This window comes from Rattus norvegicus, chromosome 2, assembly GCF_021556685.1.
Source record: "Rattus norvegicus strain SHRSP/BbbUtx chromosome 2, alternate assembly SHRSP_T2T, whole genome shotgun sequence".
NCBI classification, from domain to species: Eukaryota; Metazoa; Chordata; class Mammalia; order Rodentia; family Muridae; genus Rattus; species Rattus norvegicus.
Genome location: NC_141535.1, coordinates 213,338,927 through 213,411,015, shown reverse-complemented (window position 1 = coordinate 213,411,015; position 72,089 = coordinate 213,338,927). Strand labels below are relative to the sequence as shown.

Sequence of the window (72,089 nt, the reverse complement as noted above, 5' to 3'; positions counted from 1 at the left end):
ACACACACACACATCGTGTTCGGAGGTCTGTTGTAGCATGGCACCACGCCACGCTAGCCCCAAGCATGTTATAGCCTAGCATGGCTTCCAGAACTGAGACAGGTCGTCTCTCGGCCCGCCAGGAAGTTTGCTCTCATTCCCTGTAACCCGGTAAAAATCAAAGTTCTAGGAACTTGCAGTTTAACAATTAGATTTGTATGTTAAATCCTCAATCTTCAACACATTCACAAAATAAACTCACTGCCAATTAATAAACATAGAAACCGTCCACCTAGACCAGATAAAATTGGCCTAGACCACCTGGATCGGAATCCTCCTCCTCTATCTCCATCTTCCTCCTGGCTCCTCCTCCTCTCTCCTTGTTAGACTTTTCCCCGCCTACACTTCCTTCTCACCCAATGATAGGCTTCGCCTTATCCTGGACTGCCTTGCTGCATAATGACATCATCCTACACAAACCAAACAATTTCATCAAGATCACATAAAGATGAAAATATCTCACCACGTCTGACCTATTTTTCTCTCACTACAGCTTTGAAGCCTGGCTTCCTTGTGTCCTTTTCCTTAGCTTCCCTCTTGAACGCTTTCCTAAGCTTTCCTCCAGCTTTTCCTTTACCAAGAGGAAAAGCTCGGCTTACCTGCACAGCGCTTTGTGCTTTAGTTTTTCACTCAAAGGTCTGAAAAGGCTTCATACAGGAGGAACACCACACCGTGATGATGTGTGAGGTTTCCTCCAAACTGCCAAATAAATTAGAATAACTTATACCCAAATAATAGCGTAATCCTAGGCTTGAATCTCTCCCCCTAAAGCTCTCACCTATGTTCCTATGGAAACCCAGAGGTAGGGATGGGACCCAGCCTTTTAATAGACAGAATTCCTTTTCCTAGAAAGAGTTATTCCTGTACACAGTTGAGCCTTACATGTATTCTTTGGGGATAGTTCTTCCATATGGCAGTCCCGGAGGACAGTTAGAAAGCAAAGGTCTGTGTTTTGTGTGGCCCTGCCCCTCAGTTTGCTGAAGCAACTGTCACTGAAGCAAGAGAGAAAACCAACCAAGCAAGCCTGAGCCTAACGGAACATGTTTATAATCCCAGCACTCGGGGAGGAAGCAGAGCCAGGAACCTAAGAGGTCAAGGTCAATTGGGACTACTTGGTGAAGTGATGGCGATCTAGGTACTTAGAACCTTTCTCAAAAGAAAGAAATGAGAGTGAGAGCTGGGGGGGGGGGGTGGAGAAAGGGGAGAAGGAACAGGGAGGGGGAGACAGAGACAGAGAGAGACAGACAGGGGGAGAGAGAGAATGAGAGAGAGAGAGAAAGAGAGAGAGAGAGAGAGAGAGGGGGGGGGGGGGGCCAGAGGCCACACTGTAGATATCTTTCAGTTCTCAGGGCTGCTACCAATCTCATGGAGGTTGGCCTCATTTCAAGGCACATTTAGTAGTTTTTCTTGTTGATCAGCATCTTGTTCATACCACAACTTTCTGCAAGACTGGGACAAAGGGCATTAAAAAAAAATGAGTTTTTTAAAACGCCTAAATAGCTAATCAAGGAGTGATAGGTGCCTCTATTTGTCACAGGAGGGCTGCGGAGTGCTGTGCTCCGGCTTGCCTATTGAATCACAGCAGCACCATATAATAAAGGCAACTTAGCAAGAAGAAACATTAAAAATGGATTCAACAAAAGTTCTAGGTGACACAGAAGCCTTCAGAAATGAAGACCCAAACTGAGAGAGCATTGGTGATTTTAATGCTTCGTTTGTTGACTAATGGATGCCATGTTGTAATGGGGACTGGAGCAAAAGGGGTGGCCTAAAGGTAGCTGACTGAGGAAAGACTCCCTCTCTGTGGAACACAAAATTCTCTCAAGTATGGGAAAGAACCTTCTGGAGTAAGACTCTGAGGGATAAAAAAGAACAACTTTGCAGGTTTTACAGTTGACCTGGGAGAGAAGATATGGCTCCCTAGGGAAGACCCATTCCTTGACAGGCTCTCAGGGAGCGATGCAGAGGGTTAAGAATGTCTCTCCTGCTCCAGTTGTTCAGGACTCACATGAAGACCCAGCTGCACATCTGCTACATATGTGTGGGGAAGCCTAGGTTCAGCCTGTGTATGTTCTTTTGGTAGCGGGGAAGGGTTGTGGGAGGGGACACCAGGAGGAGGGCAGTGAGCAGGATGTAAAGTGAATAAGTAAAAAGAAAGAATGAAAATATAATAATAATAATAATAATAATAATAATAATAATAATAATAAAGCATGTCTCTCCCACCACTGAGGGCTCAGTTCATAAAGCCCCACACTTGGCTCTGAATTTTGTCTTCAGAAGTTAGTGCCACTTGCTGACTTCTAGGAGAGGAGGGTAAACTGAGTGAGCCCAGGATAGCCCCCTTCCTAACTACCAACATAGAAAACATGTGATTACAGTCTTAGCAGGGTTTATTTTATGAGTGACTGGAATAGCAACACTTTCCAAAATAAAAAAAATCAGTTTGTCAGGTTGAAATAATGAGATTTCAGAAAGATTGAAAAGATTCCCTTCCTGAAAGATGATCAAAGTATTTATCTTTTGCTCAATGATCCTGAGTCCTAGATTTCAACGGTTTTTTTTTTTCAGGTTATATATGCCACGAAATGCTAGGAAACTAAAGTTATCTTTCCAAGATGAAGATAATAATATCTTGGCTTTCAAAAACTTGGACAGTTACGAGTGGGCAGAGCATTAGGTGAGGCTTAGGTTCCCAGATTGGAGTCTGAGTGGGCAGAATATGGCGCAGAAGCTGGGCTTAGGCAGCCTGAATAGAGTCTGGTTCTCTTTCTTTCTTTCTATTCTGAATCCTTACAGAGAAGTGATCGCAGAGCGCTTTTGTAGCCCTACGACTGCTAGATTTAAAGTAACACCCTTAATATACCCTGGAACGATGCCATCTTCAAGTGTCTTATAACACTGCTATAGACCACTTTCCAATCTCAAGGTGCACAATGTCTGGAAACTGGAGCCAGTGTTGCTCCAGACATAGCTTCTCTCCTCCCTTCCTGTCTTACAGACAAGGATGATGTCACTGGGAACTGGAGGCTGATTTTAGGTGGCAGTATATCATTACCTCCATCCTAAAATTCTTCCCAAATACAGAAACACAAAACAGAGGTGAACAGCACAGTGGGAAATGTGTACTATGATGCACGCTTCCAAAAGAGCGCAATAAACACTGCCAGCCAAAAGCATAGTAACCGGGTCTAACCAAAGCAACTCTGCAATCGGAAAGTTGCTATCCCATGATACCCACCCGGACAGATCATGTTCCAGAGACCCAGGAGTCTGCCAACAGTGTGATGACAGACAGACTGTCCCAATAGTTTCATTATTGTGATATTTCTTTAACTGAATGGAAATGATTAGAAAAGTCTTTACATATGCTTCTTCATTCCTCTCATTTTACCACCAATGTCATACAGAAGTCGCTTCTTAGATAAACAAGATGAAAATCCATGCTAGAGACACGTGAGACCATCTATTCATATGATCGGGATCTTACTCAAATCATGAGACAAGGAAAATGGAGCAGAGATTGACCGGTGTAGCATTCTTTGCCTGATGCATCAAACCACTCATTAGGAAGACGTGGAGAGTTTCCTTTCTTATTATAGACTTCTTTAGTTGTTGGTTGGTTAATTAGCTTATACGTTGGGGATAGGTTCCATTTTATATACCCCATTATGTAGCCAAACTCATTATGTAGCCAAATCATGATAATTGAATTCATGGTTAATTCTTCAGCCTCAGTCTCTCAGAGTGCTACGACGATGCATAGGCCACCACACCTGGGTATATCAGGCGTTTTGCAGATTGTGGTGGTGGTGGTGATGATGATGGTGGTGGTGGTGGTGATGATGGTGATGGTGGTGGTGGTGATGATGGTGATGATGGTGATGGTGGTGGTGGTGATGATGGTGATGGTGGTGGTGGTGGTGATGATGATGATGGTGGTGGTGATGATGGTGGTGGTGGTGGTGGTGATGATGGTGATGGTGGTGGTGGTGATGATGGTGATGGTGGTGGTGGTGGTGGTGATGGTGGTGGTGGTGGCGGCAGCGGAGGGGATCATAGTGATGGTTATCATGGTAACTGCTCAGTATCTACAGTTACAATATACTAAACCCTATATCAAATAATTTACTTCTATCTCTGTTAGTGCCTTTACATTGGTAGCTTGGTATGATTATCTCCATTTTACAGAGGGAAGTGCCATTGTATTAGACTACGGTGAACAGCGGAGTGAATTTGAACCCGTTCTACTGTGTAGAACTGTGTAGTCTGCGCACACATGAGAGAAAGATGTAGACGGCACAGTCTCCCCACATTTAGAAATGAGGCAGGTAAACTCACTGAAGGAAAATGTAATGTAAAGCACATGTGAGGTCCTAGACTAACTTTTAAGTACAAATGAAAAGAAAAAGCGCCAGCTTTTACGTCTCTCTCTCCCTTTTTCCTAGTTGACATTGGGTTGGAGGAGCCCAGCTGTCTCGGGCTCCTGCCAGAGCTGCTTTCAATGCCTTTCCTTCCTACTGCAACAGACTGCACCCAGTCTTAAGTCTTCCTTCCTTACGTTGCTTTTGCTGGTCTTTTGTACCATCAATAAGGAAAGTACGTTGGGCCACAGTTGCCTAGTGGAGTAGAGAAACACCCCATTCTTCACGTTACCCCCCCCAACTCCATGTTCCCCTCTCTCTCTCTACTTGGATTATCCAAGTAGCCCGAGGCCCCACCTCACACTGAGACTTCGTAATGCTGAACCACTGTAGCTCTTCTCTGTTCTGCCTTTCTGAAGGCTGTGGGCCTTATCGGTACTAACGAGTTTCCTGCTCCAGTTCCTACCACTCCTCCAGATAGTTTCGAGTCCACTTCTCCAGTTTTGCTGTCCATGCTCCCTTGCACCTCAGCAGGCTCTGGTCTGGGTCTGCAGCATCTACTTCAGTTCCTACCTTGCCAACTGGCTCATCCAAACTGCCAGTCACCCTCTCCCCGGTGTTATCTCAGTATTGGAGGCAAAACCAACTTGTTAGGTAATGTGTAAACTGTGAATGGCGTGGCATTTTTTGGTACATAAGGTCCCATTTAGTCTTCTTCTAGTTCATCTGTGCGTTAATAATACTTCTACTTTCTGCAAGATCCTTTGGATGTTCAGATGACCAAAATAAACAGAGGCTAGAGAAGTAATAAGCAGCAGAGAAAAGAGGGAAGAACAAAGGGAGACCATCCAGAAGAAGATGTTAGGATAGTGTTTTCTATGATGGTTTGTATATGCTTGGCTCAGGGAGTGGCACTATTAGACAGTGAGGTCTTGTTGGAATGGGTGTATGACTGTGGGTGTGGGCTTTAAGACCCTCGTCCTAGCTACCCGGAAGTAAGTATTTTGCTAGCAGCCTTCAGATGAAGATGTAGAACTCTCAACTCCTCCTACACCAAGCCTGCCTGGATGCTGCCATGTTCCTGCCTTGATGATAATGGACTGAATCTCTGAACCTATAAGCCAGCCCCAATTAAATGTTGCCCTTTATAAGACTTGCCTTGGTCATGATGTCTGTTCACAGCAGTGAAACCCTAACTAAGACATTTTCCAAGCACTTTTAACTAAGATCTCAGGAAGACACCCATCTTTGTAGGGAGTTGGAGATTTTCTATGCCATTAAAAAAGGCTTGTACACACCACGATCCAAAACCTGGAAGAGGCCTGTGTGGCTTGCATCACAAAGTACAGGGGGACATTTCAGCAAGAAGAGGTCTGTAAAATTCTGTTCCAGTGTCTTCAGGTACTAGAAGGATAATGTAAGTGAATGGAATTTTCTGATTAAAAAAAAAAGGTGGAAAGTTAGCCAATGTCATCTGTGTATTGAAAAGTTGGGAAAACAGCTGTGTCTGACCTAGAGGGCCCCTCCCTGAGGATATCCTTCACAGTGCCAGAAGGTGCTATTAGAGCTGCCAAGGGAAGGAAGCAACCCACAGTCTATGTAGGCTATAATGCCTGGGAACCACGATGACAAGCATGGATGATATTCCCAAGGTGCACTAAAGGCACTCATGTCTTAGTGGTAACCAACAGCCATCAAATTGAACTTAAGACCCTCTCAACAAGAGGGACATTGTGCCCAGTCATGGAAACTAGCCAATGCCCAGTCATGGAAACTAGTCAACTGCCCAATACTACTGAGGTCATGGTTCTTAGAGGAAAACCTACAACCTCCACTTTTCTAAGCCAGTACAATTCTTGAGTAGAAACGGAAAGGAAACAAGAATGACAGAAAAAGCAGGAGACTCAATCGGGAAACTCCTGTCAAAATCCATGAAATTCACATTAGAAGTAGAGTAATCAGAGACAGACACACAGACAAGCTTCAGTCACATTCAAGAGACAGATTTTCTAAATCACGGAAATGTATCAGATGAGGCTGGTAAATAGAAGAAGCAATTGGTTTTTAGGCTTTTGTGGCTTACACCACTGAATAGATGGTATTTTTTTTTCTTATGGGAATAAGAAACTCTGCAGGTGAGAGAGAGAGAGAGATTTTGAATAGAAAAGTTGAAAGCCTTACCTTGGATATCTTAGGCTGATATCAAGTACAGACATTTTTAAGCTTTGTGAAAACCATCATTAAAATAAAAGAACCAACAGAGTGTAGTAAAAAGAGCTGTGCGTCAGACTGTTTACATATTCATTTATTTAATTCTCCCATTTGCCATATAAAGAAGTTGGCATTGTAACTTCTGCTTTTCTGATGAGAGAAATAAGGTATGAGACAAGAGTTATGGTCAGCCAACTTCCCAAGAGCTACTTTTCTAACTGGAAGACTCGGGGCTCAGACAGTTCTACGCTCTTAACTTCCGAGCCTGGTCTTTTAAGCTCTGCACCATAAAACCAGAGTGTTGATGCCGGAGAAGGGATTAATATATTACTCATTTCAAACAATGCTAGCAGGAAGCAGACACCACGCTCCGCCATGCCGTGACGGGACCTACTCAAAACCAGTCTTGGTACAGCTCAGCAATTCTGTTGCTGAAATTAGGCTCTCTTTTTAAAAACGTTTTTCTTGTTTTGTTATTGGTGGTGGTGGTAGGTTGGTTTCTTTTTGAGTCAGGGTCTCACTATATCACCTCGTATGGCCTAGAACTTTCTAGTTGGATCAGGGCGTTCTCAACCTTTGGCAATTCTCCTGCTTCTGTCTCTTGAGTACTGAGATGTAAATGCATGGCGCTACTCTTGGCTTAAGATGACTTTCCTTTTAACAGACACAATTACACAATGGAGTGCTCTGGACACTAAAGTCTTTTGCCTTCACGTTCTTCTGAAGGAATTCACAGGGTCACCACTCACCCTTCTTGCCTGGGCACAGTCAACTGCAGATACTGTCATAGTCACAGGTGTCCCTCTAGAGGCTATTGGTTGTCACGATGAGCTGAGCCGTCATAGGCACTAGACTCCCTCCAACCATGGGCCCTGCAGGTAGTGATAGCGACAAAACTATAGAACCATCAAATGCCATGTGCCGTGATTGCTGGTGGCATAGAGCATAGGAATGCATTAGGGGAGCAGAGGTGACATCTGCTGACTTTAGCACCACAACAGTGACAACTGGAAGTTACGAGAGGTAGGGCGATATCTTCAGTGTGCACTGAAGTGTTATTCAGCTGTTAGGGTAGATGACACGGTATCTATCGATATCTGCTGTCATACACACTGCTTGGACATCACAGATGTCGGAGCAGGTAAATATGTGTGGGTTATATCTGCCGACCGTAGTACACATCGCTGTCTGCTGTTAGGTAGGTGGTGTGATATCTGTTCATTGTAGCAAGTTAGGATAGGTGGGATGATACATGATGACTATAATGTATACTGCAGTGACACTTTGGCTGGAGACAAGGATCTGTTACTGTGACAGCATCCAGCCTCCAGAGCTTTGAGCCATAATACTTCTCAACACTGTGTTAGTGTCCTGCTGCTGCTGACAGTTTGAACTGGTTTCTATTAAGTCCCATGTGACGATCTGTTTTAAGTCATTTTTTTCTTTACCCACTTTAAGACTGTTAAGTCTGAAGTGATGGTGAGTACTTCCTGTTTCTATTCTTCTTCGCTGTCTACTCACTTCATTCCCGGAGAAGTGTGAGACAAGAGCCCTGTTGCGGGGCAACAGCAGATGGGCTGCACTGACCACTTGATAACCTTTATGGAGGAAGTTATAGTTCAGTGAAGGGAACTAGTACCTGGAAGCTTCGCAATACCCAATGTCCAGAACACAGAAGAAGCCTCCAGAGAACTTTGAAAATGGTACATGCATCCATACTGTTCTAAAACATCAAATGTTTTGGAAGGAGCAAAGTTCATTGCCTTTATGTGCAGAGCATACGTGTTGTGTGTGTGGTGTGTGTGTGTGTATGCATGTATGTGCACGTGTGTGTGTGTATGCATGTGTGTGCATGTGTGTGCGAGTGTATATGTATGCACGTGTGTGGTGTGTGTGTGTGTGTGTGTACGAGTGTGTGGTGTGTGTGTGGTGTGTGTGTGGTGTGTGTGTATGTGTGTGTGTGGTGTGTGTGTGTGTGTGTGTACGAGTGTGTGGTGTGTGTGTGGTGTGTGTGTGGTGTGTGTGTATGTGTGTGTGTGTGTGGTGTGTGTGTGTGTGTGTGTGTGTGTGTGTGTGTACTTGCACATACTTTAAGTCTCATTCTATAGGCCAGTCTGGCTTTGGAATCATGATGACCCTCCTGCCTCAGACTTCCCCAGCACTGTGATTACAAGCAAGAACCATCACGCCCACCTCCCTCAGCTCTGCTTGCTTCTTCCACTCCATAAACTCCTGTGGATACAGATCTCTACCCGGCAGCTCTAAGCATAGTCAGCTGGAAACGCCTTTCAGCACTACCTATCAAACCTCGCCTCTCCTTTCAAGCCTCAACCTCCAGGTCATCTTCTCTCTGAAGCGCTTCTCTGCTCACCCATCTTCTGCTCCAGACAGAGCTGACCTTTGCCCTTGTTTATGCCTCTGTTGCTTCTAACATGAGGTATTTCCATGGCACTTCTGTTATAGTAATGTGGTCAAGTACAACGCAATGCTGCCTATCAGATTCCCTTCTCTGCAGTCCAGTTCTTGGGGCCTCATGGGTACTGAGGAAAGCATTTATCATGAAGCCACACCCCCCGGCTGGCTCTTGCCTATTACATTCTTCAATAGATACAAGTGGTCATAATCTGTCATACGCAGGTGCTACAGCCAAATGCTGGAAAAGCAGAGAGAATAAGTTTTGTCCTCTTTATTCCTCTATGCTAACAAAATAGAATGTTTTGGTCCCAAAATCACAAGTCCCCCCGTGCCATTTATATCAGATACTATAATTGGATTCCTCCGGTGTTCTTTATACCCTAGGTACTATGGTGGGTTCTCCCTGCAGATAACATCAGGACTAGTTTAGAGACTTCCCTTCTATAGTTCTGTGCTCATTTTATATTTTTAAATTGAAAATTATACCTTTTCCATAATATCTTTTCTTAAGTGCAGTCCTAAAGTTAGAAACATTTCAGGTCCAATAAAAACCTGCATCCACCCTGGCTCCGGGCTGTGGCCGTTTATCTGTGGCCACAGATTGTAAACAGAACTGAAGGAAAAGTCAACAGTGGTTTTGGGTGGGTTGCAGAGAGGTGGTACCTGCTTCCTCCTGGGTGGGGAGGTGGAGTGAAGGAGGTCCGCCCTCATCTCCTCTCAAAGAACCCAGACTGAAACAGTCCCCTACTGCCCACAGCCTCTAAGAGAGGGTGAATTAGAACAGAGGGCCAGAAAGCCATGGTTCTACAGGATCAACAGAAAAGGCATCCGGCTCACGCTCATTCAAGCTGCGGCTGTAACACCATTGAAACTCCAGGGAAAACACAATACCAACAGGCGGAAGAGGGGGGAAGGGAAACTGGAAACCAAGTCAAAAGTGAGGTTACATGTGGCCTCCCAGGCCTGAAAAAGGAATCAGTTTCCCTGCCTTATGGTCCTTCAGCATGGCCTTCAGGCAAGTCAGCATAGTCTTTCTCTGTGGCCTAAACCAGTAGTACTCAGAGACCACGTTACATTTGGAATTAAGTTTTTTCAAGGTCCCAAGTACAGATTAAAAAATTGGGGCCATCACTGTTTTCATTGCGTAATGCAGACCGCTCAAATAATTTTTAGTGACACAATTTACATGCACGCTGAAATCAGGATATTTTCCCCTAGATTTGTGGATTTGTACATTTGGGGAAGACTACCTGATCTTCCCTCCCTCTCTAGTTGACTTATCCTCCCTGTGCTCCTCCTCACTGACCCCTGTGCTCCTCTTGGCTGATGGAGTGGCTGTGAGAGTCCCTGCCCACTCTGTTTTGCTCATCTGTAGAGGTGATGTGTAGCCCTTCATCCCTGTAGGTAATTAATGCTCATTGTCCTTCCCCTTCCACACAAAATGGTTTAAAATACTTCTCTGGATTATGCACCCTACTGACTTATACAGAGAGAAGATGCCATCCAGACTACAGAGGACACCCTAGGAAGGCACCTGATTTTACTCATTCCATCGACACTTACTGAGCACCTACCTCATTCTGGCTGTTGAGGTTACGGTGATAAGCAGAGGACATATTCCTTCCCATGTAGGCTGTGGTCAGAACTCAACGCTTACTTACGGGCTTAAGCCAGCCGTGTGAATCCATGGCAAAGTATCCCAACTCTGGGGTGAGGTAGCTTGGGCTCCTGTTCCTTGCTTTGTGACTTTGGGCTCTGCACACTGCCAAGTAGTTCCTTCTTTTTAAAAAACGGGCTAGGAATAGGAGGTCCACATGCCCAAGATGTGTCTCACTCAGTGGATGCTTCTGCTGAGCGGTCAAGAGAGTGAACATACAGGCCCATGAGAGTTTCTTCCTTCTGGCCTCGGAGAAAGAATTATTCTCTCTCCAGTTTGTGTCTTACTTTGGAATTCAGAGTTCAGAGGGTGAACTAATGTCACCCTGAGAGGTAGTGAAAACATCCTTTTTAATATTCAGAAAAGCATTGAGTTTCTTTACCGTCCTTTCATTTTTTGCTGAAAAATATCCTTGGGGGCTTTAATAAGGAATCAAGAGTAAGCATAGCTCCAAATTCTTCTGTCCCTCGTTCTTCTGCTTCACTCCCCAATATCTGCCTCCCCTAGAAATGAATATCCTTACCAAAAAGAAATTAGTCAGACACGTGGGTTTGTTCGTCTTCATATGGAACTGAAGAGAAAGAAAAACCATTTAAAACTTCCTGTTAGACAGTCCCCACATCTCTTTCCCAGATTCTCTCCCAGCAAGTTACCAACAGGAACTTTAGTCCCCTTCCTGCAGCAATAACTGATGCCAAACCTTACTCAGAAAGCTCCGTTTGTCACCCCTAGGCAACACTGTGATTTTTCTCTTCCTTTGGGCTTAATCCTCCTTGCCATCCCTACCCTGCCCTTCGGGGAGGCCGATGCCTTCCACCAGATGCAACCTGGATGGACATGGAGATCCAGTTCTGCCCCCGTGAAGATGCAGAAGTTGTGTCGCGGGTTGTTCTGATCTGACAACAAGTCACCCACAGCAAAAAGCTTCGCTAAGTACATTTTACCTTTACCACTGCCCTTTGGGTGTGAAGCCCTTCTTGGCCTTGCCTTCCCCCGTTTTAGCCCCTGGCAAACATTCTACTTACTGTATGTTTTGGAACAGCCCCCTTGCCTCCAGTACCCAACAGGTCACAGATTCCTGTTTGCGTGTCCCCTAGTGGATTATGAATTCCACGAATGAAGGTGCTAGGAGCTTTTGTAGGTCAGCACCCAGTACAGCGCTGGTCACCATTAAGTTCCTCCATTAAGTTCCGTGTGCATTTGTTGAATTAAGGAATGAATGAACAACGTAGACTTTCCCCCAGGTTATCCTAGTGAGGAGATATGTGTCTAGTCCCAAGTATCAGCAGTCTAGAATATGAAATCTGTCAGAGGAAAGATCTGCTGCGTGTTCAACTTTACCTCAGGATTCTCCCCTTGCCAGTCCTCCTCTAGAGCCTCACAGGAGATGCTACCACGGTGTCTTAATTTCATTGGCTGGCTTTATTCTCTTGTTCTTTCTAAACACTAAGTGAAGCAAACATAAAACCTGGAGGGAAACAGACAAATGGACTAGATTTCACTACTTAGCCTTGTGGTCTTTAAAAATGTCTTAGCTGTGCATTGGCGGCATATGGTTATAATTCTAGCACTTGGGAGGAAGAGGCAGGAAGTCCATGAGTTCAAATTATATACTCCTCCCAGCTTGGGGGTACATAATAACACACACACACACACACACACACACACACACACACACACACACACAACCCGGTGGGGAGAATAAACTATCCTTCACTTCATCTTCCTCCTACCACAATAGTATTGTCAAAGAATTAGTTGGTGCATATGGCCCTCCTGGCACAGACAAGAATTTGTTAAACATTAACCCTGTTAAAGTCCTTTACACCTTCTCTGTGACTGGACTGTACTCTGGGCATTTGATATGATCAGCAATTTGTTGCTCCCTTCCTACTTTCAGACATTTTCTCCCTACAGCTGACGTCCAGTCTCTCTTGCCCTTTCACGTTCCCTTCTCTGTCCCTGCCCTGCTCCCTTTCTTGTTCCTGTGTGAGAATCTCTCATTGTAGCCCAAGCTGACCTTGAACTTGCTACATAGCCAAGGCCGACCTTGAACTTCTGATCCTCCTATTTCCACCTCCTGAGTCCTGGAATTGCAGGTATGGATCCCCACACTGGGTTTGTACAGTGCGGGGGGATCTGTATCTGTTGCATAAAAAATGAAATCAAAGCTACTTCCTCTTGGATTAATTTGACTGAGAGCAAGCCCGAGATTGAGTCCTCCACTTTCTCCCCTTGCTTTCCCTCTGCCTGTCCTTGCTGGTTCCTGGCCTATCTGTGATCTAAAGCTGTTAATTGTGCCTGATACCTGTGATCTGTGCCTCTGTCTAATGGCTGAGTCTGTGCTTGTGTCTGACTCTGTGTCTGGTTCTTTGTGCTATGTTAACTGAACAGCACAGCAAACATGTCGTGGGAAAAAAATGAGGGATTTCTCTTTTCATCAATAGAATTTCACAGGGGTAGCAGTTACTGCCCCATATGACTCAAGGATATAGCACTTAACATTGTAAACAGATAGTACCAACCCATAGCCACATGCTGCTTGCAGTATTGATGGTGGCTATTTGTTTTAAGGTTGCTTCCAACCTGTTGACTGCTCTCAACAAATCATTACCACAAAACACACATACATATATACATTATTCTGGGCCAGGGACACAAAAGATTACGCAATTTAGGATTAAAGCTCTGTGTTAACATAGGTGGTGAAATCTGATCACATGGAAAATTCGAGGAATATTAAGATTGGCTACACTGTTCTCTTAAACGTGGTTTAAGTTTAAGTGGGTTGAGCACACAGTAGGACAACAGGTTTAGTGAAAAGTCTGAAGTTTTTTCAAGGCATATTATTAACTTGGCTTCAAGGTCTGGAAAAATCTTTTCTCAATTTCAGGACTCAGGAGGTGGAAGCAGGAGGGTCACAAGTTCAAGGTCGTCTTTGGCTGTAGCGTCCCTGTCCCACATAAAAGACGTAGTGTCTGAGGTCCTTGGCTCTCACAGTTTCTCACCCTTTTTTCTCGGATGTTCCCTAAGACTCGGGTATAGGAATTATACAGTATTGTAGATATGTCAGGTGGGGTCGGTTAGTCACCAACTATAGCTTCTGTAATAGATCCCATCTGCTGAACAAGGCAGAATCTGAAGGTATGGGTAGGATTAAATGAACTACGCCATCTTTCTGGAGCCTTTCCTCATCTTTAAGACCTGAGGGAAAGTGGCCTTCTATACAAGGAGTTCTCATATGTTTCTTTCAGGTGCCTTTGCAGTGTTGGCTTGGGATCACTTGAAAATACCTGCTGGCTTTGGATTCTCCAAGTTACGGGAGAATGTGCGAACCCAGTCTTCAAATACATAGAAACTAGTTTATAGTTAGAACTTCTTTTTTTTTTTTTTTCTTTTTCTTTTTTTTTCCGGAGCTGGGGACCGAACCCAGGGCCTTGCGCTTGCTAGGCAAACGCTCTACCACTGAGCCAAATCCCCAACCCCCTAGTTAGAACTTCTAAAGAGACTTTTTATATACCTTGCTTATTGCCAAATCCAGGATACCGGACAGGAGCGCTACCACCAAGCTCATCTCTCTCTTAGTTTTGCTTGATGTGAAGTCTTGCTAAATTGCCTAGGCTGACCTCTGAGTTGCTGTGGATACCAAACAAGCCTTGAATGTGTGATAACCTTACCTCCCCGGGAGCTGGAATTACAAGTGTAAGCCACACCTGGCTTTATTGCCCAGGTTAAATACAGGTAATATCTCCAGGGAGGGGCAACGTACTTAGTACAAGCAAGTTTATTTTTGGTTCTCCCTTGTGCTGCAAGTACAACCCTTTCCTATTCTGACTTTATAGCGTGTGGGCCCCTTAGCGAGCTTCTCATGATATGCAAATCCTTGGCTTTCTTGTCCAGCCTCCTAAAAGATAAACAAATCAATTCTCAGGTTCATTCAGGTTAGGAAACACCTTCAGTATAGGATTTCTGAGGCAGGATCCTGGGGAATGCACCGGTCAATGACAAGCTGCAGGTTGACTTACGCTGCAACGCATGAGTTTGTCTCAGAAACAAAACATGGAAGCGTGTTCTAGTTTTCTGCTCACATCACTACAGCGACAGGCGCTCTCTCTTTTCTTCATTGCAGCAGTATCCCAGCTGGTGGCTATAATATTTTTTTTCTAAGATTAATCTATTTTAGCACTCAGTTTGGAGACCCTTCACAGATTGTTTAATCTGATCCTGCATCAAGTTGCCCAGGCATCTCAATGGATGACCTACCTAATACAGTCATAGTGCTTGATTCACTGTCCTGAGATTCGTATATCAAGGCATCGGCTACATTATTCTTTACTCTTTTATCTTTGGGCCATGAAATGTTGCTACAGAAGAAAGAAGAGGTTAAGAAGGCAAAGCTAAAAGAATCTTAATCTGGGACCGCTTACGCATTCCAGGCAGGGCTTAACCTGTTTTCTTTGCCTTACCCTGCTGATGATTTTTGCCAAGTTGGTTTCCCAGTATGAAAGCTGATTGTTTACACGTGTTTAAACATTTGCTCACTGACCCCCACGGTTGGGTGTGCCTTTGGAATAACAAAAGATAAAGAAGCTAGAATAAATTGAATTTTAACCATCTTCTGGGACTGTTGAAAATAGACAACAACAGAAGAGAAGCAGGAATACATGTATACCTCATTGTGCATTGTTTCATAACACAGATACAGAAGCCCTCAAACAGTACAAGGCTTTTAACAATGTTACAACATCAACTCAAGCAACCCTCTGTGACTGACAAGGAATTGCAGTCCCATGGGAACTACATGACTCTTTCACAGGTTAGAGCCATTCCTAGGACTATAGCTCCCAATTTGGGGGTAACAATTTCTTCCAACTATGCCATGTGATTGGGTAACACACGATTTCCTTTTCAATAGAAAATGCTGCATTTCATGAATGTAGTCAATGTGGGGCATCTAATGGCAAATTTATGGGAAATAAGCTGAAACAATCTATTGTACACAGAGAGAAGCTAAAGACTTTTATTATATTATAGTAGGTTAATCTTAATTTCTAGTACCTGAGTGCCCTTTCAGGTTCACTAGTTAGAAACCAGAATGCTAGATAGATGTCAGGTATGCTGGCACACGTCTACAAACACACCTCAGAGGCCTGAGAAAGAAGGTCGATGGGTTGGAGGACAGCAGCCTCTACGGCATCCTTAAAAGCATAGTAAGACCCTGTTTTTAAAAAAGTAAAAACGAAAACTAGTATACATCAAGGTTATTTATGCCTTCCGTGATTATCAAAGAGAAAATTCTATTATTTATATATTATCCCTTTGGAAATACACTACCATTTAGACAATGATATCCTGATCATTGATATCCAGGGGTTTCTCCTTTGCGGCCCACTCGTCGTAAGATGCAAGAAGCTATGGATGTATATGGGAGGATCAGTGTTGCCTGGAGACCTGGTAGGAGTAAACTTCAGAACCCCATGTAGTAAAGTCAGAACCAACCTCTTCATTACCCATGACAAAGCTGAGGCTAAGCCCATTGCCTAAGGAGCCGCAAAGGTCTCTGTGCTATTGTAGGTAAATCACAGGACTGATCCTGTCTGGTCATTGCTGATGGATCCGACTTGATGATGCCTCTACACACATACAGCATACAAATAAATGCACATTCAGTAGCATATTTTACAATGATTATTTTTTGTAAGAACAATAATAACCCAAACGATTTTTTTTACAACACATTGAAGGGTCAATCTTCTCTTTCAAAACAAAAAAAGGTTCCCAAGATTCCAGAAGGATAACTCTCTATGGTGCCAGTACATTCCGTCTAGTCACCTAGAACTAATTAGATCCAGCAGATACATTTTTTTCTAGTTTATTTTCTTTTGTTTTAACTATGAACACAGAAAGCTCACTTACTTATCTTGAGTTTTGTGTCACAGCTGCAAGGGATCCAAGTTAACATGAAAAGTATCTCCTTCAAATGTAGGTTGCACCATCCAAGGGGCTGCGTGTGCCAGTGGAACTTAGTGTTTGATCGAAGTTTCATGAGCAAAAGCTGAGGACGGAGTAAACAATCTCTGTTAATGATAAAGTGTCTGGCCAAGAAAATACAAGTGGAATGGCTTATCCCGGGTTATCCTTAGTTGTCGACCGACGTGCCTCCAGATTCATCGGCAAGGAAAGTTCCAATTGAGGGATTACCTACATCAGGTTAGCCTGCGGGGGGCCGTGGGTAGTCTAGTAATTGATGTAAGTGAGCCCAACCCACTGTGGGAGGCGCCATCCCTTAGCAAGTGGTCTTGGGCTGAATAAGAAAGAGCCCACAGGAGTGATGGCTCAAAGATTAAGAGTGCTGCTGCATATAAGAGCAGCATCTGGTTCTCAGCACCCACTATGGGTGGCTTGTGAAGTCAGTAAGGGGGAGAAAATGAAATCAGATTATCCGGGCATGCTTTCTTTGTATCTCCTTCAGTAAGCAGCAAGAAAGCCTCTGCTAGACATTAGATATACTTGTTGACACTGGTTTGATAGAAGGAAATAAAATTAAGTCCTTTTCGTTGTGTGCATATATTTTAGGGCAGGGACAGATCAAACTCTGGCTATAAAAAGGCTTTATAGGCCATACACATTACGATGCCTAGCCCTGCAGTTATAATGCAGAAGTCTCTATAGAAAGACAAAGTTTCGATAAGCCATTACCCATTCTAAGTAAACTTCATTAAAACAGATAGAGTGAGCATGAGGGAGTGGTGGAGAATGAGAAGGTGCATGCTTGGAATCTCCATAGTCTGGAGGTGAGGAATCAAGAGTCCAAGGTCATCCTTGGCTTCGTGAGAGGGCTCTATGTCAGTCTGGGCTACAAAAGACCCTGTTTCAGCCCCCGCTACTACTACTATCAAAAATAAAATAAAACAAAAGATTTTTAGTGAGAGAGTCAAAGAATCAGATTCCATTTTGAAAGAGGATTTCGGGGTTGGGGATTTAGCTCAGTGGTAGAGCGCTTGCCTAGGAAGCGCAAGGCCCTGGGTTCGGTCCCCAGCTCCGGGGGGGGGAAAAAAAAAAAAGAAAGAGGATTTCTACTGAGTATTTCATAATGGAATGAAAAAAAAAACAACAAAAACAACCAAACAAACAGAAAACAGAATAAAACCATGGGTGATTCTTAAGATTTTGAGTTAAACGCCACAGTACTCATGACAAGAACCAGTTTGCATTGAGGCAACAAATAAAAACTGAAGCAGCAGTGTAGATGGGTCTGGAGGTCAGAGTTGAGCAATGGCTCCAGAGGCATATTAGATCAAAGGTTGAGTTTATTATTCTTTATTTATGTGTGTGTGTGCGTGTGTGTGTGTGTGTGCCTGTGTGTGTGTGTGTGTGTGTGTGTGTGTGTGTGTTTACATTTTGGTTTATGTCCTTTATAGCTTGTTTGGTTTTACTATGGAAGAAGGTCTTTCTTTTAAACTGTTTACTGTGTATAAAGTGTTTATTATCCATTCATTTATTTTAATATATTAACATGGCTCACATAGGGCCATCTTCATGAAAGTATATGAAGGAAATCTGAATACATGCCTCAGTCCAAGCCCTTAAACTCTCCATGAGACAAGGTCTTGCTATGTAGTCTTTTCTGACCTGATATTTAAGTATACCAGGCTGGCTTGACCCTTCAGCAGTTCGCCTGCTTCTACCTCTGGGGTGCTGGGATTGAAGTCATGCTTTGTCATGTAAGACCTAAAAGAAACTCAATAACTATTTTTGTTGGGCTGAAGATCAAGCCTACAGGTAGAAACATGCTAGGCAAGCACTTCCCCTGGTCTCCATCCCAGCCAGTTGTGTGTGTTTTTGATGTAAGATATAAAACAGCATCTTTCTATGCTGATGGGAAACTCAAATAGAGAGAGAGAACAACAGAGATAGAGCAAAAATCAAGTGATAACTGTAGGAAGTAAGGGCTTAATTTTGAGTAGTGATGAACAGGAAAGACCTAGTACCCAAGAGTAGACCCTGACTCTAAATAAGAACATGGGCAAGCATCTCTTATAATATACATGGTTATATCAGCAAACAAGTTGTTGCAAATGTCGGGAGTATGTGTTTATTCTACAGCTCACCAGTGGAAAGTGACGATGAGAACTTGGGCCATGTTTGCCCTCTAATCTCTATTCTTTACTATCTGAAGACAAAAAACTCAGTAAGTAGTGTGGCGAGATAAGAACATCTCAGAAATAAATTCCACCACAGTTTTAAAGGAAGTAAGGCATGCAGCTTAGGAGAGGGGAAGTGCATTGCAAGAATAGTGACTAGATGGTATAGCAGCTTTCAGGCATCTCGTGTGACTTGGACACACCACCACCTAACTCACAGTACTGGAATGAGCTGTGCTGTGACTATGAATGGAAGGTAGTCTGTCAGCAGAGCAACATGAAAAAAAAATCAGGAAGAACCTAAATGTTATTTAACCAGCAACACTGTCAGTCAAAGGGAGCTGTAGAGCCAATGTAAAAGGTGAAACGGTCTATAATGTCCAGTCTCCTAGCAAATACTGATGGAGAGATCTCTTGTTCCAATCTCACTGGGGCAATCTCTGGCTTGTCTCATAAAAGCATCAGAGCATAGGCACAAGGCTGATTTTATGCCATCAACTCAGGCAATCAAAACCTGTAATAAAGATAACTACTATCCAGGAAATAATACGTAGACAGAAATGGGAGACGGAAAATTAAACTTGATAATTAAGGGTGATCAGCACATGTATAAAATGAATTTCAAAATTCTAAGATAATACAAAGAAACATTCACCTAATGGAATATGAATTCTTGACATACTCATATGCAGACAACAGTGACAGCTTTTAGGGGCAGTATTAAAAGTGCCTATTCTGAGATATTACATCATGCTAGGCTGATACCTAGTGGGTGTAAACTGTTTCAGAACAAGAGGGCAAGGGGTCACACCGTCTGTATTATTCATACCTAGTGGTTGACTCAAGTCTGCCTGACAACCAACACCTTTGTTCTTCAAGAACAATCAACTTTAAGGCAAAGTTTGTCCAAAGGAGTTTCAAACTGGCACTTAATATGTTCTTTTAAACTTGACATCTCACAGAAATAAACTACCAAAGCACAATGCTGGTTACATTCAGGACTAAGACAATACATCTTAACAAAAACACAATTTTGATGGGGTAGCATAGAGAAAGGTGGATACATTCCTCAATACACACATAACATTTAAAACCACAAACTTCCTTACTCCATTTGTGACTGAGTAAATGGTTCACTGTTACAATCTTGAGTCAGCCATTCAAAGTCCAGACATTCAACTTCCTTCCAAATAAACAATGACCTAGTAAGAAAGCTTGAAAACATAAGAGGACACTTTTTTTCTCTCCAATCACCAGAATTAACAGTAATAAATGAATTTTAAAAAAGAGGGAGGTCTGTAAAGTAAAAAAATTGTTATTCCTTATCATAGTAATTCTACTAATAAGTTATTATTTCCTTCGAAAACACAAATTTTGCACTGTTTCCACAAGCACACTAGAAGAGCTTAAATAAACCAGTTTCAAAACTGTGGCCGTAGTTCTTGCTTGGAAAGTGTGGCAGTAGCATTTAGTTGTATTCATTCCGATGGGGCTCACTATGTAGCCCCAACTAGCCTAGAGGTCTCTGGCTGGCCTCTAAACTCACAAAGATCCACCTGCATTTGCCAACCAAGATGCTGGGGTTAAAGGTGTTGATTACTGTGGTGGTCTGAATGAGAATGAACCTCATAGGGTCATTCATTTGAATGCTTACTCACCAAAGAGTGGCACTATTTGAAAGGATTAGAAAAATTTGGGGGGGTGGGGGGTGGGGGTGGGGCTTGTGGAGTAGGTGTGGCCTTGTTGGAGGAAGTATGTCATTGAGGGTGGGCTTTGAGGTTTCAAAAGCCCATGTTAGACTGGCCCATGTCAGACTGACTCCTCTCTCTCTCTCTCTCTCTCTCTCTCTCTCTCTCTCTCTCTCTCTCTCTGACTGTGAATTGGAATATATCTCTTAGCTACTGTTGTAGGACCATTCATGCATCCATGCTTAACCCCATGATGGATAATGTGCTAAACTTCTGACGCTGTAAACCAGTCCCAGTTAAATGTTTTCTTTTGTAAGCATTGCCTTAGTAAAGGTGCCTTTCCACGGGCGATTGAACAACGACTGAGACAGCCATCATACCTAGCCAGTGGGTTTTTTTTAATGTAACATTTTAAAATTTTATATCTTCCTTTCATATAGTACATCTCCACTGAAATTTCTTTTCCCTCCCCTTCCCACCAGATTCTCCCCTCCACCTTTCCTCTCCCTCAGCTACACCTGCCTCCTTCTCCCCACAAAAAAAGAACAGGTTTCCCGGGGACATCAATCTAACACAGCATAACAAACTACAATAAGAGTAAGCACATACAAACATATCAAGGCTAGACAATGCATTAGGAAAAGGGTTCCACATATAGGCAAAAGAGTCAATACAACCCCAGGTCCAACTGTTAGGATTCCCACAAAAACACCAAACTACCGAGCCATAGCATGTATGCAAAGGACCTAGGTCAGACCCCTATAGGTTCTGAGCTGTCCGAGTTCCCATGAGTCCCTGTTAGTTGATTCTGTGGGCATGTTCTGGTGTGTCCCCCCTGGTTCCTCTGATCTTTCTTTCCCCTCCACTGCAATCCAGAGCTCTCCCAGATGTTCCACTGTGGGACTCTGCATCTGCTCCCATCACTTGTTGGATGAAGTCTCTCTGCTCTCTTTGATGATGATTTTTCCAGACACCAGAGCACTCTGCAAGCAGGACAAACTGCAGGTGAATGATATTGTGCTTGGTTGATGTCCCAATCCCTCCATTTGAGGCCTTGCCTGGTTATACAGTATGACCAGTTCAGGCTTCAGGACACCTTTACTAGGGGGTCTTTGCTAGAGTTACTCTTGTAGAGTCCATGGAGTTTCCACCTCATCCACAAAATGCCCCTCCCTGAATTTCAGGATTTTCTCCCTCCCCCAGCACAATCCCTCCTGTTTTTTTAACCCCACTCACTCCCAGTCTACCCAAAATATTTATTCTATTTCCACTTCCCAGGGAGATCCTTGCATCCCCCTTAAACCTCCTTGTTACTTAGCTCTACAGGTCTGTGGACGGTCTTTTACTTTACAGCTAATATCTACTTATAAGTAAGATCGCCATGTTTGCTTTTCTTGGTCCAGGCTACATCACTCAAGGAGATTTTTTTCTAGTTCCATCTGAATACCTACAAATTTCATGATATTGTTGTTCTTAACATAATTAATATTCCATTGTATACATGTTTTACATTTTCTTCATCTATTCTTTGGTTGAAGGACATTTCGGGTTTTTCCAGTTTCTGCATATTATTAATAAAGCTGCTATGCACATAGTTGAGCAAGTGTCCTTGTGATAGGATGGAGGGTCCTTTGGGTATATTGCCCAGGAATGGTGTGGCTGGGGCTTGAGCTAGATTAAATTCAAGTCTCTGATAAACAACCATCTTGACTTGCAAAGCCCAGACAGTATTTTTTTTTAATCATAAAATGGCATTATACTATTATGTCATGAACAGGTCCTCTGATAGTTTAATCCCAAAACTTTCCCAAATACTACTTCAACTACAGCTTTTCTTCAGGAAATGTAACTTAAATTGTGAGGGTTCTATTTATTAAAGAGAATGAGGGATGGCTCACCTATCAATCTGTCTACACATTACACTATACACCATCTCATGGAGTCCCACCTAGAAGTACAGAAAGGTCCTCTGGACCCATTCTACAGGTCCACCTATCAGTCACTCTATAGACCATACTGTCTGGCATTGCATGGTTCACATTCTGCCAATCTGACCAGATATCTATTAACCACACCGTCCACCACCATGCCACTTAGAATATCTAAAGTCTGGCTAGTAGCTGCAGGAAAAGACTTCCAGAGCCAGGAAAACACCCATGGACCATAACATCCTCCAAGTCACTCCACCAAAGAATGGTGTGGCATCCTATATCCCACCCACAAGGAACATTGTCCACTCCTACTGTGACCCCCACTCACTGCTATCCAAGGATGATTTGTAGAACCTGGTGATTCCCCAGGCAAGAATTTTTTAAGTCAACAGAATGTTTCCTCCTAGACTTAGAATTTACATCTATCCCTGACTGAGCTGAGACCACTTCTAACCCCTTATTTGTACATCAACACAGAGGATATCAAAATTCTAAATGCTGGTGAACTAAATACAGGGTACCCAATTTCATAATAGAAACATCATTAGATCTAAAATCACAGATTGATCCTAACACAGTTACAGTTGGTGAGTTCAATACTACACTTGTAACAATAAAGTTATCCAAGCAAATATCAAACAGAAACTCTTGAGTTGAATGACATCATGAATCACAGAGCTCTACCCAAATACAGAGGAATTCACTTTTTGCTCAGTTGTCCATGGAACTTTCTTGAAAATTGAACACATATTAGGATACAAAGCAAGTCTCAAAATATACAGGACATTTGAAACCTCATGGTATACCATATCTGACCACAAAGAAATAGAGTTTTGTATCCAGAACAATAGAAATGATGGAAGTTATACGAACCCATGGAAGTTAAATAATAAACTACTGAATGAAAATCAGATCAAGGAGAGAAATCAAGACAGATATTTAAATCTTCCTAGAATTAAATGAAAATGCAACATACCAAAATCTACAGGGCACAATGAAGGCAACCCTAAGAAGAAAGTTTGTAACTCTAAGTGCCTATGTTAAAAACTGGCAGGAGGGTTGGGGATTTAGCTCAGTGGTAGAGCGCTTGCCTAGCAAGCACAAGGCCCTGGGTGGTCCTCAGCTCCAAAAAAAAAAAAAAAAGAAAAGAAAAAAAAAAGAAAAAAAAAAGGCGGGATCTTATGTGTGGTGGTTTGAATGAGAATGGCCCACACGGGCTCATATATTTGAGTATTCGGTTCCCCAGTTGGAAGAACTGTTTGGAAATGATTCAAACGTGTGGCATTTTTGGAGGAGCTGTGTCACTGGGGGAAGACTTTGAGGTTTCTTTTTTTTTTTTTTTTTTTTGGTTCTTTTTTTCGGAGCTGGGGACCGAACCCCGGGCCTTGCGCTTCCTAGGTAAGCGCTCTACCACTGAGCTAAATCCCCAGCCCCGACTTTGAGGTTTCTAAAGCCCACGCCTATCCCTGTCTTCCATCATCTTTCTCTGTCTCCTATTTGTGGATCAAAATGTTAGCCCTAGTTACTGTTCCAGTACCATGCTTGTCTGCTATGTGATAGACACAGACTCTGACCCTCTGAAACTGTTAAGAATAAACTCTTGCTTCCATAAACTGCCTTGCCCATGGTGTTTTCTTACAGCAATAGAAAAGTAACTAAGGTGGCATTGAGCACAGTAGTAAGGATTACAGAACTGAATATCTATATAAACAACCAGAGAGATCTCATACCAATGACTCAATGTTGGATCCCCAAGGTTTTGAAGAAACAAGAGCAAACAACACCCCAAGAGAATAGAGGGAACAGATGACAAAAGCTACACCCAAAATTTGCAAAATAGAAAAAAAAATGATACAAAGAATCGATGAAACACAGTTGGTTCCTTGAAAAAAAAATACCAAGATTGACAAACTTTGGTTCAAATTAGTGTAAAGAAAGAGAGAAGACCTAAATTAATAAAATTAGAAGCAAAATGGGAAATATTGTAACAGATATTGAAGAAACTGAGTCATAAGAACATATTTAAGACCTATGTTCTGTTAAACTGAGAAATCTAGACAAAATTGCATACATTTCTATATGTACGCCCTACTGAAATTAAATCAAGATAAAATAATTCAAATAGACCTTTAACAACCAGTATGATAGTAGCAGTAATTAAAAATCTCCCTACTAAAACCCCAGAACCAAATGTGTATGTGCAGGATCCCGTCAACCTTCAGAGAACTAACGCCAATACTCCTTAAACTAGCCTATAAATAGAAAGAGAATGAACTCCTCCAAACTCTTTTAATGTAGTCATATTACTCTAATACCAAAAACCAGGCAATGTTGAACAATGAACAGAACTCATAGGCCAATATCTCGGATGAACACAGATACAAATTTATTCAATAAAACACTTGAAACCCAACTCAAGAGCACATCGAAAAGATTATTGACTATGCTTAAATCTACTTCATATCAGAGATTCAGGGATGGTTTAAATATGCAGAAAACTAAATGTAAAAGACCACATGAGTATACTCAAGGATAGAAATCATATAATCAACTCATTAGATGAGAAAAAAACTTTTGATATAATCCAACTTCCTTTATGATAAAAGTTCTAGAGACTAGATAAAAGATATTAGAGACAAGGTTAAACACAATAAAGACAATATATAATAAGCTTATAGTAAATATTTTCCTAAACAGATAAAAACTCAAAGCATTTTCACTAGGATCAGAAACAAGACAAGAATGCTCAGTCTTTCCTCTCCTGATCAATATACTGCTTGAAATCTTTGCTAGGGTAGTAAAACATGTGAAGGAGAAACAGGGATACAAATAAGAAAAAATAAGTCAAGGTACCCTAGAGACTGCTAGAAAACTACTATAGCTAATGAAAACATTCAGAAAAGTAACAGGATCCAGGGTCCAAACTTAACACACACACACAGACACACAAAGACACACACAGACACACACAGACACACAAAGACACACAAAGACACACACAGACACACACAGACACAGACACAGACACACACACACACACACACACACACACACACACACACACGCCAGTATCCTGTCATTAGAAAGATGACAAACATACCAAGAAAGAAATCAGGGAAACAATCTTATTCAAAATAGCCTCAAAAATATCTTGAGATAAATCTAACTAAGGAAGTGAAAGAATTGAACGAAGAAAAAGTTAACACGTGGAAGGAAGAAAGAGAACACAAGAATATGGAAAAATCTTTCATGACCATGGATTGTTTTTGATTAATACTGTGAAAATGGTCATCTGGCAAAAAATCTACATATTCAACACAAGTCTCATAAAAATTCCAATGATATTTTTGACAAAAATTTAAAATAATCCTAAATTTTTACATGGATACACACACACACACACACACACACACACACACACACACACACACACACACAGGCAAACAACAGAAGAGGATGAAACCACGATAGTCAAGATGAATGTGAACAATAAAAAAATTGTCAAGATAGCACCCTCCATTGTTTTAAATTATAGTACAGAACTATAGCAGTTAAATGATGTTATTGTTTTCATGTTACTAATGTTTTAAATAGTGTTATTTTAAAATCCCAGATTGATCAATAAGATAGAATTGAGTACCCAGAGACCACACACCCATGCCATTTGACTTTTGACGTAGAGGCCAAAAGTGCACAGCAGGTAAAAGAGAGCATCTTCACCAAACAGAGCTAGTTAAACTGTGCAGCTGCATGGAGAAAAATGAAACAGCATCCTGTCTCCCACCCCACACAAAACTCAACTCCAAACGGGATCACAGGCCTACAAATGAAACAGATAATCTGATAAACAAAAATCTGATAAAGGAGAAAGTAGAGATATTTCATCTATTGAACTTATTGGCCTAGGACGAAAACCTTTCTGAACATGTATTGAGACTAACACCAAAAAATGGGCCACACGAAACTAAAAAGAGTTTGTAATGGAGAAGACAGCATCATTTGAGTGAAGAGGAAGCCTACAGAATGGGGGGAAAGCTTTATAAACTACACAGCTCACGAAGAGTTCATCCCTATAATATCCAAAGGACACAAGAGATGTAACATCGAGAAAATAAACAGCCCTGTTGAAAATGGGGACATGGAACTAAACAAAACTCTCAAAAGATGAAACCCAAGGGGCTGAGAAACACTTTTAAAACTGTTCAACATTCTTAGCTGTCACAGAAATGAAAATTAAACTCCTTTGATATTTCATCTTACCCTAATCAGAATGTCCAAGACAAGACAAAACACTAATGACAGCAGATGTTGGCATGGCTGTAGAGAAATGGAGGCACCTATCTAGTCAATGCTGGTAGGAGTATAACCTGGTACAATCACTATGAAAAGCAGAGTTGATGTTCCTCAAACATCTGGAAATAGGTCTACCCAAGAGACTCATTACCTTCCTATAGAGACATTTATTCTTCCTTGTTCATTGCTATTCTATTCTCAATAGCCAAATAAGGGAAACAGTCCCCATGTTCATCATCTGAGAAGCAGGTAATGAAAATGTGGTATTTTTACACACTGGGATATTAATCAGTTGTGAAAATTAAATTACAACATTTGTAAGTAAATGGATGAAACTGGATAATCCTGAGTGAAGTAACCCAAATCCAGAAAGACAAACATCAAATGCTTTCTCTCGTATGTGGACGTTACCTTTGAGTCTTTAGATATGTGTACTTCATTTTCAATACCCACATTCATTAGGGAAATAGTAAGGGGATAGGGAGCTAGAGGCAATCTTTCAAGACAGGGGGACATAGAATACAGTGACACGAAGTGGAGAAGAGGACTAATGAGCCAGGAAGGGTTAGATGGAGTGGGTGATGCGAGGACAGAGTACAGGAGAGGATATGATCTCTCTTCTTGTAGCAGATGTCAGTTAACACAGAGATCCTCAACTGGTCAACAAGCAGGAAGAATCATGGGAGAAATAACTGACATTGAAAGCCCCTTGAAAGAGCCATATGAAACGGTTGAGCCGTATGGAAACCTACTACCATCAACGTTTCCAAAGACATGGTCATACATACACTGAATTTATCTGAATGCTATAGTCATGGCAGAAATGCTATGAAAAATAAGAATTAAAGAAACCTAGAAGTTCTGGCCTTCTGTGCTTAAGTATCAGCAGTGGAAGGAGGATTGCGTATGGCACTTTCAGCACCAAAGAATAAAACGAAACAAAACAAAAACAAAAAAAAAAAAAAATGGAATCAAGGTCACTGTGAGAAAGGTCGTTTTCCATGAGACATTGGCTAACCTCTCTCTGCATTCACTTTTCTTAAATCCTGATGTGAGAAAGTAGGGGACTTGGCCAGGAAAATGGACTGGCTGGGCAGTGCTGGCATTCTCCCTTAGTACCTTTTAACCACATTTACGAGCACAGGTTGTTTTAGTCTTTGCTATTCTTCACTGGATACTTACATCAAATGGTATTGTTCTTACTGCTGGAGTTCTGTTGAAAGAGGCTTCCTTGTTATAAATGAAATATCCAGGAAATGTTACTTCCTGACTATCCAGGAAATATGTTGCTTTCTGACTGTAGAGTATATTATATGATTCCTTCTTAGTACATGTCTTCATATCTAAGTTGAGTAGGAATAGCAATCGTAATGTTCATGAAGAATAGAATCAGAACTATAGGGCTTAAAATCCTCTAATTTAATGGTCTTGGTGATTTATTAAGAATAAAGCCTATATTAGTTATCCATATAGCATAGAGCAGGAGGCATGTTTTCCCACTTTTATATGTAGTGCTACTCTTCTTTTTTTCATCTTTATTAACTTGAGTATTTCTTATTTAAATTTCGATTGTTATTCCCCTTCCAGGTTTCAGGGCCAACATCCCCCTAACCCCTCTCCCTCCCCTTCTATATGGGTGTTTCCCTCCCCATCCTCCCCCCATTGCCGCCCTCCCCCCAAGAATCACGTTCACTGGGGGTTCAGTCTTGGCAGGACCAAGGGCTTCCCCTTCCACTGGTGCTCTTACTAGGATATTCATTGCTACCTATGAGGTTGGAGCCCAGGGTCAGTCCATGTATAGTCTTTGGGTAGTGGCTTAGTCCCTGGAAGCTCTGGTTGCTTGGCATTGTTGTTCATATGGGGTCTTGAGCCCCTTCAAGCTCTTCCAGTTCTTTCTCTGATTCCTTCAACGGGGGTCCTATTCTCAGTTCAGTGGTTTGCTACTGGCATTTGCCTCTGTATTTGCTGTATTCTGGCTGTGTCTCTCAGGAGAGATCTACATCCGGTTCCTGTCGGCCTGCACTTCTTTGCTTCATCCATCTTATCTAGTTTGGTGGTTGTCTATGTATGGGCCACCTGTGGGGCAGGCTCTGAACGGGTGTTCCTTCTGCCTCTGTTCTAAACTTTGCCTCCCTATTCCCTGCCAAGGGTATTCCTGTTTCCCTTTTAAAGAAGGAGTGAATCATTCGCATTTTGGCCATCCTTCTTGAGTTTCATGTGCTACTCTTATGGTAGGAAACTCATTCAAATGAAATCAAACACGGTTTTGTATTCTTAGAAACGTGTTTAAAGATTCAGGAAGTTTTTCTCCTTTCAGCCGATAGGTGGGCCTTGCTATGGCAGGTCCCACCTACAGTCCTAGCACTCAGGAGGCTGGGTCGGGAAGACTGTAAGTGTGAAGTCAGCCTGGGCTACAAAAGGAGACTGTCTCAAGCAAGCAACAGACAAGGAAACGGGTTGTAAACTGTAACTGCCACTTTCATGTTTAAAGAGAGCTAAAACCAAGGTGGCAATGCTGGATCTTTTAGTTTCTGTGAAAAATAAAATAAAAGGATACAACCACTCTTCGCTGGGGATTCAGGCATGGCATTGACTATCATAATGAAATCTATTCACCATACAAAACCCTTCCCTATTGTTCAGTAAATCTATTTAAAAGAATGTCTTCAATTATCTTTGCTTCTGTCCTGTAAAGAGGCAGCGGTGTGGATGCCCAGGAGAGTGGGGAGAGTTAGTGAACATATTAGACAGGGATTCCTGCTCCAGACTCCCCACATAACTTTGAGTGACTTCATTTTGTTGTCACTCTATTTCTTGGTTGAAACTGGGCGAGGCAAGAGTGGTGGCTCATGCCTGTCGTCCCAGAATTGGGGAGGCGGAGGCAAACTTGATGGTTGTAAGTTTGAGGCCAGCTTGTGCTGCACAGAGGTTTCCAGGCCAGCCACTGGGATGGTCTCTAGACAAACAAAACAGAAGAAACAAAGGAAGGAAAAAAAGGAAGGAAGGAAGGAGGGGAGGAAGGAAGGAAGGAAGGAAGGAAGGAAGGAAGGAGGGAAGGAGAGAGTGAGAGAGATAGGAGGAAAGAAAGGTGAAGCAAGGAAGAAATTGAGGACAAAATTATTTTCCCCTGATTTACTCAAGGTTGTCATCAATATCAAATAAAAGCTATAAAATGAGCTTTTAAAGCTGAAACCCTTGAACCACATGCATGGCTGTCAATACGGGGAATCCCAGCATTCTGGAGGTGGAGGCAAAAGGTCTGGGAGTCAGTCAACCTCAGCTATCACCTGGAACTGAGTCCAGTTTAAGGCTACACTGTATTCTGTTTTACTCCCCTCTCCTATTGTGCATGTTTTATTAAAGACACGGAATTAAGCATCCATTATTATTCATTTTCTCTAATTAAAAACTATTTAAATTATACCTGTGGATATAATTATTGTGGCACATTTTGTTGCAATCAGGGGTGTGGGTGTATATATGTGTGTGTGTGTGTGTGTGTGTGTGTGTGTGTGTGTGTGTGTGTGTGTGTGCACGCATGAAGAGCCTAGAAAAGTGCTGTTGTCTACAATAACCACATTGTGGTGGTGGACCAGAATGCCTTTGAGGACACGGCCCAGCTGCAGAAACTCTACTTAATCCAGAACCTGATCTCTTGCTTTCCTCTGGAACTGAGGAAACAAATTACCCAAACTAACGCTCTTGGATCTGTCCTCCAACAAGCTGAAGAAGCTGCCCCTGACTGACTTGCAGAAATTGCCAGCCTGGGTCAAGAATGGGCTGTGACTGCAAGCTCTACCAGCTCTGTCCACACTGGCAGTACCGGCAGCTGAGTTCCGTGATGGACTTCCAGGAAGATCTGTATTGCGTTCATTCCAAGAAGCTGCACAGCCTCAGTCTGGATTTCTTCAATTGCAGCAAATACAAGGAAAGTACCTGGGAGGCTCACCTGGGAGACACCTTGACCATCACGTGCGATACCAAACAGCAAGGGATGGCCAAAGTGTGGGTGACCTCAAGCAATGAACAGGTGCTAAATCAGGGGGCCAATGGCACGGTGACCATGTCCAAGGATGGAAACCTTCATTTTAAAGAGGTACAGATTGAGGATGGGGGTGTATATACCTGCTATGCCATAGGAGTGGGGGGAGATTTTTAAGGAGACACTGTCTGTGGAGTTGAAGGTACATAACTTTACCTTGCACAGACACCATGACACCCTCAACACAGCCTATATTAACCTGGCAGGCTATATCCTTAGTGTGGTTCTGGTCCTCATATACGTGTACCCCATGCCACTGCTGGTGTGGAGAAGCCTTCCAGCCATCAAACAGATAGCCTCAGCTCTTCTATGCTCAGAGCCACACCCAACCATGACACTATGGCTGGTAGGGACAAAGATGATGGTTTTGACTGGCCAGTGGCCTTCCTGGAACGAGGTCTCTCATTAAACCTGAAGCTGGGCTGGCTGACTGGCCAGTGAACTTCTAAGACTCACCTGTCTCCCAACCTCACCCCACCCCTCCTACACTAGGGAGAATATGCCATACTAGTTTTGTATGCAAGCATTCCTGGCTGTACTGACATTTTTTACAAGCTGTAGGTTTTTTTTAATTATTGCTTTTATTTTTGAAATTATATTGCAAACACATCACTTCTTCCCTCCCCCACTTTCTTCCTCTAAACCCTCCTATATACCCCTTCTTGCTGTCTTTTAAATTCATAGCCTCACTTTTATTGTCACTATACTATATATACACATACACACATACATACATACACACATACATATATGCATACACATACATTACATGCTTACACATATAACTACTAAATACATAAATGCAGCCTGCTTAGTCTGTATGATGTCACATGCATGTATGTTTTCAGGGATGACCACTGCCTGAAGGTTCCCATGCTCACCCACTGAGCCATTTCCCAAGCCCCTGGGCCATGTTTTTATGGAAACAGAGTCTTATTCAGTAGCCTAGACCTCACAGTGTGGTTCAGACTAGCCTTGATTTTACAGTGTTCCTTTTACCTCAGCCTTCCATGGTGCTAAGAACCAGGCAAGCACCACCATGAAGGGCTACACATTCTTCAAAGTTACTCCAGAACTCATAGATTTTTTTCAGTTACACTATTATTTTAGAGAATATTGCTGCATCTATTTCTCAGGTGTTGTTGTTGTTGTTGTTGTTGTTGCTGTAGCTGTTGCTGTTACTGTTGTTTTCAGTTTTTTTTCCCAAGACAGGGTTTCTCTGTGTAGTCTTGGCTGTTCTGGGATTCACTCTGTGGACCAGGCTGAACTTGAACTCACAAAGATCGCATGTCTTTGCTTTCTGAGTGCTGGGATTAAAAGTGTGTGCCATCACCACCCAGCTATTTCTCAGTTTTTTAATCCATAAGGTGAACTATAATAATAGGACCTACCTTATACAAATGTTGTACATATTTAAAATACAAAAAAAATTCAAGAATAGCAAGTGCTACAAAATAGACAGAATATTCGTTCTAAGGAGAATAAGAATCTGAAAGACCTGTGAGCTAGGTAGCATCTACCTACTACTTACTACAAGATGGAGAAATGCTGCTGTTAGATTCCTACAAGATGGAGACATGCTGCTGTTAGATTCCTACAAGATGGAGACGTGCTGCTGTTAGATTACTACAAGATGGAGACGTGCTGCTGTTAGATTACTACAAGATGGAGACATGCCGCTGTTAGATTACTACAAGATGGAGACATGCCGCTGTTAGATTACTACAAGATGGAGACGTGCTGCTGTTAGATTACTACAAGATGGAGATGTGCTGCTGTTAGATGCTCCAGGGTCAGGGATGAAAAACGTACCCAGCTGTTCCTTAAATCTGCTGCTTACACATTATATGTACTTCTAAGGAGATCTTTGAAAGCCCTGTCTGTTGTTGTTGGAATTCTTAAGAAAGAAAAGGCTCTAACAGTCTGACCTGCCAGCAAGTGAGAAAAAGGCCAAAGACATATGTCAAAGACCAGTTTCCACTTCCTTTCTGTGGTTGACTTTGGATCTGGATCATAAGGAAACAGGAAGCAAAGAGTAAAGGCATTCAGTGGGAAAGCACCTTCATTCACACTAAGTCAGAGAACCAAAAACAATTGGTAGAGTCTGGCTTCATCATTTGAAGACCATCTGTCCTAACTAATCCAGGAATAATTAATACCGCACTCCAGGTTACCTTTCATGTGTGAAAAAACCCATGTCATCTAACCCTCACAACAACCCTATGAGCTAAAGTTGAGAAACAAGAGCTTCTTAGAGGTTAAATAGCTTGTTACTGATGTTATAATCAGTACGCCATAAGGATGATTCATTCTTCTGGGGAATGGGAAGGTGGGAGGACTGGAGCCAGTCTCTTGAAACCCAGGCTAGATCCAAGCATGCCATTTAGCCAACGGTGACTTTGAACTCCTGATCTTCCTGCATACATCTCCCGAGTACCAGAACTACAATCACAGATGGCTGCACCTGGCAAAGAAGAAGTCTTTCTATGTATATAGCTGCCTTCAGACACACCAGAAGAGGGCATCAGATCTCATTACAGATAGTTGTGAGCCACCACGTGGTTGCTGGGATTTGAACTCAGGACCTCTGGAAGAGCAGTCAGTGCTCTTAACCACTGAGCCATCTCTCCAGCCCAGAAGAAGTCTTTCTAATTACTATATCTAGAAATTGAACTCAAGCAGTGCAAATTGAAAGTTAAGGCACATTATAACCATTCTGTTTACTCTAAGCACTCACTGAAACTAATTCTGTTTTGTTTTTAACTCTCTCTTTCTGAAGATTCTCTCTCCCCTACCTTCCTCACCCTTTCTTACGCATCCATATCTTTCGTAAATATCATCTCATATACATTTACTACTTAGCTCATGTGTAGTTTAAATTCGCCACAGTTTCCAGTCAGCCTCCCCTCACTTGAGTAGCAAGTGTAATCCGATAGACATCGTAAATTTTTCTGCTCCATGTCCCCAAACACACTCGTGACGTGTCACATGTGTATTTACACGCATAAAAGACACGACAGTCATTTCATCAGAGCACTAAGAGCAGAAACTATTTGTGTCTGTTTACTGATAGTACTGCCTGTCCCTAACCTGCCTGAGTAAACTCAACCTAATTTCCATGTAGCTTCCGGAGTGACGCGGACATTTGATCATTTTCCTCCACTTGTATTCCTCTAAGGAAGTACAATGTACATTCTACCCCGTGTTGCAAAGATCGAAGACTTCAGAACTGGACATCTGGTATTATTGAGCTTAATCTTCCAAGGCTGCTTATTTCTCTACAGCCATGACTCCCAGCCTCTGAGTGGCAACCCCTTTGTGAGTTGAACAACTCTTTTGCAGGGGTCACCTAAAGCCATCGGAGAAGACAGATACTTACATGATGATTCATAACAGTAGCAAGATTACAGTTATGAAGTAGCAACAAAAATAACTTTCTGGTCGGGGGGGGGGGGGTCACCACAACACCAGGAACTGTATTTAATGGTCATAGCATATTTCTGTCAAATATGTATTCCTTGTGTAGTATCTAAAATAAAAAGTATAATTCAAACCTTCATTAATCTGGGCCATCTGCGTAGTTTCCGTTTGCTTACACTTTGTATCCAGCTCATTCTAATCTTAACGAGCACCCTCTCAAGCTAACATTAGCTTTTATTCCATGATAAACTGCACCCACATATACCAGCCTTCCACCGTTCATTTTGGATGCTTCATTTCTGAGTAACCCAAGTGTATTACTACTATAATTGACTTTTATTTATTTATTTTGCTCAGTTAAAAAACACTGTACTGTTTCCGCTATGTGCAGCCTTTAATATGGGAACTAATCTTTCTGTGACTCATCTGCAAAAAGTTGTTATTTAAGACCTACATATCTTTTCACAGTTAAATACTAATGTTTTGATGCTAGTAAAATGGCTAAGATTCTTACATCCCATTTTGCAGCCATGCTACAGACACTTGACACATGCGGCATGACTAGAAAGTTACAGAAATAAGGATAAATTCATGTTTCCTTCAATGATGTGTGTGCCATGGCATGTGTGTAAAGGTCAGAAGTCTTGCCTTCCAAGACAAGGAAGGTCCTGATGCTGTCTCTCTGCTGTAAGTGCCAGGCTAGCTACCCCATAAGCTTCTGGAGTTTCTTCTGTTTCTGCTTCCCATGTTGGTGTAGGAGGGCTGGTAGACACAGGCTACCACAGCTAACCTTATGTGGTTCTGGGGATTCGAACTTAGGGCCCCACACTCTCACAGCAAGAATTTTACCCTCTGATCTATCTCATAGATCAGTTTCATAGATTAGCTCTTTTTTTTTTTTTATAAAAGGCAGCTTCCTTTTATAGCTCAGATTGTCCTTGAATTCATGAGCCTATAGCTGAATCTTCTGAGTACTAAGGTTCAGGTATGTGTTATGATATCTGACCACCTGAGTGAATTTTTATTTAATTAGGTCAGTTGGGATCTGTATGTAAGAGAGGAAGTGATATTTCCTTGCATAGGGAAGAAAACTATATTTCGCAGTATTCCAAATCTGTATAGAATATGGCCCAGCTAGAACTGTGCAAGGGAATTTGACAAAGCTGTATAAGCGATGGGATTAAGCAAGAAAGGAGAAATGACTTACAGATTTGTTTTGGCAACTTGTTTTTTAAATATCCCTGCCTATGAAACATTATTCCTAATTTCCTAGCCTTAATGCTTTAGCATTTAGACAACCATTGGATTCTGTTTACACCTCCTTCTCTTCCTGGCTTATTTGAGGCTTCATGTCAGCATTTAAGGAAATGTGTTTTAAAGAGCAAAACAAAACAAAACCTTGCAAAGGAGGAAGACAGGTGTGTGTGTTTCCTTAGTGAGATGTTTTGATGGATGAGTGTTATTGGCAGAAGGTGGTGTGTTCAAAACACAGCGGTACCCAGGCCAGGGGAAGAAGGAAGGGGCTGGAAACAAAGTGCTCTTGCTTTCATGTATTTACGCTCTGTGTATTAATAACTGTAATATTTGCACAGCTGAAGGAAAGGAAAGCACACTGAGAACAGGTATCACGAAGATCTTCAGGAGCCAGCAAACCAGAAAAACATGAGTAGGAAAACAATCACATAGGTTATGAGTAAAAAGCCTCTCAACCAGGACAAACCTAGTCCTGAGATCTCGAGGTTCCAGAGGAAACTGCTAAGGAACATAGTGCTGTAATTATTCTGCGCATTTCCAATTCTGTTTCATTTATCGAGACATTCAGAACAGAATAAAGAACGGAGATCTCTCTGTGATATTGTAAAAATGGATGGGACCAAACCAATTCTTAATTCCATCTCTGTCACTTACAAGCATGACCTTGTGGCTGTTTTCTCAGTTCCTCCAGACCTTGGTTCCATGTCTTTGCTACAGTTCAGGCATCACAAATACAACCTCAATAGTGCCTGTCGTTGTGCCTCACACCATTCCCACTGCTCTTAGGCCCTTTCTGTCCTGAGCACTGTTTCAAACTTGCCTATCTATCATCTCAGGCTGGTTTGTAGGAGGGGGCACCGTGATGCTGCTTGTGAGTACTTTATGGCCTCTGTATGGCCAGGGAGGAGGTCATTTGCTCTGCCCCCTCCAGACTAGGAAAATGAAAACCTTGGAAGACTCAGCAGGCCATCAAGAAAAGAATAGGCTCCACCAGAGCCTGGCAAATACAGAAGCGAATGCTTGCAGCCAACCATGAGAACAGGGTCCCCATTGGAGGAATTAGAGAGAGGATTGAAAGAGCTGAAGGGGCTTGCAACCCCATAAGAACAACAATACCAACCAACCAGAGCTCCCAGGGATTAAACCACCAACCAAAGACTACACATGGACAGACCCATGGCTCCAGCTGCATAGGTAGCAGAGAATGGCCTTCTGGGCACCAATGGGAGGAGAAGCCCTTGGTCCTGCCAAGGCTGTACCCCCAGTGTAGGGGAATGTCAGGATGGGCGATGGGAAGAGGTGGGTGGTTGTGAAGGGAGAACACCCTCATAGAAGAAGGGGAGGGAGGATGGGATAGGGAACTTAGGGATGGGAAACCAGGAAAGGGAATAACATTTGAAATGTAAATAAAAAAATATCCAATAAAAAAAAAAAGAAATAAATGCTAAACCCTGATGCCTGCAGAACAGCGTGACACAGGTTGCTCTACAGCAAGGCAGCTAAGGACTCAGATACAAGTAAGTAATATCTTACACTAGTCCAGCACGTTATAGAGTCACGTCATCTATACACATTCTTGACCTAAACTATGACACCAATTTCCATGAGCCGCTGGCAAGCCACATGCACACAGTGTCATCACTCCCTAGGGAAGGAGAACCATGCATGGTCACATGGCCAGTAGAAGAGTTAAGACAGACCTATTGTCACCTGAGTCTTCATAGCTCCATACAATACAGTCTGCCAGTATAGGATATACTTTGCTAAGATTCCTGCAGACAGTAGAGGGGTGCATAATTATTCAAGGACCTCCATTACTGAACCTACGCCATTTACCCAGCAGGAGCCATAGTGTAAAAAAGAGGTAGTGATTCAAAGTAAGAAATAGGAAAGGGAGAGACAAGAGGAAGACGTCGATTGCTCTAGCATACTTAATAGTAGTCTATGTAGTTCCCAATGTTAGAAATATTTTTTACTGTTGTCTGAGATTGGAGGAGGCCCCTTTAAATATTGTTGGACTTCTTGGTAAATAAACGCTAAAAAGAAAGAAAAGAATAGGGCATTTTGCATAAACCAAAACCCGTGTTTCATGAACGGCCTCTCCACAGATGAGTTGTCCACACAACTATGAGATTCATTCCCAAGTCCTGTCCTTGATAAACCGGACATTGGATTCTGCTTACTCCCTGTTCCTTCAGGCTTATTTTAAGGCTTTATTTGTTGTTCCTCCTTGTAGGGAGCTGGATCAGTTGCTGTCTGAGTCATCCCTCAGTGGGGCTACCGCCACTGCCTGGGTTTGGGTTTTGTGTGTACAGATACGGATCCAAGCCTCAGTAACAGTGATGTGATGTTTGGTCCTTGTCAACCAGTCAGCTCGCACAGGCTGCCCCTTCAAATCCTGCCTGAATCTGTAATTTCACATAGCCACCTAATATAAACTGGAAACAGGACACAGAGAAGCACAGAATTTCAAAACAAGCTCCCAGTTAAGGACGATCGTGGCAAACCTTGTTTACCAGTTGGCTGATGGGCTTATGTTTACCCACGTACTCCCACCTGGTTGCATAAGTTCGCCTTTCATGGGTCCCAAGGTGTGGGTTTTTGTTGGGTAGTGCTGTGGTGAGAAGGGTCACCTTAATCGATCTTGTCTGCTCTTTCAACAAATGGTAAAATTAGAAATGCAGCCATGGCCAGCCCAACAGCACACTCAGCTGTAGTGCATAGCTCTTGTAGTTTTATAACATATGCAAAATGGCGATCTACTCACTGTCTTCCCAAGACACACGGTCCAGCCACTAGAAATCCATCATTTTGCTCATGAGGAAAACAGACTCTTTTGTCTTAAGCATCAATTGGAAAATACTTAGAACTTGAGGGAAAAAGGGAATAGTGTCTGAACAGACTTTGGGAGACTCTCCAAGGAAGACAGTACTTAGGGGGACAAAATGGCATCTCGGGTGTGAGGATATCCTTTTCGAGTTTTCAGTGGGTCTGGGGGGGCAAGGTCAGTCCTGGGACATAGGCATGATGGAGGCCGAAGAGTAATCATCATGTGACAGGTTGGGGGCAGGGCACAATTTGGTCTAATACTAGATCTCCTCTTCAATAAAGTAGAAATACACTAACTGTGACTTTGTTGGAAACTAAGAGCCTCTCAGAATAAAACATCTGACAGCTCATCTTAGCACGAAAACACTGAGATCTTCTTGGTGTGCCCAGAAATGCATGCACAGAATATACTGCCTTAAAACTTTAATATCAGGGTTGGGGATTTAGCTCAGTTGGTAGAGCGCTTGCCTAGGAAGCGCAAGGCCCTGGGTTCGGTCCCCAGCTCCGAAAAAAAGAACCAAAAAAAAAATAAAATAAAAAAAAAAACTTTAATATCAAGGATTTGGTTTTTGCTCTCTTCCCAAACAAAAATAACACAGACACCAAAACTCCAGGTAAGCCATCACTGAGAAAACAAAATAGTTTGAAGTATGTTTGAAAACCAAACAGAAACATTTAAGCTATTAAGACCCTAAAGTATTTCATAAATTTTTTCAAAAACATCTATTTCAACCTTAAAACCATATCTAACAAAACACTGGAGAGAAGGTAACTGAAGGGGAAAACTGGGACTTGCTTAATCTACTTTTTTAGTTTTATTCTAATAAACCTATTTTTTTTTTGCTAAATAATGCACTTGATTATTCTAAGTCCTCCCACATTCTAGGAATGACAATGGAGAAATAAACATTTATTATGCTTTCACTAAGCTTAAGGGATTTGTCAAAGTGTTATACAAATTGTTCATGACAGATACTGTCATCTACACTGTACAGATAACAAAACTAGTTTAAAAGATCTGCCATTGAATCCTAAAGCAGGGAATAAAGGAAAATTAAGAGATTTTGTTTTGGTTTTGATCCTTATTTTTTGAAACAGTGTCTATTTGGGCCCAGGCTGACCTATAGCCAGCTTCTGTTGTTGCTGGCTTGAACTCATCCCCGGGATCATGAATGTTGAGATTCCAAGTGAGTGCCTCCTTTCTCCCAGCTAATGAAAGGATCTTGAGAGGGAATGCAAATCTGTTGACTTTGACCAAATGATCTCTTATTGGCATTGCGTTAATTGTATCTGGGCAAACATTTGCTTAGAAGCAACTTTGAGAGAGAAACTTCAACCTGCAGTGTTAAAATTTAATACTGTAGCTACGCTCACAGTTCATTCCAATGTCTTTTGGTGCCCTGTCTCATGTCAGGCATGTCATGTCATCTTATCTGCTCCTTTAATTATTTTATACATGGTGCAAGGATAACCCAGACCCTCACACGTCCTTCAAACTCTCTGTCAGTGAGCTACAGCTCAAGCCCCTTCAAGTGTCCGATATAACAAGGGAAGTCAATTCATGCCAAACCTTCGATGAATTCCACAATGAATCCCCAGACCCCTAATTCATTCCATTGAAATCAAGGACTTATTTACAAGATGATGTTTTTTAATTGGCTTGGGTTTTGTTGTTTGTTTGTTTGTTTGTTTTTGAGACAGGGTCTTACTAGCTGAGGCTGGCCTCCAACTATCCATGTTGAAGAAATTGAACTCCTTCTGCCTCCACCTTCTGCATGCTGGGACTACATTTTATGCTGTGTTAGTTACCAAAGCCAGGACATCCATGTGTGCTGTGACGGCCCCTCAGACCTGAGCTACAACCCCAGTTTCCAGGCGCAGTCCTGAGAGCTAAAGATTCAGCAAGGCCTAAATTCTTTTGGAGTTTGTAGTTTAGTAATAAAAATATGTAGCAGTTAATCAATGATTAGATAAGATGTCATGAGCAGATGAAAAAAACACCTTGACATGCATATTCCTGAGGTGAATACTGAGAACTGTTACCCGGAAACCATTGCATAACTTTTTAAAACAGTAAATTACTCTTTTATGTTGTATGTGGCTGAATGACTAACCTTTGCCCCATGGATATAAGCAGGAGAGATATAAGCAATATTCACACACCTTCTGAGGAAGTGGGAGTGTCCTTTTCTCTTTTTCTTGGATGGATAAAATAGAGGCCTTAGAGATTTGCATTTTGGGGATAATGGAGCAGGAAGAAGGAAGGCAAAGTCAGTTAAGTCAGAGCATTCCTCACTGGATAAAGTTTTCCTGGGAGACAAACAAAAGTCCACCTCATTGTTGGCCAGTTGTTTCAATGGGGGCTGAGTCTGTCCCTCACTCACATACCATGCTCCTCTTGACTGATTTCAAGACACTAAGAAAAACACGTAAGAGATTAATCAGTGGTGCAGTGTAATGTAGGCTGGATGGTTGGGGCAAGGTGTCATGAGGACTTAACACTCAGCCCTCAACATGTGACACTGTGAGTCCTGTACATGGAAAAAGTAAGTCAGGCAAATGGGGAAGTGTGTTCCAGGAAATAAGGAATCATGGAAGGGAAATAGCACACAGGATAAGGGAACTTGACCTTGTGATCAAAATCCAGCAAGGAAGCCAATATGGTTGACTCTGAGAACTTTTCCTGTTATAATTCCTTGAGACAGAAATCCTTCCTTCCCTCAGGACCTTGGAGAGGTTGGACAAGACAACCTCTATGGATGTCTTCCAAAGTGTGATCCTGTTAGAAGCCTTCAGCTTCATGGCTCAACCTACAATGGCCAGTGTTAAACTCTCTTCCCATCGCCATTCAAATATTACCTGTTGTTAAAGGCTGCAACAATTCTCACCTTTGCTTACAGGTTGGCTCTGGTGACAAACTCCTCACAGCCTTTGTTCTTGATGAGGCTCCATAGATAATGGCCATAATGTTCAATTTACAAAAGGTTTATTCTTCTCTTTCTTTACTACCTCTTTCTCCCCCTCTATCCCCTTCCTCCCTCTCTCCTCCTCCTCCTCCTTCTTCTTCCTCCTCCTTCTTTCTTCTTCTTCTTCTTCTTCTTCTTCTTCTTCTTCTTCTTCTTCTTCTTCTTCTCTCTCTCTCTCTCTCTCTCTCTCTCTCTCTCTCTCTCTTTCTGTGTGTGTGTGTGTGTGTGTGTGTACACACATGCACATATATGCACATCCATGCAGACACCTGCAGAGGCCAGAAAATAGTGTCGGATTCTTTGGAGTTGGAGTTACAGGCAGTTGTGATCAACCATGTAGGTGACTGGGACCTGAAATCTTCTGAGAGATTCTTAAACACTAATCCATCTCTCCAGGGCCCCTACTATTAATTTTATTATGAATAACTCATCATTTTTCTCTAATTAATATACATCTCTTGTCCCCTCAAGTAAGGTATGGAATCAGGACTACATCTTTAAAAAGTTTTAAAATCCACTTTGGCTGTGGTATTTTTCCAACAGAAAGTGTTCAGGCAAAACATTCTTCGGGCCCAATGAATGAATATTTCATTCAACTATCTCAGAGGCCAGAAATACAATAGAGAGAACCTAATCTCTCCCTGTCCCTCCCTTTCGCCAGGAAGATATGAGTAGCTAAAGTATTTGGTGCTATATATAGTCAGTTGATGTCAGCTGGATGCCAGTCTCTTCAGAAAGGCTCAGTCCCCTGTTTGAGTCAGATCTAGGGACCATGCCGTTCCAGGTTCAAGGATAAAACCCATCAGGCCCAACTGCCATCATCTTCCACCTTCAGTGCCTTCCTCCACAATTGGGATTCACCCCTGCTGAAAAGTGCAGTCTGACAGCAAGGTGAGTACACTGTTTCCCAAAATGTTTTATTAGTCAGTTGTCCCCAGAGGTTCAGAGTTATGTGACTCATAAAAGGATGGTAACCCTTTGCTGGTATTTCTCAATGCTGACTTAAAATGTACCAAGCAGTTTGGTTGAATCTGGCCTCTTCCTCACTCTTGAGTTTGCTGGAGTGATGTCTCCTGATGCTCGTGGGATGACAGCCAGTAGAGAATCCCTGACAGATGAGAAATAACATGTAGGAAAGAGGGGAGAGCAAGGGGACTGGGCCTCTCACTGTTCCTCAATGCATAGTGGTCAATGTACTGAAAGGCTGTGTCGGAGACCGTCACCCTCTGCACTGGGGCGTGGGCTGCTGATGGTCATGTGCACTGTAGACAGACAAGCAGTCTGTGTTGGCCTTTCAGCGAAAAGCAATAGCAGATTCTTACCAAAGAAGGGAGATGTTCTTTTTCAGAAAGGATGATTGGAATGAATCCTTCACACTGCCTCAATTGTGTCCCTTTACTTTCAACAGGGAACAAAAAACAAACTATGCTATCACACAGTGCCATGGTGAAGCAAAGGAAACAGCAAGCATCAGCCATCACGAAGGAAATCCATGGACACGGTATCACGATAACCTCTTCAGCATCCTAACGTAGCATGGCACGGGGATAGGTCCTTTCTGATGTTAACGTTCTGTGGTTTACTTCCTGTCTACCACAGCAAACGTGAAACTCTTATGGAGGGTGCTGTAGAAACGCCTATGGCAATGCATCCTCTGCAGGCATCCTTTCTCATCTGAAAGCTATTTTCAGATGAACAACTGCTGCAGAAGGCTGACAGCTGCCGTTCACTCCCTGGTAGCCTCTCACGGTACCAGAGAAGAGGAGGCTTATTTGTTTTGTTTGCTTATAGATAACGGGCATACAGCCCTACCTTTTTTTGTTCTATCTTGATTAATTTTTACTCTGCATTACTTAAAACACTCAAAATATGTTCTACCAGCCTTTTGCATGTTTTCAAAACAAACAATCGACTGCAGGGAAATTCACGCTCAGTGTTTGAACCCTGACACCAGAATTCACAATTAGGAATTGGTTTACTAACATAGATTGCATGCAAGAGCAACTTTCATTAACACTTTCTGGAAAATGAGGGGTTTCAATGTTAAAACAACTTAATTTTAATATTTGGCAGATGCAAGATATTATTCCAATAGTAATGTTATTTATTAAATCCCAGTGAATAGTTCTGGATGACTTTATATTTTACTTGTTAAAAAGGAAATTCATTTCGCTCGTGAATAAAGATTAGCATATTGTTAATTTTTCAGTTTATTATCCAGATCCTTTTTAGGGCTGACCTGACCCATTCTGGAGATGTTTGTGGAATCTACAGGGTGTCCCCTTATCATCTGGTTCTGCCGGCAGTAAATGGAGCCTTGCACCACGGAAACATTCACATCTAGACACATGAAGCCTTGTGAGGCATCTGTAAACCAGGATGAGTGTAGTATTTCCCATCATCTTTTCCATAAAGCAAGCTGTTCTACCAATCAAAGTGTCTCACATACCGGCCACATACCACAGTCGTGTTGAAAGGGGACGGCTCAGCTGTGATCTCTGCTACCAAATCATTGCGCTGGCTTCTGCTGGCTTCTCGGGCTTTACTTTCATGACACATTCGTTTAGAATAAAGGGAGAATAAGTCTGCCCAAACTACCAGACTGTGTCGATCCAAAGTTTCGAACTTCATGCTTTTTTTTTTAATTTGCAAGCATCTTTGTGTGTCCCTCTTTGGATAATTTACTTGAAGTTGTTTATGTGGCTTTCCTAGTCAATATGTGGCAAAAATCAGATAATAACTTGAGTTGGGGACTAAAGTGTTTACTATAAAACTAGGCTTTGGATAAGTCACTTTCCAATTACCTCATCATCACAATTGTCTTAGGCAATACCACCCTGAACACAAACGATGCCATAATTACATCATAATCACAAGTAAGTGAATTCATTTAATATACTCCCAGTCTAAATTAACTGTCAAGTTCTATTCTGCATTTGCCTTGAGAGTAAAATTATCTTTCATTTTTATAAATAGAACTATTGAAAGCTTTATGTTTAGAAAGTATAAAAATACAATTATATATCAATGGAGAACACTACAATCTCCCCACCAGGAAGCCTTGGCCATGTGAAGACTTCCCCTCCAGCACTAGATGAGCTCCAGGTCAGGAGGGAGGAGCCTCAGACTTTATGAGTCTGAATATTGTAGATAGGCTGGATAATCGGACTCATCTGAGACAAGAGGACTACAGTGTGTTATAAACCAAGACAAATATTTAATTTCTTTCTCCTATTTCTGCTGGAGTCTTGCTTGGAACTTAACTATTTGTGAGTGGCAAGGAATAGAAAGCGCTGCCGCAGGGGAATGTCATCTTTTCTAGGGATGTAGGAATCAGGTATGGACCCCAGGGAAACATTAATGGTGGAAATGAGTCTTTATAACATCTTGCAGCTATAGAACACACGCAAAGTTTAATCTGATAGAGTTCCAATCATTATGTTAAGAAAGTTAACTAGTCTTCTTACGCATAAGAACGGTGTTAAGTCTTATCCCGCACATGTTCTTATTCTCACACTCCACAGCCGTCTAACCTGGAGGGGTACGAAATGAGCCGGGCGCCCTTTGGAAGTGGACATTCGCCACAGTTCTTGTGGGGCTGAGCCCGCAGCTGGGGAAACTTTGAGATGAGTAGGGAAATTTTCACACTAGGTCACTCTGGTTAACAGAAGGACAACCTCCCTGAAAGAATCACAGAAACCCTCTATCCATACAGACGACAGTGTTAACTGTATACAGTGGGTTTTTAAACCCCAATTTCCATTTATACACATTACACACATTATTGTTCATGGTGGACCCACGGTAATGTGATGTCACATTATGCACCAGAAGTGACCAGATCACATGTCTAACGAAGAGCTGGCCAGATGGGGACCTGACTTTAATTTCTGGAATCCACATGGTGGAAGGCAAGAACAAACTCCCAGAAGTACACACACTACCTAGCAAGCATCTAATAAGTGCTATGATGCAAGACTAAAGGAACAAACACATTGCTTTCATCTATGCACGAATTAGTTGTGAGGGCAAGAAAAGACAGTCATAATAGTCCTTGACCCACACGCCCTGGGCAGTTTACCTTGAATAGGTACAGGTTTCCAGCATGAACTGCGATCCTTGCTCCCTCCAGAATGCAATTCAAACTTGGGACTAACAAGGGGGGATAGGAACAGGAAGCTAGGGGCTGGGGGCTGGGAGACCAAGGAAGAGATGGAGCTGTCAGAATGGATTAAGGACCTGTGATGTGGTTGGGAATGGAATTGAGAGTTAAAACAGCCACAGTGGTTGGGAATGAGATGTCCTTTCACTGTGAACATGGGTGTTACCTGTAACTCAGAATCAGAGATGCATAACAGAAAAGGGGACCAAGGCGTGTCCCCTGCCACATGATAGCATAGCTGTAGCGTTTCCTACAGCTGTAGCTGTAGCACAGCAGGAGGGCTTGGTTGCCTTATGCCTTTTGGGATTATTGCCTTCCTCTCTATAACTGGTGAACAGCTTTCCCTGATGTGCAAAAGGTTATTTTTGTAATTTCAGGGGAAGAGTCTAGCTTTCTGCTCTGAAATGGGAAGGCCTTGGTTCTGACATGTAGGCTGTATGGCTTCACGGATTCACCAAATTCCGAAATTCCATTTTCCCATCCGCTGAGTTGCCTGAAGGCTGGAATGGCTGTGTCCATTTCTCTGTCAGTAACAAAAAGAATGGTAGTATTGACGGAAATTGCAAGGACTCCGAAAAACTAGAGAGCACAAGGACTAGAATTTTAGATGAAAGATTATGAGAGGATTAATTTTTTTATTTTTCCTATCAACCAAAATTTCAGTATGAAAATGATAATACCATAAAGACCTAATACATGTCAAAGATTGGGGTGGGGAGAACAATTCAGTGTGTGGGCTTTTAATATTCCTTTAACTTCTCTTTAACTTCTCATACTAGTACTATTATAATCTCAAGAGTGTGCTCTTTTTTGAAAATTCATATGTAGTCAGTCACCCATTGGGGATTTTGAGTTTCTAAGCACCCAACCTTACCAGGGTCTCTAAGAGAAGTACACTGAACTCTGTTTCACACTAATCACCATCTTGGGTTTCTACAGAGCCATGTCACGTGACAGGTCCTTCTCCTACACACTACAGGCAGCACTAGATGGTTCCATTGTGCAACTCAGAACATTGATAATAGAATTTCCTAAATATTTATCTCCACAGCTAATCACACACTAATAGGAAGCTTTGTAAATACTCTTAACACTTAAATTTAAAGGCATGGCTGGTGGTGCACATCTTTGATCCCAGCATTTGGGAGGCAGAGGCAGGTGAGTCTCTGTGAGTTCAAGGCCAGCTGGGTCTACCTAGTAAGTTCTAGTCTAGCCAGGTCTATACTGTTGGGACCCCGTCTCAAAAACAAACAAAAACCTAAACAAAGCAACAAAATGTTCTCAAACTGATACAAGGACATATGAAATAGGAACACAAATGGTCTCATATAGATTTCAAATGCATTTTCGCTTAGAGAACATTTTCAGTTAAAGTCTTACTAATTTATTAATTAGGAATTTTTCAAGCATTCTTCAAGATCACAGGCTGGACTATAGTGCTTTATGTTATAGGTAATATATGGCTTACAGTATATAAGAACATAGATTTTATGAACTATCATTTGTACATGGAGTCCTTTGCAAGTGCAGAAAAGCATCTCTTTGAATCCGTAAGACCACACTAAGTAAACAAGCTTTAGTTGGCTTCCTCCGGTGGTTTAATCTGTTCTATTAAGATTGCATTTGCCCAGCAGTCACGAGGAAGCGAGTTTAGATCTTTGGTCATACTACAATTGTTTGTAAGTGGATTCAATTCCTGGATCCGACTGCAGTCCTATATCACTATAAATGACAGCTGTAGGAAAGTACGCCTAGCAATTTTATTTTCAATGGATGAGCTAATGCCTCAAAGACAACCTTCTAAGTCACGAGGGTGAGAGTGTGTATCATTTGCTGGGCACCGAGATGAAAAACACCATTAGGACCCAGTGCTGGCATTACGCTAAATGACAGGGGACATCTGAACTTGGAATCCGTGTGCAGACGAGTAGGCAGCACTCTCTGCTGAGAGCTTTGAGCAATGAGGGCGATCGTCCTTTGGCATCTCAGCTCACATGCGGTTCTGGAACTTTTGCTTGTGTGACATCGTAGACTTCCCTTTAAAAGGGAGGGGAAGGAAACCTTGGGGATTCAGCTTGTCTTTGATGGCTCGCTTATGCAGAGGATGCTGTCTTGTATTCCTGACACATGTGATGCTGTGATGGGTACCATCATAGAGGCTCTAATGAGGTGTGGGGAGAAACAATAGCCACATATGTACTCATAAAACAAACAAGCACTGTAGTATTTCCAGATTTTCCCTGTGTAGCTATGATAGATAGGAGAGGCCCTAAGACCGTAGAGATACTAAACACATCCCGCAACCATGTGAATAGTTACTGTTGTTTTCACTCTGATTTGTCTGTTATATTGATAGAACTTTTTGGGTTGTTTGTTTGTTTGTTTGTTTGTTTGTTTGTTTACTGTGATCTCACTGTTGTAGCTCAGGCTAACCTTCTACTTGTAATCCTTCTGCTTCTGTCTGCTGAGTGCCACTGTGCACAGCCAGAAGTTCTTTTAATTCATCACTAGGAATGCAACATGGTCTCACATAGGCTAAGGAGGTGCTCTGTCACTTAGCTACATCCATAGCCCTATATAACGTGTGTGTGTTCATCTGCATGTGTGTACGTTGTACATGCGCATTTGCGTGTGTGTGTGCGCGCGCGCGCGCATGGGTGAATGTGTACATGTGCCTGTGTTTGTGCGCACAGTTTTTAGGTAGTTCAAACTGGTCTTGACCTTAAGTTGACCTTGAATCCTTGATGCTTTGCCTCCACCTCCAGCGTGCCGGGATGGCGGTTGTGCGCCATTATCCCTGCCTAATCACTTTATATTAATAATGGTGTGTTCACTGTCTAACTCCTGGTTTGTAGAATTTCTGGAAATGTGTTGGTCTGGCCTGTGAACCACTCTGTGCCCTGGCACATCACTTTGCTTCTTATGCAATGCTTCTGAGCTTAAACATCCAGATGCTCGGTCACTCAAAGCCACTGTGGAGTAGGAAGGGAGAAATCTAAGACTAAGACAATACAGATTGGAATACAATGAATACATTGACTTGGCGAAGTATTTCCTTTCTTTGTTTCTTGTTCCAGTGTTCTTGTAGCATAAATTCACACGCAGCACTGGATTTTATCCGCTGATAATCTCTTTGTATGCCCTACCATTGAGGACTGGTACGTTTTGGTAGCTGAGGGTGCATATTTGGCCCTGTGGCAGCTTAGAGTGAATTGCTAAAGAGGAGTCATCATTTCTTGTGAGCCCAATGAACCTGTAGTTAAGGGCAAAAACTTTCCTTTTCCAAATACTTACCCTATGCCTTATTTATCATGGACCTCACCATGGGTTTTCTAGGTCAGCTGCCCTCAACCTTGACTGTGATTTCTATGTTTAACACGAATTTTGTTCTTCTCTTAGCTAGAATGTGTAGAGGAAATAGCTGTGAGTTAGCACATGCCTGGTTGAAAATAACAGAAAGTAGCTGGGTAAACAATAAAGGTAATAGTGGTTTACATATCAGAGGTGACCTGTAAGGCCCCATCAGAAGGCCTCCTCATAAAGCCAGACCATGATCTCTGCATTGACTCCCTTGGCTTTGTCATGGTCTACTCTCATTCTACCATGGTCTGCTGTGTTCCAGTACACACTCCCCAAAGTTTAATTATCATAGCTAATTTGTCACATCATCTACGGCTTCTGTCTTACTCAGTAAAAATAAATATCTGTTTGCCTGTCGGTTTTCCTCCTTACTTACTTAACAAAACTTTTCAAAGAGATTCTGTGCATTCTACAGAAATACATTCCTGATTGTAAAAGCACTTGGGGGTGCTGGGATGGTGAAATATACTTACAAGCTCAGAGCTTAAGAAGGCTGGTGCAGGAGTAGTGTTGTTGGTTGGAAACTAGTGTGGGCTACAAACAGGCCTGAAAATAAAATCAAAAAAAAAAAAAAAAAAAACAAGAAAGGAGAAGAATTGTATCTCTTGACTTCGGGGAGCTCTTTAGTAATAGAAATAGAAAATAATGATCTTTTGTCTTGGGTTTTTGGTTGTTCGTATGTAACACAGATTGATAAGAAGTCACTCTGTAACTCACGCTGGCCATGAACTCGAGATTGTTCTGTATCCAGTTCTAGCTTCTGGGATTACGGACATGCACCCACACTCATTACAAAAGTTTTTCTATAATTATAATATAAGGTACATAAAAATTAAAACCAAAAGAAAATCCAAAATATATTATTATTATTATAAAATAATCATGATTTAGTGCTTCGGAGATACAATGGAAGCATTAGTAATTATACATCGATTTTAGTGCAGGGATTCACAGAAATGGTCTTTGAGCTGCTTGGAAAAAATAGCCACTCCATTTTTCTTCCTGCCCCCTTTATGCAGGTTGCCTGGTTATGGTATTTATCCAAGACTAGACAGTGGAGTTGGAGAGAGCATGTACCTCAGTCATGGGCAAGACTCAACGAGATGCACACACATGTGAGGAGAAAAGCAAACTTATTCATGTAATCGTGAAGCAGTTCTGTTTGAAAAGTCGGTAATTGGAAAGCCTAACCAGTACTAAGAGTCTCACGGCTAACTTTTATCAGTTCTTTCTATATGCCTGATAGCATGCTGAATAGCTTACATGAAATATTTTACTTAATTAAATTCAATTTAATACCATCTTTGCAATAGCTATTATTCTTGTTATTATTAGCTGAACATTAACGATGAGGAGATGGAGGTTTAGACAAAATAAGCATCCTATGTGATCATGCAGTACCAAAATGGCATGCTCAAATGTTCCCCAAGAATAGCTAGCTGAAGTATGTGTCGATAGCTTACTATACTACAGGCAGGAGACAAACAGTGGAACTTAGCCAAGTGTGTGAAAGTGCTTCCTTTTGGATTCTCATGAACGCAAATGTTGTCTTACAGATGTCGACGGCATGGATCTGGGCAAGAAAGTTAGCGTCCCCAGAGACATCATGATAGAAGAATTGTCCCATTTCGGTAATCGCGGTGCCAGACTGTTTAAGATGCGTCAAAGAAGATCTGACAAATACACCTTTGAAAATTTCCAGTACGAAACAAAAGCACAAATCAATGTAGGTACAAGCAGACCATAAGTATATACATGAGTCGACAGCATTCCTAAGTTGAAACCTGAGTGTTACCAGGCTCCCAAACGAGTTGATCTACATATTTTCTTCCAGTTTAATTCTACTAGACCCTTTCAGTCAGGATGATGAATAGCTTAGGTGCCTACATAAAGGAAGCATTATGTATGACATGAGAATGTTTTTTTTTTTTTTGTTGTTGTTGTTGTTCAGTAGGACATTGTGAGCTGTAGATTTAGCACTGAAGATGTGGCCCATTCTGCTAGGAGGATGGGAGTGAGAAGGGAGAAGTGGTACTAAATGTTTCCAAGTCTTATCTACAGTTATGTGTTTGTGGTGGAAACACTCCCAAAGCACACAGAGATCCACATAGCAAGGATAAGAGTTGTGTTTGCTGGGGACATCCTGGCCTTGCAAACTCTGAGAATGGTGAACTCAGTCTTGCCTCAAAGTATTTCTTCTATACAGACATGGCCAACCCAGCATGCACCTAACTCTTTGGGTCACTAAACATCAAAACCTTAACATTTTCAATAATATTTTATAACTGGTGTGGTGGTGCACGCCTGCAATCCCAGCACTCTGAAGGCAGAGGTAGGAGGATCACTCACATGTTCAAGGCCAGCCTGGGCAATGCAGGGAGTTCCAAGACAGCTAAGACTGCAGAGTGAGATCTTGTCTCAAACTATCAAAAATTAGATTTTTCCATCTGTTACCATCACATTCATTTAAGTAGCCTTTGAGAGGCATTGTAGAGAAGGAAGTTAATTAATGAAAGACAGATAACCAGTTAAGGTAAATGAGTGTTTATTTTTATTATTTGTCTGTTTCCTTGTTATATTAACTAACAGTTAAATGGAAAAAATTATGATCGAGTGTTCCTCTGTAGCCCTGGCTGGCCTGAAACTCTCAGTGCAGACCACGCTTACCTTCAACTCACAGAGATCTGCTTACCTCTTCTACCCAAGGCCTGGGATGAAAGGCTGTGCCACCATGCCAGGATTAAGATTTCAAATTTGGGGATTGAATGTACTGGTTGAGTTCTTGCCTGACTTGTTCAAACCCCTTGTAGTCAGCCCAACAATAGCTGTGGCTTAACTCTAGTTTTAATTGTGATTTCAGTTAGACATATAAAAACATGCTCATTTACAATATTTTCATTTGTGAAGGGTGTGTTTTTACCTGAAAATCATGGGTAAATACATGATGTTGTTTTAGACTATTATTATCCACAATACCCTCCTCTCAGAAAATAACTGTGGCTAGTACAGTATGATCTGAAAATAATCCCTATTTACCCGATGGTCTGTTAACATAATTACATTCATGAAGGAATAACAACAAAGACGACATTTTACGAAGTAATATGAAATAGGTGGATTAAGGAAAGCCTTGAGAAATCACCTGCAAGTTCAGGCTTCTCAGTAAATGAATAATGCCTGCTTGCATGACTCTCATGAACACTGCAAACGCTAACAGTGTAACCACAGCTCTGAAGAGGCAGTGCTCCTCAACCTCAACCTTCCAAGTGCTGTGACCCTTTAATACAGTTCCTCATATTGTGGTGACCCCCAATCGTAAAGGTACTTTTGCTGCTACCTTATAATTGTAATTTTGCTACTGTTAGGAATCGTAATGTAAATACCTGATATGCAATATTAGTCTTAGGCGACCGCTGTGAAAGAGGCATCTGATCCCACAGGAGTCACAGCCCACAGGTTGAGAACCACTGGTGTGTGGGATTAAAATTGTCCTCATGAACATACCATATTCTCTCATAATCTTCCATATTTGTTGCTACTTGTAATAAATATATGAAGTTATGGCCTGAGATTGTTTACTATTCCAAGAAAATACTATTGGGCATTAAATGGTTAATAGAATCCCAAACAGCCAAACCAAACAATATTATGACGCTAAATGACGCAGAGCAGTATATATCAATAAAGGTTTAAAGGCAGGGGTTTACTTGGTCTTTTAACGTTGCATGTCTTTATCATCTCTAGACCCCCCCCAAAAAAGTGCATTTACTTGCCTTTGAATTTCCAACATAGCGTCTACAACATAATAGGCACTCGCTAAATATTTCCCAAAGGTATAAATTAATTGACAGAAATAGGAACTCTTAAAAAAAAAAAACAAAAAAAAAAAAAACAAAAAAAACCCACCTTCCTGTCATGTTAACAATGTTCCAAATCGCAGTGACTGAGTCGTCAGAAACGTGACAAAGTGAGTGTGGCTCATACGTGCTGTCTTCCTCATACTCCAGCCATATTCTAGCACTAAAATCATGTCACAAAGAGGTTGCACAATCAGATGACACCTTAGAGAGGGTTTGAGTCCCCATATTTCACAAGTAAAAAAGAAACTAAGAAAGGCAAAGTAATTTGCAAATTAAACAATCATATTCTCGACAGGAAGTTAAGAACAAACGGTTGGCACCTGGTTCCCAGGCCAGTTTCTTCTGAGTGCATAATGAGTCTGGCCTAATTATTCATCAGTTTTTCTAGAGAATATTTTTACTTTTCCATTGAGCTACAGACATTTAATTGCTTATCTGCATGGTTCTTACTTTATTATAATGTTTAGTATCTCATATAAATGATAACATGGGTCAAATCCCTAATAATCCATTTCAGTGTCTCAACTGTTAAGTAACATTGTTATTTTCTTTGTTGGTTTGGTTGGGACTTTTGTTTTGTGTTGAGACAATCTTGTGCAGGCCAGACTGTCCCTCAACTGGCTATGCAGTCGTGGTTGGCCTCGAACTCCTGATTCTCCTGTGGATGGTGATTGCAGGCACACACTAAAATAAAAAATATGAATACAGCTTTGAGCTTCATCTACTTCTAAGGTGCACTGATGAATTCAAGTCTCACGTACTTTGTATGAACTAAGTAAAATTAACAACAAACGGATGAGTTCTTCAAAAGAATGGTTACCTGCTATATGAACCAGCTTTAAAGTCCTGGTTGATAAAGTTGTTTATGTCTTAAATAAAAGGCAAAATTAAAAAGAAAGAAAGGAAGAAGAAAAAAGAAGAAATTGGTGAAGTAAACGTTTAAGATAAAATAAAAATGTAAGAGGAATTAATGACAATTATAATTTTCTTCTATAAGTCATTGCTAATGTATATTGGGCTGTTGGCAATCTCTAAAACTTCTAGGGGAAAGTGTATGATAAAAGGCCATCCTCCCACGGAAATGCACACCAGTTGGTAACCTAATACCAATGGTCATCCCTGAAAATATATGTACATTATGTCTATCAGTCATTATACAGACTGAGCACGTTATATTTAAGTATTTAAGAACACACATAAACATGTGTATGAATATATGATGTATGTAACAACAGTTAGTGAACAAAGAAGCCGTGAGTTTGAAGAAGAGCAGATATGGATATATGAGAGGGAGGAGAGAAAAGGGGGGAATGACGTGATTGTAGTATAATCTCAAAAAATAACAGAAAGAATTTAAAAACTAAAAGGCAAAAAGGAAGTATACACTTGCAAATGTACTGGAGATATTTTGTTTCCTCACAAATCAGTTCAGCTCCTCAGGATTTTAGAATGCCACATTCCATTTTTCTCCAAAATACACTCACTATTATATCAAAATAAACATCTGATTTTTTAAAAGCAATCGTAAATAAGACTAAACAATCTATATTGGAAATCTTAATACATATTTATTATGTCTTGCTTTTAAAAAGCGATTTCTTTATATTTAGTAAAAAGTTTACACAAATTTTATTTTTATTGTTACTTCTCCAGAAATCATGCAATTGCATATTTGTTTTTGACTTGTATGTTTTTAGCCTGGAAGACACTGGTTTCATTTCTTTATGGTTAACCTCACTAAATTAAAAGCCACATAGTCGCTTGTCTTTCCAACCTTTCTGACAGGAAACCCAGATGGTGAACACTATAATTTAAGGCTTATGCCACAATCAGTCATCACGAGCGTCACAAGGCTTTGTTTGTACACTAAACAATGATAATGGAAGTCTTGGGGCCTTCCTGCTAATGACTAACCAAAGAGTCGATGTTCCTGTTCACTCTAAGCCTCAGGAGACGTCATGTTTCCTAAAATGAGTGTGGGTAGGATCGCCTGTCCCCATAGGTGAAGTTCGTATTGTAGACATCTTCTAGACACGTAACAAATGGTGATTCTTTATCCATTATGCTTTGAACCTTCCACATTTATCTCAACAGCCTCTTAATTTATAATTGAGTTTGGTAAAATATTAATATAGTAAATTCAGAAAATAATTAGGGTAGATGATAAGTTCAAAATGTAAAATACTAAATATATGTAAAATCCTTTATATTTAATAATTATTAAAAAATGACCTTTAAGACTCTTTTGAAACAGAGTTTCACTGTGGAGTCCTGGCTGGTCTGGAACTCACTGTGTAGACCAGACTAGCCTCAAACTCACCGAGATCCCTCTGTGTCTGCCTCATGCTCCCTATTAAAGATGTGCACAACTACACCTGGCTAAAATAGTCTTTATGTACAACTACAGAAAAGAATTGCCTAACTAGATTTTAAAAGACTATTAACCTTGGGGAATTCACAGTGCCCTGAGTGTGGTAACAAAGATCTGACAAGAACAAATAAGAGAGGTCATTAAAGAACAGTGCCGATGTAGTTGGACTAGTACAGATGTGGTGGCATTTCTGCTATGATATTTTATAAGGAAGAAGGAAATTGGAGGTAGACATGGAGAATTTAGGATTTGGCTTGATAGTGAACAGAGGGAGCTCACTGCAAGTAGACAAAGCAGCAATCATAAAATGCTGGACAGTAAAGAACAGAGAATCGGATTTTGGAAATGGGCTGGAAATGTAAGAGGCAAGTCCAAGATCTTAATAGCTGGACATGAGTTTGAACAGTATTCAACATGAAATAAGATAGAATTTCTAAAGGTTGGAGTCATGTCAGCCATAGATGCATTAGTGTTCCAATGGACTACATGACAGAAGTGCATGATGGGAAATGAATAGTAGGTAGACGTCCATATGACAAAAATGAGGAAGGTTGGTGACTCGGCAGTCAGAGCACTTTTGCAGATGACCTACGTCTAGTTCCCGGAATCCACATGGCAGCCACAACTGCCTGTAACTCCAGCTCCAGAGGCTTCAAACCCCTCTCTGTCCTCTGTAGACAACCGCACTCACATGCTCATACCCATACAGGTACACATGCATGTAATTAAAAATAAAATAAGTTTCGAAAGAAAAAAATAAGCAAGGAAGATATACATATTGCAGACAAAGGTGGAAAAGAAAGGTTTGAGAAGGTTATAGCAAAAAGAAATTAGCTGGATTTGATGGTTTATTCGCTAAAAATTGAGCAAATATTTATAGAACAATTATATTGTATAAGGCCTTGTAAAAACATGCATTCAATTAGATTCAAAGCAAACACGTGAAGATGGCCAGATGTGCAAGGGACATACAGTGCTGTTTGTGGCCCAAGGGCTTTCTAGAGCTTTGAGAGTTGGTCCTCAGGAAGACTTCCAGGTCAGATCCAACTCTAAACCTCCAATTCATGTGTCCAAAATGTATGGCACCTGAGGGTTACCTCACTCAATATAATATTTTGTAGTTTCATTAGTTACCTTCACAATTCATGATTTCATTTTACTTTACAACTAAATAATATTTCATTGTGTATGTGTACATTGACCAACTGGGTGGGGAAGAAACCCTCAGAGTGGGACTCCTTGCCAACTATGCCTCTGAAATCAGATTAAGACCCAGAATATACAAAGAACTCAAAATAGAGTTAAGAAAATAAATGACCTGGTTAAAAAAATGGGTTATGGGTCTGAACAGAGAGTTCTCAGAAGAACAAATCAAAATAGCTAAGATATATCTATAAAAGTGTTCAACATTCTTAGAAATCAGGGAAAGGTAAATTAAAAATAATACTTTGAGATTTCATCTTAATCCAGTCAGAATGGCTAAGAGCACATGTTGATGAAGATGTGGGGGAGGGGATGTACAAGTTAATAATCCCTGGTTCTTCCTCCCATCCCCATGCTTCCAGAAATAAGACACAGACTCAGAACATATTGATAAACAGGTTCTCCTCTGCACCTGTCTCTGCCATGTGGCCAGTTACCTGTGCTCAGGTATCATGCATCAGTCTTGTCACATCTTTCCGGTGACTCTCCCACTGTCTCTCTACAGAATTCTTTCTCCTCCTGGATGTCCCACTTCTATTCCCTGCCTAAGCCATAGGCTATAGGCTTTTAAATTGACAGATGATGCATCCATACAATACATAAGACATTCTCTCTACAAGGGAACACTTATTCACAGGGAGTGGGGTTGAAAACCAGTGCAGCCACTATGAACTTCATTACCAAGAATTCTCACCATGCTAAAAATAGAACTACCAGATGACCCAGCTGTATCATTCCTTGTCATATGCCCAAGGGACTGGCTCAACGCATACTTTCTTAGCTGTGTTCATTTCTGATCTATTCACAACAGCTAGGAAAATGGAAACAAACTGAAAGATTTTAAAGGTCTTTCTCTGTTGCCATAGAGGAAATTCTAAATGATAAGATGTCAACAAATTCTCTTAAAACTTAAAAGAGAAGTTTCTCATTTTAGAATTTTAGTTTCTTAAAAAAAAACACGTTCTTTCTTTAAGTCTATGTAGCTAAATACATGTAGTTTTTCTGTTTATGGGCATGGTATGTATGACAGCCAATCAGATGTTACCGAATTTGAAAACCTTTGATATTCTAACGAATCTAAAACTTAACTATAAAATATAACACTAGTATAATAAACTTTCAGCCAAAGAGGGTCACACAACCTTCATTAAAACATTACGAGGTATTAGTCACCTTCTAGAACTGGACAGTAAGATCTTATGGCTGAAGATACCATATGCTTGACTCATATAGAACATGGAGGAACCTAGTCTGTAGTCAACTGGAAGCTTCATCCCTACTGCCTACCTTTCTTTTTTTTTAAGACTTATTTATTTATTATATAGAAGTACACTGTAGCTGTCTTCAGACACACCAGAAGAGAGAATTGGATCCCATTACAGATGGTTGTGAGCCACCATGTGGTTTCTGGGATTTGAACTCAGGACCTCTGGAAGAGCAGTCAGTGCTCCTAACCACTGAGCCACCTCTCCAGCCCCCTGCCTACCTTTCATAATGCTGAAAGGCACTAGGCAAGCTGAGGAGAAAAGTCAACAAAACAGCCAGCTGAGACCCTTGCAAATTATGGCAATGACTGGCCTAGCAAGACATGCCCACTAGTGCAATGGAGGCAGAAATTTTTTGAGAGCCATCAACCACTTTTTCATTGGATTCAAGACTTGCTTCAAGAGATGGAACCCATATATGATACTGTCAATAGAGACAAGAACTTGTAGCTATGAAGGTCATGGGCCCTAGGGAAATTTTACTACTACAATCTGCTAAAAGGCATAGCATTAAAATGACTCCTCATGACTTGTTGCTGTAGCCATCAGCGCATTCCTTGGGCCTCATTGGAGAATATTTTTGCTATAGATGTGTGTGATAATCATAGAGACTCCAACATGCAGAGAATAAAAGACTTCAGATTGCTCAGCCCTTCATGGGACGTCTATATCAAGCCCTCTTATCAAGGCTCAGGAACCATTGCTGGCAAGATGGTGGATTCTCTCAGCCAGAGGTAGTGGATGGCTTTAAGGAAACAGTGTTTCCAGACACAGCAAGGCAGATACACCTAGGAACTCACAGCAATTGTGATAGCTTAGCCAAGACCCAAGAAAGCTCAAGCCAGACAAAATCCCAGCATGGAAGAGAAGAGGTGGGTATGAGGTCCCAACCCTAGCTTGAGCTCTTGGTATTTGATTGCCAATCAGAGAGAAGGTACGTCAGTTTTCTTCAATAGTGTGACACATGGTCAGCCATACTCCAGTAGTTGGCTAATACGTACTGAACTCAATGGGGGCTTGGGGACATGAAGACTAGTGAAGTTGGAGAGGATCTTGGAGAAGTTTGGGGAGAGAGATAAATACAAGCAAAACACATTGTATAAAATTCTCAAAAAATTAATAGAAGACATTGTTATAAAGAATCTCTGGGCCAAATGCTTGACCAATATATTTTGTTTTATTATGTTGGTAAATATTTTTAAATTAAACCTATTTCTCATGGTGATGTTATGGATAGAAATCAAATAAATTGAGGGGAAGTTCTACAGTGCCTTGCACACAGTGTTACTCAATTAATTTTGTTGTTGTTGTTGTTGCTGCTGCTGCTGCTGCTGCTGCTGTTCAGTGGACTACAGATGACACACACAAAAGTTCTCATTGAACTGCTCAACTTTATTACCATGTAAATTACTGAGTGACAATATGGTAGCCTTACGTTTACTTCCTCTATATACAAATGGAAACTTACATTGCTCTTACTGTGCCTAATGGTTTAAATTTACTTTTAAAAAATACAGCACAATCTTGCCATGCAGAATGGGAGAATTGACGGAAGTAACCTGGAAGGTGGTTCACAGCAAGCTCCCTCAACTCCTCCTAACACCCCGGATCCACGAAGCCCCCCAAATCCGGAGAACATTGCACCAGGTAACTAACCACCTTCAAACGCACCAGTAAAATGCCTATGTATTTAAAAATACTGCTACTCCTTTGAAGTTTCCCTCAATGGTATTTTGTTCATAAGTTTGAAATAAATGTAACATTTAAGCTTAAAACAATCATTTAAAATATTTACAATAGTTATATATTGTTTCAGATGGTCCATACTATTCTTTTTTAACAGTTTTTATTTGTTTATCTGGTGTGTGTGTGTGTGTGTGTGTGTGTGTGTGTGTGTGTGTGTGTGTGTGTGTGTGTTCTGCTGAGTGCTTGTGGAGGTCAGAAGACAGCTTTCAGTGCTCAATTTTTCTATTGGTTTCTGTTCTCTGAAAGGACTTTATCTGAAGTCTCTAAAGCATATATTTGGCCAGGTGTGGATGGCTTGTCACTTTAGTTCTTAGCACTCTGGAAGCTAAAGTGAGAGGTTTATGAGTCCCGTGCCAGTCTAGGCTGTTTATACTCTATATCAGAATAAAGAAGCAGGATCAATAACAACAAGACACAGAAACAAAAGAAGAACATAGTTCTTTAGTTTGTTTTAAAAGCAAATCCTATTCAGTTAATATGTACTATTTAGAAACATGATGACATGATGAAAGATAATATTTTCATTAAAAAATCATATTAACTAATTACTAATTTTTCAAAATAACCCACGAGCTTCTTGTCTTCAAAGATCCAAATAATGCCTTAAGAGTGATATATAAACTAAATATTTAAAACATTACAAAACTTAACTTCAAAATGAGTAACATATACCAGGTTCTAGAGAATGAGCACACACTTTAGGAAAAGTGCTTTTAGAGCTTTCCTCGAAGTGTGGCAATAGACTATTTTTGGACATAGGCGAGCCCACTCACTAACATTTCACCTTTTTTTAAGTTGGCTATCAATCACTGCTGGCCTTAGATAGATTAGAGCATTCTGGTTGATCACACTGAGAAAAGCTACAGACAGACATCCTGAATTAAAACACTGAAGAACAAGCAGGCACAACTAAAGTGCACCGTACTCTAGAAGAAACGTCAGAATGATGGTCTTGCTTCTGCGGCTTCAAGCAAAAGTTATGGCCAAAAGCAAGCTTTCAGATCGCAGTGGACTAAACTCATCACTGCGACTCGGCCAATCTCCCCTTCTCAGTTTACTGTAAAAAACGAGTTTCCTTTGCCTTCACTCTTCTTAGTCTTTAAAACAAGGAAAACAAGTTACGACAGATCTAGGGTGAGAATTGGGTGTGAAGAGTATAGTCTTTAAGATAGAGCGAGTGCTCGGTTCATTTTTAAAATTTTATTTAATTTTACATGTCCAATTATAGTATAATTTCACCCCTCCTTCTTTCCTTTCCTCCCACTATCCCCTCCCATGTCCCCTTCCTTCAACCCCTCCTATGTCCCTCTCTACTCACAAATTGATAGCCTCTCTTTCTTTATTATTGCATATATGTAACATATAATGTATGTATATTATATAAACATAAATTACAAATACATAAATACAACCTTCCGAGTCTATTTTTGTTATTTTTGTGTCTATGAATTCAGGCTTTATATTGAATAACCCTGGGAGGCTCCTTCTTGGGAGAGGCTATCTCTCTCTCTCTCTATCTCTCTCTCTCTCTATCTCTCTCTCTCAACAGTCATTGGTAGCCTGCACATTCATTTTTGCACTCTTACTAATATGAGTGTGAATGTACAATAAAGCTGCAGCGGGTACTCAGTCCCTAATTAAAATAATTATTTTTACCTCTAATGTAAACTAACAAAAGAGCACATTGAAAAATAATAGTTTTACTTAAATAAATGTAAATTATAGTCAAGGGAAAAACACCATGCTTTGGAAAAGCAAATCATTGAAATAATAAAATAATAATTATTAAAGAATATCAACAATAATAAAGTGTCTTCTTTTTAGATTCCTTAATTTGAAAAAGTTTTTAAGTTTCTCCACTTCTGTTTGCTACTTTCCAGTGACTCGTAGAAAGGGTTCGTCACAAACTTACCCCAGCAGGAAACACTAAATGCAGGAAGGTGTGAGTTGGCATTCAGTACCTGCAGGGCACTCTGTTCATTCTTTTTGCCCTGTTTCCAAAGGATATTCTGGACCCCTGAAGGAAATTCCTCCTGAAAGATTTAACACGACGGCTGTTCCTAAGTACTACCAGTCTCCCTGGGAGCAGGCCATTGGCGACGATCCAGAGCTCCTGGAAGCTTTGTACCCGAAACTTTTCAAGCCTGAAGGAAAGGCAGAACTGCCAGATTACAGGAGCTTTAACAGGTAACTCAGTTATCCAGGGTGACTGAGTGGACACATGAAACCAAGACTTTCACACTACCGTACAGGGAATCAAACTCATTTTTGCACTGTTACTGACTAAAAGTTTAGTCAATTCACTGGGATCTGTATGAAGAACTTCATAGAAATAATGCATTTAAAAGTTTTTGCCATTTACCTATACCTTTCTATTTATCCATTTTGTTTGTGTGGTGGGAGGGCAGCTCACGGGCCACAGGGCACATCCGGAGGTCAGAGGAGAACTTGCAGGGGTCTCTTCTCAGCTTCTACCAAGTAAGTCCCAGGGACCAAACTCAGGCCATCAGGCATGACAGCATGGGCCTTTACCTCATGTGCCATCTTGCTGGCATAATAGTCATTTTTTTAAGTGACTGAAAAGCTGTGAAGATAGTCAATTATCCTGAGAACCAAAAAAAAAAAAAAAAAAAAAAAAAAAAAAACCCACCACCACCACCACCAACAACAACAAAAAAAAAAACAAACCCTAAACCCATTATTTGATGGCAATTTTCTGGGGGAGGTGTTCACTGGTAAGACATAAATATGTAAAACAGTAGATAAGCTAAGCAAAACAGAGCAGTTTGGAGCTTGGGAAGAGTAGGAACAGATTGGGATATTCTGTGTAGAAGCCCTGGCATCTACTCCAGGCTTCCAGCTCGAAATCGCAAGCGTATCCCTTTGGAGTGAAGGCAAGCAGTAGACCAGCTTTCAACAGCCTCAATGTGGCTTCTATCAGTAGTGTCAAACTGAGCAAATGCTGTCTCCTCTCAGGCACATGCTGCCACTACATTAGTCAGCCTTTTTGCATGGCCCAATTTTAGACTCAAATCATCTCTACCATGGTTATGTTCCTGTCAATTTTTAATCATGATAACATACATTGTATGAATTTGACAACTTTTAACCATTTTTTAAAAGATGTATTTCTTGGGCCAGGTGGCAAACACCTTTAATCCCAGCACTGGGGGCGGCAGGAGTGGGGGGGGGGTGCAGAGGCAGGTGGATTTCTGGGAGTTTCAAGACAGCAAGGGCTACATAGGGAAACCCTGTCTCAAAAACACAAAAACAAAAAACACATATTTCTTTTACTTTATGTGGATGAGTGTTTGGCTGTGTGTGTGTGTGTGTGTGTGTGTGTGTGTGTGTGTGTGTGTGTGTGTGTGTGCGCGCGCGCGCGCGCGCGCGCGCTCCACATGTATACTTGGTATCCTCAGAGGTCAGGAGAGGGCATGAGGTCCCCTGAACCTGGAGTTACAAATGGTTGTGTGCCACCATGTACATGCTGGAAACCTAGTCACTTGGAAGAGCAGAGAGCATCCTCTTAACTTCTGAGCCGTCTTTCCATCCCCTTGCTTTTAATCACGTTAAAGTAGTGGCCAGGAGTGTTCACTACACTCACAATGATTATATAACCATCACCACTGTCTCCAAGAGACATTTTCTTGTAAGACCAAAACTCCTGCATTCATACCGGACAAAGGTTCTTATGCTCCCCTTCCCTCGCCTTCGACAACTACCAACATACTTCCCGTCTTTATGAGTTTTACTCCTCTAAATATTTCTTGTTACACGAAATCATATAGTATTTGTCTTTTTAGACTGGCTTGGTAAAATGTCCTCTAGTTTAAATTTTATTTTGTGTTTATATTACTATAAAATGAAAAATATTGACTCCTCCCAGGGAAAAGAGAGATTAAGATTTGGCACGACTACATATAATGCTTCACAGTAGTTCCTAATATGTACAGCTATTCTATGATGGTTCATTCTATGTGTTATGGAATTTTAACAAGTTTTCCTGTACATGTGTTTTAATGAGAAATAGAGAAACTTTCAGCTTAACATATGAACTTAGGGACATTAGACACGGCTGAAGAGAAACTGTGATATGACATAGAACAATGTTCGAGCTGAAATACAGAGGAAAAAGAAGAAACCAGAGAGCCAGGAAAGCAGAGGACGCATGCGCAGCCATGTCAGTCTGTGCGAGCAGGAGCCCAGGGAGCAGTTAGACACGGAAGGATTAATGGCCAAGACCTTTCCGCACTTGACAGAAGCCTCAAAGACACCCCGCAAGTCAAGAAGAAAGAGCAAGACAGGAAAGAGGTTTGAAGTCCCAGGATTAACGTTTCTCTTCAAAGAAGTAAAAGCAAGCTGATTTCCTAACTGAAATGATGGAAATCCTGAAAGAGCGCCTACCATCGTGATGCAACTACCAATCTATGATCCTATATCCACTCAAAGTATTCTTTCAAGGCGAAGCTAAATTTAAGAGTTACATACACATTTTTGGACACAGATGTTTGTTGACCCCTATTAGACAATAAGAAAAAAATAATTGCGATTATTCACAGAGGGTGTATTTTGCTCACACACATTCAAAAGGAGCTATGGACAAATCACCAGAATTCGTTAAGTAAATGTGTCAGGAGTACAGACCACAAAGTCAGCATAAAATACATCAGGAACAAATAACTAGAAAACAAATAATCTTAATAATATTTGTGGTCTGCAATCTCTGATTCGGGTGTGTTTCTTTGTGTATGTTTTATTTTATTTTTTTTTTAATTTTATTTAAAAATTCTCACATGGACAAAGTAGCCCCAGTAATTATTTCTACCTGTATAATTTCAACATGACAAAGGCCCTTCATTGTATTAGTCAGAATATAGTCTGATCATTTAAAAGAGAAGTTCAAATAATTTCCCAGTTTCCCCATTGTGGGTCAACACAATTTTATTTCTTCAAACTACTAATATTTTGAGAACATAACCAACAATTTAGTTCAACTATTATGCATACATATTTCGAAAGTAAAGTGCAGTTAGTATTGTTTCAATTTTTTATTTACTAGATTATTCAACATGTTACATTGAGACTTTATTCTGATACAACTTTTTTTCGTTTTTGTAAAACAAATGGGAAAGACACACAGAAGAGAGGGAGTGAGAGGGGGAGGGAGGGAGGGAGGCAGGCAGAGTTCACCTATCTCAAATCCTTGCAAGAAGTGAGCTACTACAGGTTAGTGCCCTGTTTCTTAGGCACAGTCATTAGATATTAATAAAGGTAAGATGCAGGCTGATAACTCTCAGTGGTGAGAATGATGAAAAGAAAATGGGCTCCCAAGGATAATTACAATCTCAAAATGACCAAGATCTGAGTATAACTTTTTTTTTTTTTTTTTTGGTTCTTTTTTTCCGGAGCTGGGGACCGAACCCAGGGCCTTGCGCTTCCTAGGTAAGCGCTCTACCACTGAGCTAACTTTTTGTTCTTTATTCCTTTTGTATGTGCTCAAACTCCATGCACTTCGAGCCCATGGAATTCATGGGCAATAAACTGAGAACAAGGAATTTCCTGGTTTTGTTTCAAATTGCTGCGTGAACTTATATCCAACGTTTACCTTAATTTTCTCCTCTGTAGAACATATTCTATGATTAAAGTGGCTTTAAGTATAGCACATTGATTTGTTACTTGATAAAATGATTTATTTTTTATTCTATGCAAGCATTTTACCTTGTAGAAAAAAATAACAATATCATGACTACATTATGTATCCAGTGCTATTCATGCATTTTTACAATGTAATCCTATCAAAAGAAAGAAGAAAGCCTGTGAATCTGAAAGATACAGGCTTATTATTCACTACATAGGTGACATAATATGAAGACCATTTTAACTCAGTCCTATTTCTGAAAAGTTACTATTATGGAAATTATAGATATATAATTATGTTTTTTTAAATAAAAAAGATCTCAAGTCTTTCCACTGGAAACTTTTCTCCACTAGCTTGGACTAAAGTTTGAAAGTATTCCCGTGGCCTTACAGGAGGTCTCCCACTCCGGATACTAACGCAGGCTCCTTCAGTCCTGCAGAGAGGGTGAGAGAGCCCAAATCAACAGGATGTAGTTTCAGATTCGCCAAAGAAAAGAAAACTTCCTTTTCCCAACGGCAGCCTCCACTGGCCCTGCAGTGAGCTCTAAGAGAGGATGATGGAACTGAAGGGCTAGCCCTTACAAGGCAAGAGGAGTGCTCCCAGTAGCATAGGAAAACGGAATGGGAAGGTTAAAAAGAACTGAAAAGAGCGCCCTAAATGTTAAAGCTGCACCCTGGGGTGCTGAGAGATTCTCCCTCTGAGACTGAGAGAACACAGTCAAGTTTTATTTCTGGATTAATTGTAAAGTTACTTGAGCAAATTCAGCTTACTCCTGAGATGTTCAGCTCTAGCCTCCTTAGTCTAAGGGTGTGACCATTCTTAAAATCTCAGTAATGAATGTTTGTACAGGGATCCATGTAAAACAGCCATGCTTGGTTCAGTGGCTCTATCATTCCTATCTTTTTAAAAACGTATATTTATTTATTTATTTGTTTGTTTGTTTGTTTGTTTGTTTATGTTTATTAGTTGCTTTTTTTCATGTCCCTCTTTCCAGTCTTCTCTCCTCAAACCCTCCCATCCCATTTCCTGTCCTGGTTACCTCTAAGAGGGTGCTCCCCAACCCACCAACCCATTCCTGCCTCACCCCTCTAGCATCCCCTTATGCTGGGGCAAGGGCCTCCTCTCCCATTGATGCCAGATAAGGCCATCCTCTGCTACCTATGCAGCTGAAGCCATGGGTCCCTCCATATGTACTCTTTGGTTGGTGGTTTAGTCCCTGGGAGCTCTGGGGGGGGGGGGGGTGTTCAGTTACTTGATGTTGTTTTTCCTAGGAGATTGCAATCCCTTTCAGCTCCTTCAGCCCTTCTCCTGACTCTTCCACTGGGGTTCCCCGGCTCAGTCCGATGGCTGGCAGTGAATATATGCAGCTATCCGATCAGGTGCTAGCACAGCCTCTCAGAGGACAGTCATACCACCCCTGTCTGTAAGCATCTTTGCATCAGTAATAGTGTGGGGGTTTGGTGTCCGCAGATAGAATGGATTCCAAGGTGGGGCAGTCTCCGGATGGCCTGTCCTTCAGTATCTGCTCCATTTTTTGTCCCTGCATTTCCCCTAGACAGGAACAATTCTGGGTTAACAATTTTGAGATGGGTGGGTAGCCCCAATCCCTCAACTGGGGGCCATGCCTACCTACTGGAGGTGGTCTCTTCAGGTTCTATCACCTCTCTGTTGAGTAGTTCAGCTAACACCATCCCTACTGGGTCCTGGGAACCTCTTAATTCCCTGGCACCTGTGACTTTCAAGTGGTTCCTGCCAATCCCCCCTCCCCCCCACTGCTACATATTTCTATTCATTCTCCTGACCCTCTGGACTTCATTCCTATCTATTCCCACACCTGATCCTGCCCCCTTCCCTCCCCTCCTCTCTCCCTCTCAGCCCCCCCATGATTATTTTGGATTATTTTGTTCCCCCTTCTAAGTAGCATTGAAACATTTACACTTTGGTTTTCCTTCTTGTTAAGCCTCACAAGTTCTGTGAGTTGTGTCGTGGGTACTCTGATATTATTCCTATCTTGAAAGTTTTTCTCTCTCCCTCTCCCTCTCCGTGTCTCTCTCTCTCTCTCTCTCTCTCTCTCTCTCTCTCTCTCTCTCTCTCTCTCTCTCTCTCTCTCTTCTATCTTTCCCTACCCCCTCCACCCCTCCCCAAGTTGTCACTGTGGGAACCTGACCTCAGTCCCTTGCATATGCTAGGCACGGACTCCACTACTGAGCTCTAATTCCAGGGGCTCTGTATTATCTTACCAAGACTCCCTGGTGAGTGCATTTACATGGTGCTCCTCCTCCTGGGCTCTAAGGTCCGCAGCGCTCTAAGTACTGTGCTTCACTTTTCTTCATGGCTCCATATTTCTTCCCTAGACCAAATATCCCACAATCAGCCTCCCTTGCCTCTGTCTGCTAGTCTAGAAAGATAGGTCCTCTTCCTTTCCCTGAACTTTATCTGCCTTTGATTCATCTCTCCAGTGTATGCGCTGTTATGCCTTAGACAAATTCTAATGGCTAACCTCTCACCTTGGGAAGGTAGTTTAAATGTTTTTTTTTCCTAGAGAAATATTCCTGATGGTTCAAACTAAAGTCACTGAACACTGGACTGTTCACAGGATCCTCCTCCTTAAATTTGCTGCATAGCTCATCGCTGTCAGGTGTCTTATTTATTATGTCTCCTTCACAACACGAGATCTGAAAGTATACTATCTACATTGTTCATTTAGAACTGTGCCTGTGGTTGAATGAGTGAAAAAAATTTTAAATAAAATGAGCTAGAAATGCATGAGAGATCTTGCATGCAATAGCAGAGGTTAGATTTTTTATTCAGAGATAAATTTTGAAATTTTTGTTTGTTTTGAGATTATGCTTTAATTGCAACATCTCTCCCTTTCCTCTCTCCAAACTCCCCCTATGTCCCTCCTGGCTCTCCTTCAAACTCATGGCCTCTTTTTGCAAAATTCTAAAGCGAAGATAGAAACACACACCAGACACATTTTCTTAAATTCAGAGTTTGGAATTCATAGATAACCCCAAGGGAATGATAATCTTAAAAACAGATGCGAACAATACAGATTACCGTACCCTCAAGTACAAATGGTTGATAGAAGCAACCCACACCACAGGAACTCGATGAAGCAACGAGAGCTGGGTAGGACAGTTGGAGGGAAGACAACTGAAACGGCACAGGCACTAACGAACAACAAAGAGCACAGTGGCAAGAACTGATGTAGTGATTCAGGGATCAGATTTGTCCCAAGAAGAGTACATAAAAGAGGCTTCATAGGAATTTGGCATTTATCTCTCTCTTTTACTGTCAATGCGTGGACGTTTGAAGAAAATGATCGATTCTGAGGCCCCAAACTGAAAAAAACCATCAGTTGAAGACTGTAATAACAGGTCCATGAAATTGTTAGATTATTTGCATTTTGTGTCAAATAGCATTAAATGTTAATTATATTTCGCCTTTCTTTTGATTCCCACAGAGTTGCCACTCCATTTGGAGGTTTTGAGAAAGCATCAAAAATGGTTAAATTCAAGGTTCCAGACTTCGAACGACTGCTGCTAACAGATCCCAGGTTTTTGGCCTTTGCCAATCCTCTTTCGGGCAGACGATGCTTTAATAGGACACCAAAGGGGTGGATATCTGAGAATATTCCTGTCGTGATCACAACTGAGCCTGCAGAAGATGTCACTATGCCAGAGTCAGATGACTTGTGAACGGGAAGCCAGGCAGGCCGCCGAGAGCTCTACACATAAAAGCTGCCGTCGGTCTTCTTAGCGGCGAAGCCATTTGAGTGCCTCGTCACTGTGGTCATCCAATTGCGGTTACACACATTTCATTTTGTGGCGTTCAATTTGAACTGAACAATTAAATTCTGGTTTAAGAATCTCTCAAGTCCCTTGTATTCATTCAGTACTTAATTCACATATTTAACTTTCCATTTTAAGTAAGCCAGCCTTTTCACTGTGAGGTTCGGGCGGAAAAGAGTTAGCTGACCAGAGTTCTCTTTGTCTCAATGAGATAGCCCAGAAAATTTATATCAACTCTAGAATCAAAGTACACAGGAAGATACGTAGGGCGGCTCAGGATTTTATTTGCGGGTGTGAATCACGTGAGGTGATCTACAGATATTACTGCTGAAGAGGAGGGTGACAGCACAGCTGGGCATGCCCTCTTCAGCTGTCAGTAGACTTATAAATGCCTTTTTTTTTACATTTTAAATTATTAACATTCTTGAGTTGAGTTATTAAGCTCATTTGGAAGTAAGAGAGGTGGTGACCCAGAGAAAAGAACCTGTTCTATTGGCTAACATGCTCTTAGAATTCAGGTTCCCCAAATCTCAATGCAATATATTGGTTAGGTGTGTCTTTACACATAAATTTTAGAAGAGAAATAACACACAATAAATATATGAGCAATTGTGTAAAATTTGAATTGGCGGCTCTTTTTGAATTGGTTAAATATTTAATTTCTAGTGAAATGCAAATCAAGTACCAGCAAATTCCGTACAATAAAATAAAATGAAGTTAAAGAGTACAAAAGGCTCTCAGAGCAAAGCAGCACACATCTGCCATGAGATGTGTGAATACACTGGTTAAAAAATACTCAGACTAATATGTTAAAGGTATATCTTAGAATATTCATGACAAATACGCAACATGGAACTGGAGACACCAATTTCTTTCCATTTAAATTTGGTTAAGAAGGGTGTGAGGGTCTGGGGAGGCGGCCCAGATGTGAAGAGTAGTGGCCGCTCTTCCAGAGGACCTGTGGTCAATTCCCAGCACCTCCATGGCAGCTCACAACTGTCTGTAACTCCAGTTCCTGGGGATCTGGTACTCCACACTGACACACAAGTAGGCAAAACATGAACACACATAAAACAAAAATAAAGTGATAAAAGATGTCTGTGAGAGACGGGGGATACAGAAAACCTGACTAACATGCACAAGGCCCTATGTTTAAACCTAAGCACTGAAAAAATAGTAATAATTTATATAGAATATAATATTTAATACATTTGGGGGAAATTCCTGGGAGTCAAAGCTCACATCTGTAATCCCAGACTGAGGAAGCATAACAAACAACGCATTATCAAAAGAACGGGAGAACAGAAAAAATTCTGTGGTAGGTAGTTGCAGCAAACAAGGAACATCCCCTCTGTAGAAAATTCTGCCACATTAAATTTAGCCAGGAAAATAGAGAAAAAAATAATAGAAACATCAGGCAGCAATATTATTACACATATTTACAAAGGCATGTGCAGATAGTGCAGGAATTGGTGGTTTAATTATTTTCTCTACCCACAGAGAAAAAAATCTGTCTCTCTGTAGACCAAACTGACCTCAAACTCAAGAGATCCACCTGCCTCTGCCTCCCAAGTGCTGGGATCGAAGGTGTGAGACACCACCACACCCAGGGAGAGAAAAATTTAGATGGTAATAAAAATATACTCCTTAGAAGTAATGTCAAAATATTATGTTTATACATATCATCATTGTGGAGCCATGAACAATTTAAAATGTATTTTAAGTTGCATTTCATATTGATTAATTTTACTTGTAAGTTTTGAAGTAACAGCACAGCATCGGCATCTGTGATAAGTTATCAGGCTTCTGCTGTACCACATTTTTGTTCAACTTACCCTTAAAAGTCAAATCACAGCCTCTTCTGCATTTTGGGTTTTATTACCATTTTTGAGTTACTATTTTAATGACATTAAAATTTATCAGATTACTCCAATTTCTAATTTACGTGATCATAGACATGTTTCTGTCAACCCCTATAAGTACAGTAATTGTAAAGCATTAGTCCCTAATCTCACAAACATTTTTCAAATAGGAGACTTTTAAGTGACTTTTCTTAAGATTGCGTAAAAAATGAAGAAACAACCCTCTATTCAATATTATGTTTCTTCCATTCCTGGAAATGTCTATGAACTCATACTCAGCTGACACCTCAGAAATGCCAAAATTTCACTCTGGTTGCTATGCAATTTAAAATTCAAAAGGAATTCTGAATGGGTTTTTCACTGACCTGAAAAAGCAGCCCGATTTTTTTCAGAGTCTAGAGAAAAATGAGAGTCTCTTTAGAAAAGCAAAAAAAAAAGAAAACCAACTGTGGTATTTTTCCATGAAATTTGTAAATGTGAAGCATGGAGAAAATAAGAAAAAAAATAAAAAAAAAGACAAAAGAATAAAAGTAACATTTGTTGATGAACTATTGAATATCAGACATACAATGCAATTATATGTTTTAGTAATTATCCTGTGTTCCAGGTATTATAAATGATCTCAACTTTATGAAGGAAACATCCTCAGATAGGTAATATGACCTCTTCCTTAGCCTTACTTAAAAGGGATAGAATTGGGTCTGTAGTCCTAAAACAATATTCTAACTATACATTCTTGTTACTTCTTTCAAATAAACAATAGAAACCACTTTATTATATTTAGATAACTCTGCTTTGCTAGAGTTCTGCAACTAATATTTCATCTTTATTTTATTGCATTGTTATTTATATCTAAAGAACAATGATGTTCAAATAATATTACATCATTCCACTTAAATAAGTATTTTTAAAGTTTCCATTATTTTTATTTTGCTCAATTACACTGATAAAATGAATACATTTTGTGTTCAATGATGTATTCAAAGAAGCTGAGCTTTCAGACTGTGTTTTAAGTTGAAGAACTAAAACATGTAGCATGCATATCGTGTTTGAAATATAAGGAACACAAAGGTTTACCAGGTGAAACCTGATCATCTCTGACCAGTGTACTCTACTCCCTTTGGATCTGCAAGGTCTCTCTTTTCGATCTACTCTATGGTAAAGGAGAGTAAATGAGGGGGGGAAAACCGTGAAACAGCCATCAAGGAAAAAAAAATGAGAAATAGCCAGAAAGATACTGTCAATTGTGGCAATGCACCAGACCTATTCTCTCTAAAGAAAATGTTTAGATGAAACTCTTTCCATTATATTGTTCGATTGAATTCCGTGTATTAAATTATACCTTCTATTTTATTTAAGCCGATTTTCTTTCCTTGGTAGAACTGATCTGCTGGCCACCAATTCTTAGGAAACAACTAGAACTGACTGAGAACTGTCTGGTCAGTCAAAAGACAACTCTTAGCTTTTATTTCCAAACTTTAACTAATTATTCCTCTAAACTAGTAGCTTCTTATTTTAATGTTTACTTAATTCTTTGATAATTTATACAATGTATTTTGCTTATATATTCATCTT

The 72,089-nt window shown here is 41.1% G+C and overlaps 1 protein-coding gene and 1 pseudogene across 4 annotated transcripts; both read left to right on the top strand.

Moving 5' to 3' along the window:
* Nucleotides 1-30,296: 30,296 nt before the first annotated feature.
* Nucleotides 30,297-31,225, top strand: Amigo1-ps1 (adhesion molecule with Ig like domain 1, pseudogene 1; annotated as a pseudogene).
* A 10,751-nt stretch (nt 31,226-41,976) lies between these two features.
* Myoz2 (myozenin 2) lies at nt 41,977-68,737 on the top strand. Of its 4 annotated transcripts, XM_087620519.1 has the most exons (8): nt 41,977-42,144; nt 42,662-42,754; nt 49,795-49,890; nt 50,332-50,501; nt 58,992-59,121; nt 61,224-61,407; nt 64,629-64,662; nt 68,325-68,737. In XM_087620519.1, exons 3-7 carry the CDS (start codon nt 49,860-49,862, stop codon nt 64,660-64,662), a joined length of 549 nt encoding a protein of 182 aa, XP_087476645.1. In that variant the 5' UTR covers nt 41,977-42,144; nt 42,662-42,754; nt 49,795-49,859; the 3' UTR covers nt 68,325-68,737. The 4 variants fall into 4 exon arrangements, with proteins under 4 accessions (XP_087476645.1, XP_087476637.1, NP_001386173.1 ...); XM_087620511.1 differs by lacking the exon at nt 64,629-64,662; NM_001399244.1 differs by lacking the exon at nt 49,795-49,890 and having other exon boundaries at nt 41,997-42,144.
* Nucleotides 68,738-72,089: the final 3,352 nt, after the last annotated feature.

What these genes read in the sequence shown, in the direction of transcription:
- Myoz2 (NM_001399243.1), top strand. Translation starts at nt 42,679, where the DNA reads ATGCTATCACACAGTGCCATGGTGAAGCAAAGGAAACAGCAAGCATCA. An exon ending in GAAGGAAATCCATGGACACG is followed by an intron (nt 42,755 to 50,331) that starts GTATCACGATAA and finishes GTTGTCTTACAG; the next exon opens with ATGTCGACGGCATGGATCTG. An exon ending in TCCGGAGAACATTGCACCAG is followed by an intron (nt 59,122 to 61,223) that starts GTAACTAACCAC and finishes CTGTTTCCAAAG; the next exon opens with GATATTCTGGACCCCTGAAG.